Raw genomic sequence first — 63,066 nt, 5'->3', positions numbered from 1 at the left:
AGTCTGTAACCCTGCATTATTGTACGCATCACCCACTCGGGAGCCGAAACATCTTGCCTCGCCCATTCGTGACTGGCGAGCATACCCACCCGAATCGCAGCGGAGCTGTGTAAGCCCAGCTGGCTCATTTGTGATGCAATGGCGCCCCCTTGTGGACACACTAGGGGCGGCATGCCGGGGTTCAGAGAGATTTTCTCTCTCTGCGGAATGCGGGACACACAACGTCCACTAAACACTTGGGCTGGGCAGCCTCGAGAGGGGGGGAACCGACCCATCCGCGGGAAAACCTGCATATTTTGGACAGGGGTTCTTGGGCAAGAAGAGTACCATAAAAGTCACCAAGTTTCGTACCATTGCCATGAAGCTACGATTTCAATTTTTTTTTTTTTTTATAATTCCAGTCAGAAGTGACCGAAGTACCCTAGAGGGTTAAGAGAATTATTTACCTTTTTGGTAAATTTTTGTACAAATTATTGGACATCCCTGTTTTGGCTCTCTGGACCCAGGATTCTCATCTTTGATGTCTGTTTTGAGTGTTTAGAATTTTGTTTTCTTTTACAAAGTAGACTATGAGCTGCCTCGATGGAAATGTATAAATGCTCCAAAAAAGTATTGTCCGGACCTCCGATGGGAAGGAAATATAGAGACCAGACCTCTTTGATATACCAGACCTCTTGGGTATAATTGAATACCCCTCCACTGGGGACACCCCTTAAATAAGAAGGGGGGGGGGGGGGCACTAGTACACACAGGGCTACACTGCGAGTTGCTTCATGAGTCTTATATGGATCTCATGGCAGCCCACATGTCAAATGGCTAGATCTTCCTGGGTGAATACTGCGTAGGCAGATCTTGTCCACCTAGACCAAGCATATGCCCCATTTCTCATACTCAAAACTAAAGGGCCAGGCACACATAGCTAGCATACACGCGTTCCTATGGCTCTTAGGAACAGCAGGAATAAATATGTTTTGGCTGTAGATCTGCTGGGGGTGGGGGATTTATGATGTACAGTACACTCGGCTTGTATTGTACTGTCAAATATCATGCAGCCTGCTCTGTTGGGGGGTAATTCATGTACGTTATATTGTACAGCAGCAGCATGTCTTACTTGCTCACAGCAGCGTGTCATGTTTGTATTGGCGGTCCCGTACTTGCTCTGCCGCAACAATAACAATAGGGGCTTTCGCACCGGATAGTTCTAGGAACTAGCCACCACAATGGTTCCCCGAGAACTAATGGTTACCCTAGGAACGTTATCCTGGTTGCATTCGCACTGCCAGTAAAGCCGCACTTGTGGTTGTGACTTTTATTTTGAAGGCGCTGAAAACGACTTTCTCCGTATTCATTAGTTTATGATCTGTCTAACAGTCCTGTCTAATACTTTACGTTATTAGATAGAACTGTTATACATAAGTAGACAGTAATGAAAAGTTATTAGTGTATGTCGTGTGGTTGATGTCCAGTGTTGCTGAGCAGAAATACATGATTATGTTTCTCTTGGTCCCCTTAAAAGTTGCGTTGGATTTTCTCCTCAGCGTAAAGGTTAAGAGGCCTATCTATCACTGTTTTCCATGTTCGTGTAGTTAGTTTCTGGGGTAAATATATAGGCTATAATCTGTGTATTTACACAACCTTTTTTAAAAATGGCGAGTGCTGGTGTTTCGCGTGCGTTCGGCCAATCAGCGAACCCTAGCGTCACTAGTAGTTCCTATTGTACTGATTTAGACTTGACTCTGAAGTAGGAGCTAAATTAGATCCTCCAAAAGGAGTTCCTAGAACTAAAATCTTTCATAGTTCCTGGTTCCTCCGGTGCGAAAGCCCCTAATAAAAGCGGCAGCAGCGTAACAGATCTAATCCGCCAAAACCAAACATCATATTGCATATCATATCGTCATATCGCCCAGCCCTAATAATGTATTTGGATTTAGGTTAGTATTAAAGGTTATTATAAGCAACTTACCTTTCTTTGATTTCTTTGAACATGTTGGTAGAAATTTTAAGTAGTTTCAGACACATCAGTAAGAGTTGATTTGCAAAATTTGCAATTCGCTTAGTGCTTCTTTTTATCGGATGTCTTGCAAATAAATTCTTTATGATTTTCATAAGCAAAACAAATTATTGATGACTTTGTAGACATCGTCCTATACACACATTGCGATTCAGTGTGTGATGTGTGTGTTTTGTCTTCAAGCATAAGATGATACTAAGATGAAGTAACGAATTACAACTAATCACGTTACTGTAATTAAGTAGTTTTTCGTGTACTTGTACTTTTATGAGTATATTTTTAAGTCTGTAATTTTCCTTGTACTTAAAGGTGCAGTGTGTGATTTTTAGCGACATCTAACAGTTCGGCTGCGAGTTGCACTAAGGGCTCAGCCCACTGCTCACCCCTCCCTTTCGAAGAAGCTACGGTTGCTTTATCGGGACAAAAATATCGTCGTCTGAGACAGCAGAGAATAGCCACAGTAAGCCAAGAGTGTGTAACATTGTCACTGTTTCTGTACCATAGTCCATTATAAACCACATCATGGATAAAGTTACAAAGCCATAGTCAGATGAGGATCAAGGGTCTTAATATATAATATAATAATAGTAATCAGCTGATTGTCTCACAAACGCATTTCTCCCCACATAGCAAACCCATAATACAGCGAGGGAGAAGAACCACATGAAACTATGCAACTATATATTTTTTCTAACAGGGTAGTAAAAGTTTAGATGGCTATTATGAGCTGTTACTGTGGCTGAGCTGGTTAAAGCGTAAAGCCTTGTTTAAACTCGACGCGTCTGCATGAGCCCAAAGGTGTGCGCGGCAAAAATGGCATGATTGTAACAGCGCACGTGCCTCCGCATCCCCTAGACACCATTTACTACACACAATAGGCTTTTTTTCTCTGATCTAGAAAACTCTTCACCCTGCTGTTAAATATAACAGATTTAATAGTGTCTTCAATGGTGTTCAACACGCATACCCTCTGTTAAAATCTCAGAAAATTTGGTTTAGGCTTTCATCAAGTCTTTGAACATAATCGACTTGAAAGAGTGAATAATTTGTGAATGGAGCATCGCTCATGGCCCAGAAAAAAAAGAGACCGCGCTCTTGGAATAAACTATGGAATTCGTAACTTGTATTGCGTTAAAATAAAGTAACAAGAGGAATGTCGCCTAGCGTAACAAAGTAATTTATTACGTCTCCTAGGAGTAAGACATATAATATATAAAAGAAAATACTAAAGGCAAACCAAAAGGAGCAGGGAAAACACTATAACTTAGAAGATACATTTATTGTAAAAAGCAGAAGAGAGTAACAATAAAATAGTAGAATTCAATAAAGAGGCCCACAGCCCAAACAAAAGAAAGTAACAACAAAGTGGTATGATTCGCTGAAAAAAAACAAAAAAAAAACAATCAAGTGGTATTTTCCATCAGAAAGACCCAAGGCCCAAAATATATAACAAAACCAATCTAATGAAAATTAAATAGAAATGTAACTAACCTATAATAAAGAAAAAAAAACTTTACCTAACTACTCTTACCAAAAACACAGAATAAAAAGGTTTCAAACAGGCAGGTCTCCCCTACATTACTACCACATTCTAAACGTTGAAAGAGACACTTAAAGTACTTAGAAAACAGGTTAATATTTAGCTAAATGATTTGCATGGTTTTATATATTGGTAAATCACACAATACAAATAAAAAAAATAATATGTTTATTATTTAATGTATTACTATTTCTATTTCAATGCTGATATCTGGTATAAATGGTTTCTGCAGCCGAAAAAATCTCTCACTCTTTCATTAGTTACTACATTCACAGTAGCGTGTGAGCAATCTATGGTATGAACGCGACTTTTATTTTGGTATGGAGATGTGACGTAATAAGGCTGCGCCGCGATCATGCATATGTTGTGATTCGACTGAAGAAAGGTTAGTGGTTTTAAGATTTACGTTGTTTTAATCAATGCTAAATGTTTGGTCAAGTTTATCGTTTTTATACGTGATGCACAACGATTATTTATTATTGAATGTAATATTCTAAATCTTGATTTAACGATATTGAGATATTTTTTGTGAGTAAAGCGCATACACACATGATTCATGAGTAACAGAAAAGGTGCGTCTCATTTCTCTCCTTATGTAGTGAATGAATACATCATAAACACGAATTCCGTCACTGGCAAGTAGTGATAAAAAACTGAGCTTTTTGAAACTCCGACTCAATTGAACCAAATGCTTCCCAAAATGATTCACTGAGTCGAATCGCTCGAACCACCGCGCGCTGTCGAGACATGCTGGTCAAAACCAAACAGTGAAAATGTAACGATAAAACAAACAGTGTGTAATGACAATTTTAACAAACCAAATTTTGTAATTTAACTGTAATCTACAATTAAATACCAAATGTAAATAATATAGGCTATACATTTTGTTCCTTTATTAATTTGCAGCGCTAACTTTGAGTGTTTTTTGTTGTTTGACTAATCAGGCCATTAGCCATGTCAATTGGCCAATTCTTTGTCAATTGTTCTCATCTTAAATATGACAATATGTCCAAACACACAGAAAAACTCCTGCTGAGATCCACCTCAGATGGCGTTTATTAAAGAGGAGAGTGGAGAAATGAAGATTGAAGAAGTGAGCAGTGTGAAACAAGAAGATACTGAGGAACAAACAAAGATGATGTTAATTAAAGAAGAGAGTGAAGACATGAAGATTGAAGAAACATTCAGTGTGAAACGAGAAGAAACTGAGGAACAAACAGGTTGGTTTCATTCTCAAAGCTGAATTCAGTGATTTGATCTTTATTAAAATGTCCAGCTCTACAGAAATACATTTTATTTTTGTAGAATGTCATTCGAGTGTCCTAATTAAAGCGGTTTTAGTTAGCATGGAGTGGTTTGCTTCAAGTGGTCAGACATGTTGAGATCACACGACAGGGCAAATACTTATGCTGCCTTCTGAGAAGATCCTATTTTTTACGTAAAAGGTAACAATTTGTGTAACATTAAACCCAATATCAACTTCTGAATGGGAAACCATGAAGAACGTTCATTTCTACCACTGAATTATACAAAAGTATCTAAAAACATTTATTTTCCATAAAGCAAATTGTGAAATGTGAGTGATCAGCTTTACATCTGTTGTCAACAAGGGATTTTTTTTTCTCTTCTCATTGTCAAAATTGCTCATTGTATCAAACCAGTGTCTTGTAAAAATGACTTTACTTCTTTTAAAGGCACACTATGCAAGTTTCGCCACTAGAGGTCACTTAATTAGGACAATAACAAAGGCGTAGTTTGATGATGCCATGAATGAGCGTGGAATCATGGGAGTTGTTGTATTCACCACCTCAGCCGATGTAAAACAATCCGATGGGACTCAGGCAGAAATAACGTTCATGGATGATGAATTACTGTGGTATGAAGCAGAGCCGCTGGCACTCCTTTCGTTTCTTGTTTGTGCATATTTTACAATTAAAGTGATGTTTAATGTCCACCTCCTTCAGTGGTTGCTGGATCTCCTCCCTCTGCATTTTGATTGGTCGACAGATTCCCAACACTCATGCTGTTGCTCTATCGTTTGTGCATTGAGTAGTAACTAGAGATAGTTATTCTTTTGACAGAAAATAAACTTGCTGAAAACAAATTTATTTATTTAATAACGTTTTAAATTGTTAACACTGTAGTTTGTACATTGTGCACCGTTAATTAGGTATAGTGGTGGGGATAGGCCAAGTATTTTATTCTATTTTTTTTTCACTTGGAGAAACATTTGATGTTACTCCAAAACATAAACAAAAAAATTAATAAAGATTCTTACATTTCACCTTCCCTGATAAGCCTGTGTTTCCTTGATGCATGCAAGAATAAATATCTCTTAAAAAGTATATTCTTTGATTGGCTGATCCTTTACCCTTATTAATATACTTAGTATTTTAAGTATACTTCAAAGTAGGCACTTCTACTTTTATTTGAGTAATATTAAATCAAGTAGAAAAAATGTGTGTTTTTTCCACCAATGATTATTAGGGATGGGAATTGATACGATTTTATCAATATCAATGCCACTGACGATTCTGCTTATCGATCCGATTCTTTAACGATTCTCTTATCAATTTCTGATAGCACTGAGGAAAATAGTCATATGCTTTTTCAGCAAGAAAAAAGAAAGTGTTTTTATTTGTTTTATAGCTTACCCTTGAGTAAGCAAACTTTACTTTTTATGTAATAAATGGAACCTTATTGTAAAGTGTTACCGATTAGTTATACACTGATTTAGACGTCTGGTGAGTTCAGTGTCGGAAAGATCAGTCGTTTTAACCGTTCATTAAATTAATCGGTTCAACAAATGAGTCATTAGTTTGCAAATTGGACGTGTCATGCGCGTTGTGTGATTATCCCAGCAGTTAGGACATGGACATCCCACAAGATTTGTGTCGACAAAGAAAACATTTCATCACTGGATCGTTTTTTTCATTTACTTAAATGGTTGTTTTATGTCAGCTGAATATGCGGAATGCTTTTCAGAGAAGATAAGGTAACTTTTAGCACAATTCACACCCAGCGGTAATTCAGGAAAACAAAATCTCCACATGAAACTTTGGTCTTCCGACCTTTTAACATCGTGTCAATTTATTTTGGTTAATATGTGTGAGGGAGAGAGAGCAAGATAGCGCTTAGTGTGGAGATGGTGAAGTCTTGTTTACACTTTCGCCTGGCTCAGAAGTGAGAGAGTGCGCGCGCGGGGTCTCTCTCTCTCTCTCTCTCTCTCTCTCTCTCTCTCTCTCTGTGCGTATGTGCGAGCGAAGGTGAGAGTGTGGAGTGCGTGGTGAGTGCGAGCTGTGTTTGTGCCCGCTGTGGCTTCTTTTTCAAACTTCTATTTTTTATGTTGTAGGTGTTTTTGTTTGTGTGTGTTTTTGTTAAAATTGTATGTGTTGCGACTGGGTGATAAATTTGGTTTAGGGCGTTTTACGCCGGTGTTTTCGTACATCATGGCGGCTCCCACAGGTGGAGTTTTAGATTCCCTCACGCGTCGGCATGGAGTTAAAATCGTGGCGGCGGGAACTGCAGAGGAATGTAGTTTAGCTGTTGGAAATGTGATTGGGCATGCATGCGTTTTGGCTGCTTCAAAGATGAACAATGCAATTGTACTTTTTTTGAGCACAGTGGAAAAGGCAAATGAGGTAGTGGTAAAGGGCATTGAATTGCGGGGTTCATTTGCATCTGTACTCCCCCTGTCCACACCAGCTAAAAAGGTGACTTTGTCCAATGTTCCACCTTTTATCAAGGATGAAGTGTTGGTAAGAGAACTTTCGCGGTTTGGTAAACTTGTTTCACCTGTTAAGAAGATCGCTATTGCTAGCAAGTCTGAACTGTTGAAACATGTTGTTTCCTTTAGAAGATTTACTTACATGGTTTTAAACAATGGGAATGAACTTGATCTGAATTTGAAATTCAGAATAGATGATTTTGATTACACAGTATTTGTGTCGACTGACTCTATGAGGTGTTTTGGATGTGGAAAGACGGGTCATCAGATTCGTGCTTGTCCGACCGGTAACGTGAACGCGAATGTCAATAAACCGGGGCCTTCGGGTGTACAGCGTGAAGTGGTTCATTCTAAAGAGGCTGATAAATTAAGCTCTACTGATGTTGGGGTAAATCAGGAGCCTGCAGTCGAAATAAGAAATGGAAAAAATGTAATTGAAGAACAGGTCACTGAACAGTTAGATTCGGTGGAAAATGAGTCTAATGAGAACAGTGAGTCGGTTCCAGTGAGTCAGATGAACGATGCTGATTCTGCCGCTGAAAGTCCGAATAAGCAGGATAATGTTTTATTGATGGAAGTAGATCAAAGCTTGTTTAAAACACCCCTGAAAAGGAAGATGAGAAGCGATTGTATTGTTAATAAACAAGTAAGAAAAACAAAAGCACAGGCCAGTGAATCTGACCAGGGTGCTGGAAGTGAGAGTGACTCTTCTGATTCCACTGCTTCAATGTGTTCTCAGAGTGATTGGCCATGTCACGACTGCAGCACTGAAAAAATCAAGTCCTTTTTAAGAGTGACAAAAAATCTGAGAGGTGTACAAGTCGTTGATTACTTTCCAAATCTTAAAAGATTTGTTGAAGTGACTAAGAGTTCAATGACTGAAGGATGTTTCTTAGATAAAGAAGTGTATCGTCTTAAGAAATTTGTCACCAAAGTTCAAAATCAACTGACTAATGGCGATAATGAAGACTAATTTAATGATGCATGGGACCTGTCTCTTACTCAGCTTTTTATGGATAATCTTATTCCAAGCAATGGGTGAATTTCGCATTGCCTCATTAAATGTGAATGGAGCCAGAGATGTAAGGAAAAGATTGGAAATATATGAGGTAGTGAGACAGAAAAAAATTGATGTTTTTTTCATGCAAGAGACCCATAGTGATGATAGAAATGCTGTTGAATGGCTCAAAGAATGGAATGGTTCATCCTTTTTAAGCCATAATACTTCCCTCAGTGGTGGTGTTGGTATTTTATTTGATAAGAACTTTGTTCCCAGTTCATTTAAAATGGAGGAGATTATTAAAGGAAGAATTTTAAAAGTGATTGCGAACTTTGAGCATTCTGTATTTATTTTTATTTGTATTTATGCCCCAAGTCAACCAATACAAAGAATGTGTTTTTTAGATACTCTTTGTAAAACTTTGGAAGAGTGTAAAGGGGAAGAATACTTGTTTTTGGGGGGTGATTTTAATTGTGCTGTAAGCAGTTTAGACAGAAATCATATTGAGCCACATATGCCATCACGCAGGAGACTCATTCAAATGATTGAAACGCATGATTTGAGTGATGTTTGGAGAAATTTTAATAAAGATGTTAGACAATATACTTGGGTGCATGCTCGTGATAACTTGTTATCATTAGCAAGGTTAGACAAGTTATATGTTTTTAAACATCATCTTAATATTTTTAAAAGATGTTTTATTTCTCCGGTTGGTATCTCAGATCACAGTTTAATAGGATACGAAATCTCTATGAATTCTGTTAAACCAAATAGTGCATATTGGCATCTTAATACCACTCTTTTAGAAGATAGTCATTTCAAAGAAATTTTAGATTGTTTTTGGATTAATTTTAGAAGGGAAAAGAATGATTTTCAATCTTTAAAGAACTGGTGGGAGTTTGGAAAAGTTCGAATAAAACAACTGTGTCAACAATACACCCTGAATGTCACTAAAGAATTGACTAGATCTGTTCAGATTTTAGAAGCTGAAGTTTTAAGACTTCAAAGTTCAACACAAACTGGAAATCAAGACCTTATTGATGACTTTAAACATAAAAAATCTGCTTTATCGGATCTGTTGGGGTTAAAAGCACAAGGAGCATTAATAAGATCACGTTTTCAAAACTCAAATGAGATGGATGCTCCATCCAAATTTTTCTTTGGGTTAGAAAAGAAAAATGGGCAACGACGTTTTATTAACGTTTTACAATCTGAGAGTGGGATTTTACTTTCAGATCCAATTGAAATGCGTTTGAGAGCAGTTCGTTTTTATGAAAAGTTGTATAAAAATGAGTCCAAAGAAGATCAGTGTATAGAACAATCTTTTTTTAGAGATTTACCTCAGATTTCTGTAGAATCTAATGAGGATCTTAATAAACCCATAACTTTGGAAGAGTTGTATAAGAATCTTCAAAACATGGAATGTGGTCGAGTTCCTGGAATAGATGGACTTCCAATTGAGTTTTATAAGTCTTATTGGAGTATAATAGGTGAGGATTTATTGGAAGTTTTGAATATTAGTTTAACTGAAGGATGTCTACCTTTAAGCTGTCGAAGAGCAGTTCTCACTCTTTTACCAAAAAAAGGTGATTTAACTCAAATAACAAGTTGGCGACCTGTCTCTTTGTTGTGTTGTGATTATAAAATCCTTTCGAAGGTGTTAGCAACAAGACTTGGAAAGGTTTTAGAAGAGGTTATACATCCTGATCAGTCTTACTGCATCCCTGGCAGGTCAATATTCAATAATGTTTCTTTAGTTAGAGACATTTTTGAAGTAGTCAAAATATTTGGTTTAAATGCAGGCTTGATTTCCATCGATCAAGAGAAAGCTTTTGATCGTGTTGAACATGATTATTTATGGAAAGTTTTGAAAGCTTTCGGTTTTAATTCTATTTTTAGTGATAAAATCAAGACTTTGTATAATGACATTGAGGGTGTGTTGAAGTTTAATGGTGGCTTATGCGCTCCTTTTAAGGTTAAGCGTGGGATCAGACAAGGTTGTTCTTTGTCCGGAATGCTGTATGCACTGGCAATAGAACCTTTTTTAAATAAATTAAGAAAAGAGCTGATTGGTTTAGTAATTCCAAAATGTGATAATGCAATTAAGTTATCTGCGTATGCTGATGATATTGTTGTAATGATTGAAGGCCATAAAGACATACAAAGTTTAATAAGAATAGCCAATGATTTTGAATCTATTTCTTCTGCAAAAGTCAATTGGAAAAAAAGTGATGCAGTGTTGTTGGGAAAATGGAAAGAAAAAACGCCAGATCTACCAGGTGGTTTAATATGGAATAAAAATGGTTTTAAATATCTGGGGGTGCATCTGGGTGATGAAGTGACTGTGCAGAAGAACTGGGAAGGAGTGATTGAGAAGATAAAAGGACGGTTGGATAAGTGGAAGTGGCTGAAATCAACTATGTCTTATAGAGGAAGGGTGATTATAATAAATAATTTGGTTGCATCTTTTTTGTGGCATCGGTTGGCTTGTGTCGATCCACCAACTTATTTGTTGGCAAAGATACAATCAATTTTGGTCGATTTCTTTTGGGACAAATTACATTGGGTAATACAAAGCATTTTGTATTTACCAAAAGAGGAAGGTGGACAAGGGCTGGTCCATCTGCAAAGCAGAGTTGCTGCATTTCGGTTGAAGTTTTTGCAGAGTTTTTTGATAAGCTCAGAAAATGCAAGTTGGAGTACAGTAACCAGTCTCATTTTGAAATCTGTTAAAGAGATGAACCTCAGCAAATCCTTGTTTTTAATGGATCCTAAAAAGATTGACACTTCATGTTTACCAGTTTTCTATAAAAATCTTTTTAAAGTTTGGAGTTGTTTTAATGTAAAGAAGTCTGAAAATACAAACTCCTTATTTTGGTTGTTGGAAGAACCGCTGATATATGGTGCGAGACTGGATGTAATGAGCACAAGCAGCATATTTACTGAACTTCTTATTCAAGCTGGAATCACAACTTTAAAAGGACTTGTAACTTTGGTGGGAGCTGAACTTGCAGACGCTGAGGAAGTGACTGCTTGTTTGAAGATGAAATCTGTTCGAACAATGACTCAAATATTACAGAGGTTGCGATCTGTTCTTACATCTGAGGAGTCGAATACGCTCAAAGACTATTGTGAAGGACTTGTTTGTCCTAATGAGTTGGATTCCTTTCCTAAAGTTGTTATATCTCCCAGTTTAAATGATCATGTTGGAATCTTCTTACAATTGAAGAGTATGTGTTTAGTTTTTAATGATGTTAATGGAAAACAGCTATATAAGGCTTGTGTAAAGTTTTTCAACAAAAAAGGTTTACATCAAAAAATGGACACACCTTGGCGTGATGTTCTGAGGTTGGATGAAGGTGTTAGACCAGAGTGGAGAGCGTTATATAAGCCACCATTAACTAAAAAAACAGCTGACATTCATTGGAGGGTTTTACATGGAACTATCCCAGTCAATGCTTTCGTCTCTGTTTTAAATTCTGAATCAAGTCATGATTGTCCTTTTTGTTCAAACAGAGAGACTGTTTTCCACTGTTTTGCTTATTGTTTTAGGCTAAAGCCGTTGTTTGATAAGTTAAAAACAATTTTTAATTGTTTTAATGAAGTGTTTTCTGTGCAGACTTTTATTTGTGGTTTTAAGTATGTGAAAAGTAAAAGTGGTGAATGTCAGCTGTTGAACTTTGTACTTGGAAAAGCAAAAATGGCCATATACATTAGTAGGAGAAATCATATGGAACAAAAGAATGATAGTGATGTGGTACGAGTGTTTAAAGTAATGGTGAAGTCTAGAATTGTTGTTGATTTTCGATTTTATAAAGTAATGAATAACTTATTGAAGTTTGAATCTATATGGTGTTATAGAGAAGCCTTGTGCTCAGTTGTAAACGGAGAGTTGTGTTTTGCTTTAAGTTCGTAAAAATTGATTAACTGTGAAAAAATGTTTTAATGGTTGGTATTTTTTATTGTAATAAAAGTAATTTTGAAAAATCAAAAAAAATCTCTCTCTCTCTCTCTCTCTCTCTCTCTGTGCTCGTTCTTTCAGTTAAACATGCGCCCTGTCACAAGCACAGCAGTTCATCTACATTACTCACCGGTCAAATAAGACTTTGGCGGGACAAAAATGCACTTTGGCGGGTGCTAAAAAAATTTCAATGCAGGAAAAACCCTCTTATTGCAAACAGGAAACAGCATAATTTGTCTCGTTTAGTAAAACGAGTAAAAAAAAAAAGAAGTATGTGTTCTGAGTTTGTCATTTCACAGAAAAATGTGTTATTAGCTACCCAGCCAAATTTGAATGATAAAGAAAGCCGGCAAGTACATAAAATAAGCTATCAAAATCTTGAAAAAATGATCAGTAGTCTCTGGTCTCAAACGCTGGGGGCGTGTCCACTGGCTGCGCTGAAACCACGCCCACTCGTGGTAAAGCTGCTGTTGCCACACTCAACTGTCACCCGCTACAGCCGGAAAGGATGCTCCTAGCAGCTTATTAGGTTAATTAACGTTATAACATAAGCACACAAACTTACAGTCATTGGTGGGCACGCACTACCGATGATGGCACCAGCTGTCGGCGCGACGGGAGGATGAAGGCCAAGGCAGGAGATAGTTGGTTCGGCCCCATTCACCAGTAACAGCGGATTATCAGTGAATCCCAGTTGTCTCCGACGAAAGTTTATAAAACTATCCCGTGTAAAATGATCACTACAGAGGCAGGTTTTGGTGGTGATCCTCAGCTCTCTATCAAGGTGGCTCTTCACAAAATTAATCCACCTCTTCTTGATGTGATCGCTTTTAGGAAATTTAAATAAGGACACCGATCTGTTTCGTACATGATCGCATCCAGGTAGTACGCATTTCCGTGACGAAGACATAACTAGCAAACTGTAAGCTGTAGTAACTATAATAGTACTGACAGTAACTCGCGATTGAGCGGCAAACTGATGCGAATGTGCTCTATTTATATTGTTAGTGGAGAAGCAAGCCTCAGTGGCTCTAGTGCGTCATCAAGTAGGGGCGGGGCCAGGAGCTCACGGCTCCAGTGTGTCATCGAGCCCCATTTTAGACCCGCCCAAAAAAGGGGGGCTTAACTGATTATTTTTGTAAGTTCCCCACTTCTTCCTCGACCTAAATATACTATGGGTTAGCAAGGAAAGGAAATATTTCAATGTTGATTATTTTTGTAATGTTTTAATTCATCATTGAAAGCAAAACAGTCCATGGCAACAACCAACAATGCATACCTGGAGTGGAGCGTTGGTATATCTCCACATTGCCTACAAGTTTCCAGTCTGTACATCTTTTAGTACTCTGCCTTGTAGGATGTGGAGAAAAGTCCAATTTGTGACAACTGTACACATGAGAATTTTTTTTTTTTTTTTAAATCACACACATTCAAAAATATACAAGGCCAGATATCATTAACCAGCCAATCAAGCAAAAATCTGCTGAATTTCTTAAGATATTTATTAAAATATGTACCTTTTAAAAAAGGTATGCAAAAACTACTAGGAATCACTGATGAATAGTTCACGCTATTGCCTGAGTCAAGATCTTATGAGCTTAAGTTCATGAGTAGCTATTAGATTGTGTGACTTCCTTGCATGGCAACTCTGACTGCACAGTGTTATCTGACTGACAACAGTCCACATGTTCGCTTACCCTAGCTATAAACATATGAACATACCAGCAGTATTTTTCAAAGCTAATTAGTTTAGCTAACTAGATAGGCCACCTCTGCAGAGTTATACACGTGTGCGCTAACGTTAGATGTTATCTGGTTTGCGCTATTTTAACGACCCACCGTTAATGGATAGCGGACTAGTAAAATATGTCTTGGCATTATCAAAAGTATCACTGTCAAAACTTTAACATATATTTAACTGTGTTCATTACTTATAGGGGCGCACTAAATTATGTATCTGTCTTGACTATATTATTAATCAAATGTAGACTTACATTGATAAGAGCAAACGTTGGCGACCACGGGCTGCAACCTACCAATATGCTGGTTAATCTGGTGGGGGCAAAGTATTATATAGTGGGAGGCGTTGGATCTGGATCCAACCCCGCCCCCTGGATCTTGTGTTCTGCAGTGAGGACCATCTCACCTCACTGCGTTTGATCACTTAAATTCACTAATTCATTCTATTAAAATGTCCACAAGTGCTGAATTACCACTCATACAGGTCACTTTATTCAACAAATTAAAGTTGTGGGTAACACAGTGTTGTTTTAACTGGTCAAAACAGTCATACTAAAATACATTTGAGTGTGTTGAAAGTTATGTTTACATTACTCTTTGCGTTCGCTCGTGGCTGCTAGGAGACACTTCTTGCACATTGCAGGAATCTAGATTGATAATAGAATACCATATTAATAAAAGCTGGATGACTTGTTGCTAAATGGCATGCAGTTAATTTTAAAATATATTGTGTGGTGAAGAAATTACTGTTCCTACAAATAGAGCTATGTTTGCCACTTGACAAAATAGTGTTGTCTTTAAGGCATTATAAAAACATTACTCGCAGTAAATCAACTACAAGTCTACATAAGATTCAAACAATAAGACAATGCTGAGCTATATAGCAATGATTAGTTTTCTGTCGATAAATGAATTCTGTCGTTTTTAAATAGTTGCTCACCTGTCTAATAAAACTAAAAGGTCTTTGGCTTTTTCTATGGGAATAAAACGGGGTTACGTAGATATGATGTTATTGACAGGCGACGCTATGACACGGGCCATTACACTGCTTAAAATAGCTGATTTCTCTTGATTTAAAGGGGTGGTAAAAAACATTTTTTCGAAGGCTTGATTGTGTTTGTGGGGTGCACTGTAACGTGTTCATGCTTTGTTTTTTAAAAATTTCATTATTTTTCATATGTTTTACCTTTATTCTACACTGCTCTGCCCCTCCTTGTAAAAACGGTCTGAGGGTTTCCTGGTTCTCTGAAGCCAGTCCCTCAAAACTACGCAATGGGCTCAGATTGATTAGCTGGCCCAGTGTGTTGTGATTCGCTAACCGTCTAGAGCACGTTCTCCGGAAACGTCACGCCCCGTACCTTAACCGGTAGCCTAGTTTGTGCTTTGGTGTATTAGGCCGGTGACACACTGGGTGCATGGCGTAAGCGTGGCGTTTCTGTTGCGTGTCAGCTGCCTGTGTCTTTGCACACCAGAAACGTGTCTGACGCAGCGCTGCTGACACAGATCAGCCTTGTTCCACATATGGGAGAGAGTTGTGGAAGCCCTATATAGCCTACTTCATGTTAAGCTTAAATATAAGTCCTACTGATAAAGACACTGTCAGCAGTATTGACAGCAAAATAGACTACAGAATATTTCGTTCTGTATTGACAGGTGCAATATTTGAGAATTGATAATGATTTATTTATTTTTAAATTATATTTATATCTGAATTTGTCAAAACCTAGACTTTCAACCATCAAAATGTAATTTATTAATATGTATTCGTGTACAAAATAACATATAACATCTTTTCCTATTCTATTTTGCCTGGAACGCTTGCGTGTCGCGTGAAAAATAGGCGTCGGTTCTATTTCTAGCATGCACGCACGCCTGAGCAGTCTGTCACGCAGGCAGTCTGCAAGCTCTAACCTGTTAACGAAATAAAAACGGACACGCCACGCAGCCGGTGTGTCAACCGGCCTTATAAACAATGAAACATTAGTGAAGATGATCAAGCAGAACCTGTTCAAGAACGGCTGTTAAACTACGTTTCAGAAAGGTTTGTTTTTTGTTGTTCTCTCATTACTTTTTAGATGCGCTGTTATTTAATTGTACTAATTATAGAATTACAAAAAAATAAGCTTCATAAACAAGAATTTCATATAATCGTTCTAACAAATTATACTACAGCCCTCAAAGGGATTTTTTTGAGTAAAGACTGCAGATCTATAGTGATCGTTACTGACTGTATGGCACCGTTACTTTTGTATTTTTAGAACGATTGTAGCCAAATATCTGTCGCCAGAACTATTAACCCAAAACGAACACTAAACATCGGCTTCCAAATAAAACACAGAACCATGTTTAGCATGCCTTTAGATAAACAAGCATGTAGATAAACATAAAAGCTCTAATCAAGGAATAATTTACACTAATTCTAAGTTCGCTGTTGAGATTAAAAAAAAAGTTTGTAACGTTAGGTGTTTGTCGGATAACGTTAAGTAGCCTATGAATGAGCATTTAACAAACCAGCAGAGCCAAACAGCGTTGTCATTTGTTTACTTACTTGCTACAACGTACAATTAAAAATACGAACTATTTCAGGAAAACACAATGACGAAAAATAAATCATACTTACAGATTGTGGCCCCGTAAACAACAGCTTCTGTTCTTAAAGTTGGAACTGCTCCCTCTTTCAGAACAAGCCAATGTGCGAATCATGCATTGAGCTCGCGAAGATTGTGAAAGCTTTCCTCCGTAACGTGCCGCACAGAGAGCGAGATTTGGGTCATAATTATGAGGGACCGAGTTAAAAATAAATTTGAACCATTGATCCCTAACTCCATCGTCCCTATGGAAAGCTGAACAAAGTGGACCTGCAACCGGGATGAAAATAACAGCAGCGTTTTGACGACGTTGCGACAACTCCTCTCCAAAACAGCAATATAAAATGGCCTCGCCCCGTTTAAGTATTCTCGGAGGAGGGATTTATGTAAATAATGGGATATGCTGACGTCAGCAGACCCGGAGGAATGTCGTGTAGTCCAAAACCGGTCGTTTGCTGTAGTCCTTAGAAATTGAATTTTTTAAAAGCAAATATCTCCCTTTGCTTTTAACTTTGAGCGCTGTAACTTTGCAGATGTTGTTTATGCTCAAAAAGCAACATTACACACTAGCTAAAGTTAGGAAAGTGAAATCGTGTTTTACCACCCCTTTAAACATTGTTGAAAACATTTAGGATAATGTAAGTACACATGTCAATAAAATATCGTCGCTGTCGGGCGAAAACCTCATATCTCCATATTTCGTAATCTTTATTTTTTCCATAAATCATTGCTATTAGTCCCCCTTTACGTTTGTTTGTGGGTTTTACAAATATGTAATCAATGAAATTATTAAAAAGAGCTTGTGACTAAACCGCATAACTCCATTGGATCCTCAAGCTGTCGACAAAACCTTGTAGCTCTACCCCCCGCCCCATTTTGAATTGAAGTGCCACGAACAGCAGCGCTGAAGGTAAGCAGTGATCTTTCTTCTAAGGTAAATCTGTTTTAGAGTTCAAAGAGTTGTGTATGCTAGTGTTGTGACTAAATTATCAGACTAAAGTTCCAGCCTATGGTTCGTTTTATCGTTACTTAAAGGCCCACTGAAGTGCCTTGGACCGCGCAGCTTTGTATGATGCGTTGAAGTAATTTCACTGAAAAAGGAAGCTAAGGTGGGACATATTGAACGGCTCCTCTCCCTTTCAAATAGCCAGTAGCGTTTAATATACCTCTCAGACTGCAAGTCGTACTTGACAGCACCATGGAAGCGAATCCGAGCGCTCATGATACGTTGGATTCAATACTAGAGGTGTGAATTAATTCTAGCCATTTCAGTCTTAACCAACGTACAGTTGGAAAACGGAATAAAACTCGAGCGTTTGAGCAACCGAACACACATCTCCAACCCATATTGCTCCGTGACGTGTGAACGTTGCTTTGGCCAGGTTGTTTTCATAGAATAGGGGTACATGCACTTCAGATTCTAGAGAGAATTTGATTGGACAGAAGATGTGATGAGAAGCTGAAGTCATTTTAGCAGAAGTGAGAGACTGTAAGTTTTGAAAGCTTATATCTCCTAAATGCAAATTTTGTCATTTTGCAACACACCAGCCATAACCTTAAGGCTAACATATTCATACTAAAAGCTAACAAACATTTTTTTATTTTATTTCAGGGGGCATTTAAGATTGTCATCAGCAGAAGTAACATTTTGTTATAGTGTTGATGTTAGAAAAATATCAGATTACAGTAGGGCTGGGTATTGTTAGAAATTTCACAATTCGATTAGATTTTGATTAGATTTCGCTTCGATATTGATTTATTAGCTTCGATATCGATTCAATAATTAGTAAATACACAAGTAATTAAGTACCTGAGTATATTTTTAAATAATGTGTGCAGTATTACCAATGTTTAAGAACAAATTGACCCCAGCATGTTTCCTGTCATGGTTTATTTAGCAGAACAAACTGTACAATATTGTACATGTGTTGAATACAAACCACAACTGTAACAAACAGGTGCTTTATTAACACACCTCTAAAGTGCATGTAACTGTAATCGAAAGTATATTTCTTTCTTCCTATACATTCAAGTTATAAAAAAAATTGTAAACAAACACAAAATGTGCATACTCATAAAAAAATGCGCTTCGTGAGGCACACGCGCTCACATTCGCACACACACGCAAGGACTCGCTCCCTTCCTCTCTGTTGTGCTCGCGCTACGCGGTTTGGAGCTCGCAAGCTCTAGATTTCGGGAGATTTGAACTAATTTGCAGACATCAGGGAGCCGCTATCAATATGTGGGAGACTCCCGGAGACGTATTTTTATTCTTATCATTTAGGGGGGCTTAGGAACATTTTGGGGTAGCTTCAGCCCCCCTAAAATAGGCCTAACGACGTCCCTGGTTGGTGGTGCAGGTTTGAACGGAGTGCAGCTACTGTCCGTCATCTTGCTGTTTTGGTAAAGCGCGTCTTGTACAACGCTGAACGCTCTCACCAGAGTGTTGCCCACAGCGCCACCACTGGCCGGTGGGCTGAATCGATTCATAGGATTTGATGAATCGATATTGAATTGAGAAACAAATAAGTGCAATGCATTGATGAATCGATATTTTTACCCACCCCTAGATTACAGGACTGTTATCTGTTTAGCTAGATAATTAAATTCTTGCTTAACCCTTTGCTTTCTCACTGGTTTGGTTAGAGCATTCAGTGCATCACGTGATCAACTGCTAAATTCAAATGTGCTTCCGCATTTTGGCTGGCGCTGAGCCAGAGACGGACACGCTTAATTTAGAAGCTTGTCACATATCAGAACGATTCAGTGTTCACTGTCCACTTACTTTCATGTATTTTGGGAAAAGTGATGAATTTAAATGTTGTAAAACCATCAGATCTGGTTCTCTTAATTGCGGAGCAAACTAACATGGCGGCGTGTTATAGACCAACTAACATGATCATTGTAACGCAGTTCGTTGTTATGGGGAGGGGGAGGCGGGAACCGGTGAACATTTAACACACTTTAATAGCGTAAAATCAATAAACAACAAAATGAAAGTAAAGGCAGCAGCCCCTCACGGACGACTGCCGCCAAACATAAAACGCAACATGAAGTCAAGGCCTGGTCCACTCTCGTCCTTCACTGTCGTCACTCCTCCTTTTTTGCTTCTGCTCCTCGGTGAGAGATACGAGACCGGTCCTTCGCGCAGATGTCATTCATCAATCACGCCCCCATTCTCTCACGGCCTCGTCCTGCTTGCCACAATCATTATGAATGATGAAACACATTTACTTAAAAGTATTTGAGAATAAGAATATCAGGCATGTCAGTTGATGACACAGTTAACAAGTTTGTGAATATTTGAATAAAAATGTCACGATTTTTTTTTCATCTATTAGACGATGCTATTGTGGCTGCGGTCTGTCTTGTGACAAGCATGATGCGTCGCAAAGTAGAGAGTAAGAACAAAAAAGAGGGTGAGGTTATCCCAGCTCAGAAAAAGATAATGAGGAAATGACATTGGGGAGTGTAGAGAGAGAGGAATTTAAAATGGAAGCACGTACAGTGAACAATATCTTAATGTTTCATGAGTTCAATAGGAATTGATATTTCACTGTATAATGAGTGGTAATTAGTGTTGAATGGATAGATGGGCATATTTCACAGCAGAATACACACTAATGTTTTTGTTGTTGTATTTTTTAAGATTCCTGTGATGACACTGAGAATGATACCATTGGAGGAAGAAAGAGGAAGGGTAAAAGTCAATGGAAGTGTGTGCAGAAAAGGAGAAGAATGATGGGACAAACCTATGTTGGGATGAGCAGGAAAGGAGTGGTTAACATGGAGCCCCGGGTGATGGGACCTAGATGCCAGTCGGTTGCATGTGTGAAATCCTCCAAGCTTCACTGCAGTACAATTGGAGAAGCAGACAGGGAGAGCATTTTTAAATGTTTTTGGGAGAACATGAACTGGGAAGAGAAAAAAATGTATGTTCGTGGCTTGGTAGATGTCATCCCTGTAAAAAGGAGAAGGGGGTCTGACAATTCAAGAAGGTCATCTACTCTTATTTTCTTTTTAAAAGTTGATGGACAGAGAAGGAGGGTGTGCAAGAGTTTGTTTTTGGCAACACTTGGAATAGGCGCATGGTCTGCCCTTAACTGGGTGCAAGACACAGGAAATACACAGCAGAATGCAGCATCATGCCACAGACATGAGGCTTATGAGTTCATGAAGAGTTTTCTACAGGATCTCCCTAAGGTGCCTTCCCACTTCTGTAGGTCGTCAACATCAAAACAGTACCTGGAGCCTGTCTTTCAGTCCATGTTGAACCTGTATAAAGTCTACCATCGTGCTGCTGAGGAAAAGATGCTGAGACCCTTCTCAAGGCAGATGCTCTCAGAAGAATTTAAGCAGCAGAACCTGAGTCTTTACCATCCAAAGAAGGACCAGTGTAACACTTGCTGCTCCTTCAAGGCTGGTAACTTGCCAGACAATGAGTGGCAGATTCACTTTCTTAAAAAGGAAGAGGCCTGTGCAGAAAAATTGCAGGACAAAAATATGAGTGACAAGACCATGGTTGTCTGCATGGATCTGCAAGCCCTCCTCCTCTGTCCCAGATTGAACGTGTCGGCTCTTTACTATAAGGCAAAACTCGCCGTCCACAACTTTACAATTTATGACATGTCTACAGACAACACTACTTGCTATGTCTGGCATGAAGGTGAGGGAGCTCTGTCTGCCAGTGAGTTTGCATCCTGTGCCGTGGATTACCTCTCAGAGCATAAGGAGCATGAAAAGTACATTTTGTGGACTGATGGGTGTGAGGACCGAACCCGCAATTCTGTGCTCGCCAATGCTCTTCTGAAGTTTTCCACAGAAAAGAAGAAGGTAGTCATTCAGAAGTTCCTGGAGAAGGGCCATACAGAGATGGAATGTGACTCAGTGCACAGTGTCATCGAGAGACGTCTGAGAAACCAGGAAATTTATGTCCCAGCTCAATACGTTGCTCTGATAAAGACAGGGCGGTCCAAGCCCAACCTCTATGAAGTCAAATATGTGGACCATAACTTCTTCCAAGACTTCACCAAACTGAGCCTCTGCAAATCTATCCACCCAGGGATCAAACTCGGTGACCCATCTGTCCATGATATCAGTGCAATCAGGTACTGTAACTATCAAACTAAAATCATCTTAGATCATGATGTTGCATTTATTTGCTGTTAAATCTGTAATGTAAAATTTAGTTTTTGAAAAACAGTTAACATACAAAACAAATTATAATGATAATAATGGTGGTGTTCAAACTGTCAAATCTTTCTTTTTTTACATTATTAGGTACAACATTAATGGCACGATGGACTTCAAGATCCAGCACTCGGCTGATTGGACTCCATTTTCAAAGCAGCAACTACAACACACCACCTCAGCCTCACCTGCAGTCACTCCCCTCTATACAGAGAGCCTAAAGATAAGGGAGATGAAATACAGACATCTCCAAGACCTCAAGGAGGTCATACCAAAAGACTTCCATAGCTTTTATGACAATCTAAGACACTAGGAAACGCAAGCACACACACACAATACACAAAATGGTCTAGATACATTTTTCATGTTTACTGTTTGGTAGTTATTGTTATTACAGCATCACTTAAAAACAATATTATTATACTGACATATTAACATTCCTGAACACAAATGGCACTAAATATTAATTGAACAAAGCAATATCAAAGGGGTCATATGATGGTTCTAAAAAGAACATTATTTTGCATATTTGGTTTAATGCAATGTTTATGTGGTTTTAGGTTAAAAAAAGTAATTATTTTACACATACTGTACATTTATTGTTGCTCCTCTGTGCCCCGGCTTTCTGAAAGGCGTACATTTTTTACAAAGCTCATTGTTCTGAAAAGCGCGGTGTGCTCTGATTGGCCAGCGATCCAGTGCATTGTGATTGGTCCGAAAACCTTAAGCGTGTGACGGAAATATTTGGAACATCGGCTCCCAAAGCAATAATGACAGGTGATAATGTCGGTACTACCGTATCAATTCGAGCCGGAATCTGATCCGGAAAATGCAGATGACCAAGCTGATTGATCAACTTCGCCAGCGCGACTGGACCGGATCTTATCAGATTGGTAAGGTTTTATTTCATTGAGGACGTAATTACTGATTATAATGAATTCTACTGTCTTTTTATGTGTCGCGCTGTGCTACGGGGATAGAACAAAATGTAATCATAAAACCATGTCTGCATTTGTGATCGTAGAAACGACAAGCAAGCGCTACTCTATACTGCTCAACTTGCGTTTGAATATTCGGTAGCAAATTCTTAAAATATGAAAACATACTTGTCTCCAGACTGATCTCATGAAATGGCGTATGTATGACACGCCAATTCGTATTTCCATTTTTGGCGTGCTATCAACACGCATAATCGCTTTTCAGCGTGTTTATCAACGCCTTTGACTTAACGTTATATTACTGTATTATGTATATAGTATAGATATATGACCTACCCCAACCCCGTCCCTAAACCTACCCGTCACTGGGGTTAATACCATTTATGAGTGTTCTCCTACCATCCTAGGAAAAAAAATATCGCTCCACAGATGTAGATATAGATTTTGCTTCGTTTCGCTCGGACATTTAACGGCGTACACATACACGCGGAATAACTCGGACATTTAATGGCGTAGACATACACGCAAAAGATTTCGGCGTGGACATTCACGCGGATAGCTCAAAATGCGTATAGATAACACGCCACTTGACTTGAAAGTGGCGTGTATGTTTACGCAAAGTCATGATGTCATGTTGTTGTCTCATACATGTCTGTCAGTCAGAAGTGCCAGAATGTACTTGCAAAGCCCCACTTTTTAGAATCAGCCTTTGTGTACAGCCGACTTTGTACTCTCACAGGTTCTGGAAACAGTCCTCCGAAAAATTTCGGTTGTACTGTTCCGAAACAGTGTTGTAAATAAAGCTTATGCACTGTTTTATAATTGTGTTCTCTTTTGGAAGGCCAAACAAAAACACAGTGTCTCCACGATATGGCGGTGCTGGCGGCAACAATAATACAGCAAGAATAAAAGTTACGCCTTCTTTCTTTGCGTATACATTTGAAACTCTGCCCCCTCATACTGACGTAGATTTGTGGGGGAGTGTTTCAACTAAGCGTTTTAGGAAGACGTGGCTGAGCCTTAAGCTTTACAAAGAATATCTCTGTGGGTTTGAGACTTTGAGCTTTGTAACTGCAGATCTTATATATGCACAAACAGCTACATAACACACTAAAGAAAAAGGGAAACAAGAAATCGCATCATATGACCCCTTTAAAGTCATGTCAACACCTGCTCACTAATGAAATTTAAAAAAATTCCTACTAAAACATCTTAAGAGTTACTACCGTCTACATTTGTTTTCTTTTAAAGAGCTTTGGTGAGCAATTAAAACAGCCAGTAACTTTAATACATAATAGATGTTTTAAATCAAACTGTATGTGTCTTTCAATTGAAAGACACAAATTGTGCACTAAAGGAAAGATCTGTTGTGACTTTTACATCTTCTGTCAAGCTCCGTTGTAAATGTAGCATGTTAAGTTGATCTAGGAAGAGTGTTTCGTCTCCGGAACTCCATGCAGAAGCAACATGTGGATATTCTTCACTCATAAATGCGCTCATCAACCCGATCACGTTTAGCGTTCAAGTCAAGTCATCTTTAATTTATATAGCGCTTTCAACAATATAGATTGTTACAAAGCAGCTTTACAGAGATAATAGGAAATTAAAGTAACGGAGATTGTTTTGGCTTTACAGCAGCTCTAGAATAAAGTTATTGTCCAGCTAAAGTTAGTTTTGATTGATTCACTTCCGTCGCAACGATCATTAGTTATTAACTTAGGGGCCGCTAACACGACACCGTTCTAACAGAAAACCTTTAATGCAATCCCGCCGCTCATTTGCACAAAACGGTGCCTGGTGGCTCGAGAACGCAAACCATGAAATGGGTTCCAAGGTACAAGCCTTGAAAAATGTATAATACACAATTTTTTATCGTTCATTTAAACACTACATTCAGATTCATCAATCGGAATGAATTCAGTCCGATTGAAACAAAACTTGTGCATGTAAACGTAGCCAATGTGCAATGTACTTCATCTGTACAGCAATGAAATCGTTGAAATTTAAACTCTCCTCAGGTTTATTTTTTTATTTTTTATTTATGCAATCAAATACTTACAGGTGACTGATGCAACAAAAAACACCAAGGCCACATACATAAACACACAAAACATACATAACAGCAGTGTGTGTGTGTGTGTGTGTGTGTGTGTGTGTGTGTGTGTGTGTGTGTGTGTGTGTGTGTGTGTGTGTGTGTGTGTGTGTGTGTGTGTGCGCAAATTTAACTGGGTGTGTGAGTGGAAATATCTTAACGGAGGAACATCTTACAGATACAACTGATGTAATGACCATTAAGGCCCCACTTTATATTAAGTGGTTTTACACTTGAAACATTGAAACTAATAATTTGATACAACAGACTTGTGTAAATACATGTTTTTACATTGTACTTATATTTTAAAAATACCTGCATGTACTAACAACTGTAATTAATGTATGTAATTACATTTATAATTACACTGTTGACCCTTCCGTTACACTTTAACCCACCCTTAAACCTACCCATACCACCACACCTTACCCTAACCTTACCCGTATCACACCTTGATAGCAGCACAAGTGTTTTACAATACCACACAAGTACATAGTACATATTTTTAAATGTAAGTACATAATACTTAAAGCCGCTTAATATAAAGTGGGACCATAGTAGCAATAATAATAGCAACTAGACTTTTCATCAGGAATGAGGGGGAGGTTGTAGGACAAGGAAGAGGACAAATAATAATAATAGTAATAACAATAATACGGCTATTAATAATATGGTATTAAAAAAAGAAAAGAAAAAAAAGGCTGCCTCTGATCCCTCCTTGGTCTTATCCTGGGTGTTTGCTGGGTTTTTTTCTTTCTTCCCTTTTATTTAATTTTTTTGCTCATGATGGACGTATATCAGTGGTTTTCAACCTTTTTTGGGCCAGCGCCCCCTATCCAATATCCAGGTCCCTGACCGCCCCCCACCACCAAAACCACCAAAAAGGGCTAAATGTCTTTATTGAATGTATGCTGATTATCATTGTTATAATAATAATAATATGTATGATTCACGTCCTCATTTTCTTCTTATAATTATCATTATTATTATTAAATCTGTAACTTTAAGTATTTAAAATGTTTAAAAATGTATGTAATGAGCGAGTACATAATGAATCCATTTTCAAAACCGTGCTTTTGTCTTATTCTGAATAACTAAGGTACACCTATAATAAGTGTAAATATTGGGACTATTTTAAGGGCCGTGCCGTTTTCTCCTTGTTTCCACAAGCGCTTCCGCTCCCGTAGCATCTGTTGTTGCTATGCAACCATGACGTGATGACGAGGATCCATTGCATTCGATACAAAGGATTAATTGATTTCTAGCCCTTGCATTAACTTTACTGCTACATATATATTTATGGAGATGAGAAATAAAAACCTGCCCTGTACAGCGATCAGCTTCGATGTTGTTACTGAAAGGCCTTAGCTGATCGGTTGGTTTGTCACATGACCTGCTGTGCGCTTGCGGCATTCTGAAAAGTTTTCAACCGACGCGTTGGTTAACATTATGGTGTGTTCCCACCGAACCCGAATTTAATTATTCGCGCGAGTAGATTACATACAAAGTCAATGCAAAGACGCGAATAGACGTATCATTCGCGCCGGGCGTCGCGAATGACGCGAATTGGGCGACGCGTTTTGCCGCGAACGTCTTCCGCGCAAGTTGAAAACTTTGAACTGCGAGCGGAGGATTCGCATGACGCTTTGTTGCGCCAGCCAATCAACGAAGAGCTAATCGATACGTCCGGTCTATCACTGTTGAAGAAAATGGAGGAGATGCTAATCGTTGTCGTCTGTGGGTACCCTGAATTATATGATACTACGTCGTTACGTACAGAGACCGGGGGGGAAAAGAAATAGCTTGGAGAAAAGTAAGCGAGGAAGTTGGACTACCTGGTAAGTGATGAAAATATACACCCTTTACTTGATTCTAGCTATTTTTACATTATTAGGAACTTGTTAGCCGTAGCACTGGCATTAGCCAAAGTTAGCAGTGCCCAGGCATTCAAGGTTTCGACACCGGGATATTTCTCTGGTTTATTAGTAGTGTGTTTAACGTAGACTCACTGTATTCCGGACATCACTTCAAGCCATTAAGTTAGATTTAGATTCCTAAGTTTCCTGATTTCAAAACTTAAAAACAAAACAAAAAATAAAATAAACAACTAATTTTTACAAACTATTCCATGGATGGAATTCAGAATATATACAAAGAACGTGTTTCCATTTCATATAAACAGAAGGACTCAGAAGAAAGCGAGGGAGGCAGAGATTTAGAGGCTGCTGCTTCAAACATTGCAGAGACCAGCCCCATCTGCCCCACCTCCGCCCACAGAGGATGAGCTTTTCTTCCAAAGCCTGCTTCCTTCCTTACAACAATTGCCACCACAACAAAAACTGTTAGTGAAATTTCAGATTCATAAACTGATTTATGAATCGTCAACTGTGACACTGAATCTGGAGCCAGTATAAGATTGGTACCAATCCTTTAAGTTGCACATACAGTTTATCATTTTTGTTTATTTAATATTATCAAATATGCTCACAAATGAGTTTTTAAAGTGTTAATGTATTAAAGCAATTTGTTTGAGAATGAACTGTTTGTTTGTGTGTTTTTTCCCCCCCAAAATGTAAAGGTAACAAAATGTGCCTTTCTACATGTCATGACTCTAGAACAGTCTGGGGTATGTTGGAGTAATTTATTTATTAATATTAAATCAGGGGATTTATTAACATTTATTAATATTCGAGGGGGGTCCCGACACACAGCTTAACATATAAAAAACAAAAGAATACATAAAAAAATTAATACAAATTAGCAATATATCAAAACAGTGTTATAGTGCTTGTGCACTAGACTAGACAGCATCTTGCCATGCGACAGTTCCCTCTGCAGAGAAGTAGGATGTGAAGGCCTCCCTGACCCTGACGGCCTCTCTAGCAGAATTGTTTGCAGAAAGTCTTCCCAGACCTGGCAGTGGCTCCACCTCACCAACTGGGATGATCATCCTCACCGCAGGTGTCTGGGATGTCTTCCGCAAAAAGTTATGGAGAACACAGGTGGCTTTGACGCACCTCTCAGCAACATCATGGTGGACCTCAATGGCACGCCTGTACATCCTCCACTGGGATGAAAGGATCCCAAAGGCATTTTCAACGACCAATCTAGCCCGGGACAGACGGTAGTTGTAGACTCTATGCTCCTTTGGAAGGATACGCCCGGGGAAGGGTCTCATGAGGTTTCTCCGTAGTGGAAAAGCCTCATCAGCGACAAATACATGTGGCTGGGGTCCTCGGTGGTCAGCTTCTGGTAGTGGCAGGACAGCAGGGAGGTGGAGGGTACCTGACTGTAGTGCTTTACCAAAAGCGGAGTTGGCAAGAATTCCTCCATCGCTGGTTCTCCCGTAGCCCCCGACATCAATTACCCTGAAACAATATTGGGCATCCACAACTGCCAAGAGAACTAAAGAGAATGTTCCCTTGTAATTAAAAAACTGGGATCCTGAGTTAGGAGGTGCTTTCAGGACAACATGTTTCCCATCAAGAGCGCCACAGCAGAGAGGAAAATTCCACCTCTCTTCAAACTTCACTGCGATTGACCTCCACTCATCAGTGGTGCGGACAGGCATGAAATCTTCTACAAGGCAGTCCCAAATTGCAGCGGCAACATCAGGGACAATCATGGACACTGTAGAGACCCCAACACGGAAGCTGTTGGCAATTGTCCTGAAGGAGTCACCTGTGGCAAGGTATCTGCAGCATAGAAAACATTTAAAGTCACTTGTGGTGTAGATTTTTTTTTGGGGGGTTATTAATTAGTGTTTATTGCTATTTGTAATGGCGTTACCCTAATGATTTTTTTCACTATAATGTATTTAAAATAGGCTACATTTATGTGCCTTTACAATAAATGTATTTTAAATAGATGTTGCTATATATTTTACTAGGTATATTGAGCAGCTACAGATCCAAACTCCATTCAGAAAATCAGCATTGTAAACATCTTTTCCCCCTTATCATTTTATGGACAGGCCTGACAAAACAGACGTAGGCCTAGTCTATACAAATCAACATAATTTATTTGTTTCGGCATGTTTTTCATACATTTATTGTAATTAAATCACAGCAAAAACGTTATTTTATGAAACTGCCCCTGACCTGAGACAGATGGAAAGGCGCTCCGCAGCTGAGACGGATCGCCTGTAGTTGGTGTCCATCCGAGAAATCCTGTCAGCGACCCTAGCTAGCAGGTTATCAAACTGGGCACCCGTCATTCTCAAATAGCGCTGGAAGCGGCTGTCATCCAGGCGCAGTTCCTGGAGAAGACGGTGAAATTCACTGAGTTGGGTGCGCCTCTGGATGGTGCTGTGAACCCAGACATGTCGGCGTTTGGCTTTCCTCTGTATTTGGGACTTCCACAACAAGTACAGAGCAGCAATATCTTTTATTTCAGACATGACGGAAACGTATGCCAGAAAGAAATTGTGTTGTTGTTTTTTTATTCGCGAGTGACGCGGACGTGCGAATGGTTTCAATGTTCAAGCGTCTAACTAGACGCGATAGACGCGTATTTGACGCTCTATTCGCGTTCGGTGTGAACACACCATTAGGGTGACCAGACGTCTCATTTTTCCCGGGGCAGTCCCGTACTTATTCTTTCATAATAAGTCGGGACAGTCCCGACTTATAATGAAAAAATCCCGTTTTGTCCCGTATTTCATCGGTAATATGTATTTTTCTATATATTATAGTTTTCGAAAGGCTACGTGAATATGTAGGCTATATTATGTTCAAACCGCACGAGCACGGCGGAGAGGGAGAGAGCGAGAGCGAGAGAGACTTTGCGTGTGGGTGCTAGTGTGCCTCATGAAGTCCATGCAAGACGCATGCGTCTTAACAACAACAAACAAAAAAGAACAAAGCAATTCGTCAAATGTCAGTCATAATACAAGTTAGACAACAATAATAGGCCTACATGGCTAAGATTATCACAAATAAACAAGATTTTGACGCATATCCATGTTTGTGCGGAGTGTGGAGCGCGCTTAGTGCATGGCACGGACGCGCGGGCGTGAACACGTGCATTTTCCTATCAACAGTGGAAACAACTTAAAATACTATAATAATTTCTGGTCATACAGAAAAGAAATAATAATACATATTCGCAACAACTTTTATTAAAACTCACAATAACAAGAAAATGTTGTGCTTTTGTAAAATAAATAAAACAATCAGGCGCACTTTCATGATCTCCTTGAACTGGAGCGTGTCTCATAAATGAACTGAAACAAAATATATCCTACCTATATAAAGCTTGAAATGTCCACTTTTAAACGAACATATTCGAATCGAAAGCAAATACCCTCTGATCATGTAATCCGTATGAAAGGTGCATTTCTCTCTAAAGGCGCATCTGCTTTACAGCGGAGATGGAGATATGTTTGCAGCAGACACTGATTTATAAATTATAATTTATTAACTAGAAAAAAAAGTTTGATGAGACAAACTTTAAGTTGGCTTGAGAAAGCCGGACCAGAGAGTTTGAATAAGTTTAAAATAGTTTGAAGTTTAAAGTAGTTTGAAGTTTGATAGTTGGATTAGTCAGAAAGAAAGAATAGTTAGAAAGAAAGAAAATGATTGGTTAGAAAGATAGATGAATAATATATAGATAGAAAGATTAGTTTCAATGAATAGATTAGAAAGAAAGATTAGTTAGAAAGATAGATAGAAAGAAAGAAAGATTAGTTAGAAAGAAAGATTAGTTAGAAAGATAGATAGAAAGAAAGATTAGTTAGAAAGAAAGATAGAAAGAAAGATTAGTTAGAAAGACAGAAAGATCGATTTGAAAGAAAGATCAGTAAGAAAGAAAGAAAGAAAGATAGAGTAGTTAAGAAAGAAAGATAGATTAGTTAGGAAAAAAAGATAGATTAGTTAGATAGAAAGAAAAATAGATTAGTTAGAAAGAAAGAAAGGATTAGTTAGAAAGAAAGAAAGAAAGGATTAGTTAGAAAGAAAGATGGATTTGTTAGAAAGAAAGAAAGAAAGGATTAGTTAGAAAGAAAGAAAGAAAGATAGATAGATTAGTTAGAAAGAAAGAAATATTAGTTAGAAAGAAAGAAAGATTAGTTAGAAAGAAAGAAAGAAAGATTAGTTAGAAAGAAAGAAAGATTAGTTAGAAAGAAAGAAAGATAGAATATTTAGAAAGACAGAAAGATTAGTTAGAAAGAAAGATGGATTTGTTAGAAAGAAAGATGCATTAGTTAGAAAGAAAGAAAGATGGATTAGTTAGAAAGAAAGAAAGATAGATTAGTTAGATAGAAAGAAAAATAGATTAGTTAGAAAGAAAGAAAGGATTAGTTAGAAAGAAAGAAAGAAAGGATTAGTTAGAAAGAAAGATGGATTTGTTAGAAAGAAAGAAAGAAAGGATTAGTTAGAAAGAAAGAAAGAAAGATAGATAGATTAGTTAGAAAGAAAGAAATATTAGTTAGAAAGAAAGAAAGATTAGTTAGAAAGAAAGAAAGAAAGATTAGTTAGAAAGAAAGAAAGATTAGTTAGAAAGAAAGAAAGATAGAATATTTAGAAAGACAGAAAGATTAGTTAGAAAGAAAGATGGATTTGTTAGAAAGAAAGATGCATTAGTTAGAAAGAAAGAAAGATGGATTAGTTAGAAAGAAAGAAAGATAGATTACTTAGAAAGAAAGAAAGATAGATTAGTTAGAAAGAAAGATAGATTAGTTAGAAAGAAAGATAGATTAGTTAGAAAGAAAGAAAGATTAGTTAGAAACAAAGAAAGATAGATAGATTAGTTAGAAAGAAAAAAGATGGATTAGTTAGAAAGAAAAAAGATGGATTAGTTAGAAAGAAAGATGGATTAGTTAGAAGGAAAGAAAGAAAGATGGATTAGTTAGAAAGAAAGAAAGAAAGATGGATTAGTTAGAAAGAAAGAAAGATTAGTTAGAAAAAAGAAAGAGAAAGAAAGATAGCTTAGTTAGAAAGAAAGATTAGTTAGAAAAAAGATAGATTAGTTAGAAAGAAAGATAGATTAAGTAGAAAGAAAGAAAGATTAGTTAGAAAGAAAGAGATTAGTAAGGAAGATAGATTAGTCAGAAAGAAACATTAGAGAAAGAAAGATAGCTTAGTTAGAAAGAAAGATTAGTTAGAAAGAAAGATAGATTAGTTAGAAAGAAAGATTAGTTAGAAAGAAATAAAGATAGATAGATTAGTTAGAAAGAAAGAAAGATAGATTAGTTAGAAAGAAAGAAAGATTAGTTAGAAAAAAAGAAAGAGAAAGAAAGATAGCTTAGTTAGAAAGAAAGATTAGTTAGAAAAAAGATAGATTAGTTAGAAAGAAAGATAGATTAAGTAGAAAGAAAGAAAGATTAGTTAGAAAGAAAGAGATTAGTAAGGAAGATAGATTAGTTAGAAAGAAAGAAACATTAGAGAAAGAAAGATAGCTTAGTTAGAAAGAAAGATTAGTTAGAAAGAAAGATAGATAGATTAGTTAGAAAGAAAGATTAGTCAGAAAGAAATAAAGATAGATAGATTAGTTAGAAAGAAAGAAAGATAGATTAGTTAGAAAGAAAGAAACATTAGTTAGAAAGAAAGAAAGATAGATTATTTAGAAAGAAAGATTAGTTAGAAAGAAATAAAGATAGATAGATTAGTTAGAAAAAAAGATAGATTAGTTAGAAAGAAAGAAAGATATATTAGTTAGAAAGAAAGATAGATTAGTTAGAAAGAAAGATAGATAGAATAGTTAGAAATAAAGAGATAGATTAGTTAGAAAGATAGATAGATTTGTTAGAAAGAAAGAAAGATAGATTAGTTAGAAAGAAAGAAAGATAGATTAGTTAGAAAGAAAGAAATATAGATTAGTTAGAAAGAAAGAAAGATAGATTAGTTAGAAAGAAAGAAAGATTAGTTAGAAACAAAGAAAGATAGATAGATTTGTTAGAATGAAAGAAAGACAGATTAGTTAGAAAGAAAGATGGATTTGTAAGAAAAAAAGAAAGATTAGTTAGAAAGAAAGATGGATTAGTTAGAAAGAAAGATGGATTAGTTAGAAAGAAAGAAAGAAAGATGGATTAGTTAGAAAAAAGAAAGATTAGTTAGAAAGAAAGGAAGATAGATAAGTTAGAAAGTAAGAAAGATAGATTAGTTAGAAAGAAAGAGAAAGAAAGATAGATTAGTTAGAAAGAAAGATAGATAGATAGATTAGTTAGAAAGAAAGATAGATTAAGTAGAAAAAAATAAAGAAAGATTAGTTAGAAAGAAAGAAATAAAGAATAGTTAGAAAGAAAGAAAACAATTGGTTAGAAAGATAGATAAATAATAGATAGATAGAAAGATTAGTTTCAATGAAAGAAAGATTTGTTAGAAAGAAAAAGATTAGTTAGAAAGAAAGAAAGATAGATTAGAAAGAAAGATTAGTTAGAAAGATAGATAGAAAGCAAGATTAGTTAGAAAGACAGAAAGATCGATTTGAAAGAAAGATCAGAAAGAAAGAAAGAAAGAAAGAAAGATAGAGTAGTTAAGAAAGAAAGATAGATTAGTTAGAAAGATTAGTTAGAAAGAAAGATAGATAGAAAGAAAGATTAGTTAGAAAGACAGAAAGATCGATTTGAAAGAAAGATCAGAAAGAAAGAAAGATAGAGTAGTTAAGAAAGAAAGATAGATTAGTTAGAAAGAAAGAAAAATAGATTAGTATGAAAGACAGAAAAATTGATTAGTTAGAAAGAAAAAAGATAGATTAGTTAGAAAGAAAGAAAGATAGATTAGCTAGATAGAAAGAAAAATAGTTTAGTTAGAAAGAAAGAAAGGATTAGTTAGAAAGAAAGAAGGAAAGGATTAGTTAGAAAGAAAGATGGATTTGTTAGAAAGAAAGAAAGGATTAGTTAGAAAGAAAGAAAGGATTATTTAGAAAGAAAGATGGATTTGTTAGAAAGAAAGATAGATAGATAGATTAGTTAGAAAGATAGATAGATAGATAGATTAGTTAGAAAGAAAGAAAGATAGATAGATTAGTTAGAAAGAAAGAAAGATTAGTTAGAAAGAAAGAAAGATAGATTAGTTAGAAAGAAAGATAGATAGATTAGTTAGAAAGAAAGATTAGTAAGAAAGAAATAAAGATAGATAGATTAGTTAAAAAGAAAAAATATAGATTAGTTAGAAAGAAAAAAGATAGATTAGTTAGAAAGAAAGATTAATTAGAAAGAAAGAAAGATAGATTAGTTAGAAAGAAAGATAGATTAGTTAGAATGAAAGAAAGACAGATTAGTTAGAAAGAAAGAAAGATAGATTTGTTAGAATGAAAGAAAGATAGATTAGTGAGAAAGAAAGAAAGACAGATTTGTTAGAAAGAAAGAAAGAGATTAGTTAGAAACAAAAAAGATAGATTAGTTAGAAAGAAAGATAGATAGATTAGTTAGAAAAGAAAGATAGATTAGTTAGAAAGAAATAAAGATAGATTAGTTAGAAAGAAAGAAAGATAGATAGATTAGTTAGAAAGATAGATAGATAGATTAGTTAGAAAGAACGATAGATTAGTTAGAAAGAAAGAACGATAGATTAGTTAGAAAGAAAGAAAGATAGATTAGTTAGAAAGAAAGAAAGATTAGTTAGAAACAAAGAAAGATAGATAAATTAGTTAGAAAGAAAGAAAGATTAGTTAGAAAGAAAGATGGATTTGTTAGAAAAAAAGAAAGATTAGTTAGAAAGAAAGAAAGATGGATTAGTTAGAAAAAAAGATGGATTAGCTAGAAACAAAGAAAGAAAGAAAGAAAGAAAGAAAGATGGATTAGTTAGAAAAAAGATAGATTAGTTAGAAAGAAAGAACGATAGATTAGTTAGAAAGAAAGAAAGATAGATTAGTTAGAAAGAAAGAAAGATTAGTTAGAAACAAAGAAAGATAGATAGATTAGTTAGAAAGAAAGAAAGATTAGTTAGAAAGAAAGATGGATTTGTTAGAAAAAAAAAGATTAGTTAGAAAGAAAGAAAGATGGATTAGTTAGAAAGAAAGATGGATTAGTTAGAAAGAAAGAAAGATGGATTAGTTAGAAAAAAATAAAGATTAGTTAGAAAGAAAGAAAGATTAGTTAGAAAAAAAGGAAGATAGATAAGTTAGAAAGAAAGAAAGAAAGAGAAAGAAAGATAGATTAGTTAGAAAGAAGGAAAGAGAAAGAAAGATAGATTAGTTAGAAAGAAAGATAGATAGATTAGTTAGAAAGAAAGATAGATTAAGTAGAAGGAAAGAAAGATTAGTTAGAAAGAAAGAAAGAAAGAAAGAATAGTTAGAAAGAAAGAAAACGATTGGTTAAAAAGATAGATAAATAATAGATAGATAGAAAGATTAGTTTCAATGAAAGAAAGATTTGTTAGAAAGAAAGATTAGTTAGAAAGAAAGATAGATTAGAAAGAAAGATTAGTTAGAAAGATAGATAGAAAGAAAGATTAGTTAGAAAGACAGAAAGATCGATTTGAAAGAAAGATCAGTAAGAAAGAAAGAAAGATAGAGTAGTTAAGAAAGAAAGATAGATTAGTTAGAAAGATTAGTTAGAAAGAAAAAAGATAGATTAGTTAGAAAGAAAGAAAGAAAGATAGATTAGTTAGATAGAAAGAAAAATAGATTAGTTAGAAAGAAAGATGGATTTGTTAGAAAGAAAGAAAGAAAGAAAGAAAGAAAGAAAGAAAGGATTAGTTAGAATGAAAAATGATTATTTAGAAAGAAAGATGGATTTGTTAGAAAGATAGATAGATAGATAGATAGATAGATAGATAGATTAGTTAGAAAGAAAGATAGATAGATTAGTTAGAAAGAAAGAAATATTAGTTAGAAAGAAAGAAAGATTAGTTAGAAAGAAAGAAAGATAGATTAGTTAGAAAGATAGATAGATTAGTTAGAAAGAAAGAAAGATTAGTTAGAAAGAAAGATTAGTAAGAAAGAAATAAAGAAAGATAGATTAGTTAAAAAGAAAAAAGATAGATTAGTTAGAAAGAAAAAAGATAGATTAGTTAAAAAGAAAAAAGATAGATTAGTTAGAAAGAAAGATTAATTAGAAAGATAGATTAGTTAGAAAGAAAGATAGATTAGTTAGAAAGAAAGAAAGAAAGATAGAAACATTAGTTAGAAAGAAAGATAGATAGATTAGTTAGAAAGAAAGATTAGTTAGATAGAAAGAAAGAAAGATAGAATAGTTAGAAAGAAAGATGGATTAGTTAGAAAGAAAGAAAGAATGATGGATTAGTTAGAAAGAAAGAAAGAAAGAAAGATAGAAAGATTAGTTAGAAAGAAAGATAGATAGATTAGTTAGAAAGAAAGATTAGTTAGATAGAAAGAAAGAAAGATAGAATAGTTAGAAAGAAAGATGGATTAGTTAGAAAGAAAGAAAGAATGATGGATTAGTTAGAAAGAAAGAAAGAAAGAAAGATAGAAAGATTAGTTAGAAAGAAAGATAGATAGATTAGTTAGAAAGAAAGATTAGTTAGATAGAAAGAAAGAAAGATAGAATAGTTAGAAAGAAAGATGGATTAGTTAGAAAGAAAGAAAGAATGATGGATTAGTTAGAAAGAAAGAAAGAATGATGGATTAGTTAGAAAGAAAGATTAGTTAGAAAGAAAGAAAGAGAAAGAATGATGGATTAGTTAGAAAGAAAGATTAGTTAGAAAGAAAGAAAGAGAAAGAAAGATAGATTAGTTAGAAAGAAAGATAGATAGATTAAGTAGAAAGAAAGAAAGATTAGTTAGGAGCAGGCTAATAACCAGGCTAAGATTAATCCTAGTGATTTATCGGCTAGTTCCTCCCTAAATCCTACTAGATATTAATGTTTTAGTAACTTCCTGGACCTGCGTTAAAATACTAGATATACTATCATTCATCTAAGTATGCATACTGCTATTTTAGTTATTATTGAAAACTGCTGTTCATTTCACTGTCAGAGGTTTGATGAATATATATATTATTCAAGATTTAAAGTGTTTATTGACATACACCTGCAGTGAGGAAAGCAGATTTTCCTGAGCAATTATAACTTTGCTGTCCACAATAAATGCCAACACAATGCAAAAGAACATAGACTATGTATATCTATGCAAGTATAGAGTAGAAATGTACAGTTGATTGAGAAAAAATATCAATATATTATAGTCTATTTTATTGCAGTTGATGAGATAATAAGAAATGGCTCATTAAGTTGTAAATGTGGTTTCAATTAAGTCTGTAACGAGGTCAATATATAGTATATATAGACTAAAGATTTGTTTTTCCTATTCACAATGGCTTGCCCTTTGTTGGATGATGTAGTTGATGAGGAAGTTTTAATACTCAGACGAGCATTCAGGCATGAAAGAGTCTTCCGAGATAGGGCAGACCCATTGGCCTTTTCAGATGAATATCTGACTGAGAGGTACAGATTCTCAGGTGATGGCATCAGATATTTGTGTAGGCTGCTGGGTCCAAACATACAGCACAGGACAGCACGGAGCCATGCTCTCACTGTCCCACAGATGGTCTGCGTAGCACTGCGATTCTTTGCAAGTGGCATGTTTCTGTATTCTGTCGGTGATGCAGAAAACCTCAATAAAGCCACTATTTGCCGCACAATAAGAAATATAAGTCTGGGATTGAAATCTCTTGTGCACATATTTATCAGCTTCCCTGGGTCACAGAAGATTCATCCACATCAAGGAGGAGTTCTACAAGATTGCAGCATTCGCGTAGCTACGGGTGGGCCTGGATGAGCCTGGGCCCACCCACATGTCAGTCAGGCCCATCCAGTCAGTGGCCTCACAAAGTAGCCGGAGGTAAGTCTGTTGCGATTATCACAATTCTTTACCTATAAAACTAAATCTCAAAGTTTCTTGATTCTTGTTTGGTTGTCATGGTGATGACGAAATGCCCACGTAGCTCATTTCGCAGTCAGATTGCGAACAGGACACCCCCCCTCCCCCTTCACAACGACGAGCATATTTCACAGAGGGACATTGAAGTTTAGCTAAGTATAAACTAAAATGAAACAGAGCAATTTACCAAGCAACTTACTTGCTCTCATTTGAAAGAGAATTGACTGAATCGTTGGACTTGTAGGATTACAAATTTATTTAAATGTTTAATTTAGATTTCCAATACAATAGTATTTTATATTGAGAAAGTTTAGAAATGATGAGACCAGGAAATCTCTGCAAACGGTAGTGGTTCCCAGCGGGATATTCCTGACTGTCCCATCTCAGTACGAGAAGGCTAGGGTTTTCCTGTTCTCGTTGTTTACCGGGTGAAGAGTCATGCTGAGCAAGTTTGAACACCTGTTATTTTATTACTGAGACCATTTGTCTCATCTCAGTACGAGAAGTCTGTCTTTCCTGTTCTCGTGTCTCATGCTGAGCAGGTTCCACAATCTGTATACCTTATTTACATTTGCTTTGTTTTCAGAGAAGTCTCCACCTATATGCAATCCCTCCCCCTTGAAATGTATATAAACTACAATGTAAAGTTCCCTTAGTTAGACTTGATTGAGATGACTACAGCGACGAAATAAAGAACTTATACCTCAACAATCTCCTGGTCTGCAACTCTATCTTTTCTACACTTGAGAAGAAGTTCACAACAGACTATAACGAAATCATTGCACTGTTCAACTCTAAGCCCTGTCGTCTCCTGTTATAAGCTGGTCATCAAAAGTAAACCAATCTACGTTTACTATGTAGTTGCCTAGTCAATCTTATTTGACGTGGTTTATGTGGCCGCTGAGCCAGACTATGACCAAGCATTGTTTTTACACACTGTCCACTACTGTCCTGTTGATTTGATGATGGTGTTGTTTTGCATCTGTCAGATGCGCGTGTGTGTGTAGTGTGCCCGCGCACAGTGGAAATGCTGTTTTTATCGTTTTGTTCTTAACATTGCTTATGATGACATACATGCTTGTGCTCTGATTAAACTGTGGTGTATTCAAGCAGGTGTAGTTGTGTTGGCCTATTTTGGTCACACAGATGCATTTTAGGCTGTGCCCACCTGCTTTTCTCTGGGCCCACCTACATTGTGATTCCTGGCTACGCTAGTGGATTGCAGGTAACACGAACAACAGATTACTACAACATCTTACATTAGCACAGTCTATGACACTCATTATTTTGTGTTACAGCTTTTCCTAATGTAATTGGTACAGTGGATTGCACCCATATTCGTATCCAACGCCCCTCAGGGGCACATGAGGGAGATTATGTTAACAGGAAATCCTTCCACAGTGTCAATGTTCAGGTAAGAATGAGTTATGCTTACTGTTAGCTACATAATTATTCTGTCCATTAAATGACCTTAATAGGCTATAATATATATTTACAGATGATCTGTGATGCTGACTGCCTTATCACAAATTTAGAGGCAAAGTGGCCTGGCTCAGTCCATGATTCCAGAATCTTTTGGGCCAGTAGAATTTACCAGAGACTCTCTCTAGGTAAGCCACCCCATTTTATTTTTTTAAGCACCTTAAACATCAAGAGTACAGTACTTGTAAGAATTATGTTTTGTATTTCATAGGTGAGTTCTCTGGTGTGCTCCTGGGGGACAAAGGCTATGCTTGTGAGACATTTCTGATGACTCCTATTACAGACGCCCAAACCCCAGCACAGCAAGCTTACAACCATGCCAAAACCAGGGCTCGAATTGAAATGACCTTCGGCCTCCTGAAATCACGATTTCAGTGCTTGAACCACCTGAGGGTCTCCCCAGACAGAGCATGTGACATGACTGTTGCCTTCACAGTGCTGCACAATATTGTCTGCCTAAGAAAAGAAAGGGCTCCCAGAGTTGCTTTGGATGTTGATTGGGACAATGCTGCCATATTCCCAGATAACAGAAATGGTAGACTTGTTAGAGAACAATACATTGCAAATTATTTCAGTTAATTTAGTTTTGATTTACCCCATCCCTTAATAAAGGATAATGTATAGGCTATATAACATTCGTGTGTACATGCATTTTATTTGGCATCAGTAGCACACACTGTGGTTATCTTCCCAAATTCTAGTTCCACTTCACTGGACCAATAACTATAAAGTGTACTTGACATTCATAAAAAGTTACAAGACCACGATGGTTTTGGAATATTTTTCTTATTTTGCTTTTATCACTTGTCAGCTTGGAGCTTTGGAGAGAGAAAAAAAAGATGATTAATACATTGTTACAGTCATGTTTACAGTATAAACTGAAGTCACTTACTTATCTTTCTAGTTTCTGTATTTCCAGTTCTAGTTTCCTTAGTGTCTTGCGTTTAATTTGCATCTCAAGGTCCATGTCCTGCAGCTTTCTTTTGTTCACATCAATCTTGACTTCTGTCAGCTCGATCTGTCTCTTTAGATGCGTTGTGTAGAGATATCTGACAGTTTGTGAATTCTGTGAACACCTTTTAGTTAGCATAACAGAATTTTTGCGTAATGTAAATTTACTTTAGGCAATACTCACTATGTTACCAGGCTGCTTATCAGGCTGCCCAATGTCAGGATCATGTAAAAAATGATATTTTCTATTAGTACCACTTCCCTGACTTATCTATTATGAACTTATAAAAAAATGTGTCTATTTTCACAAAGTACCTCGAGCCTTCTGGAGTCCAACGACACGGTCTCATCATCGGCAGAAGTGCACTCCAATGCTGTAGATGTGGCTTCCCTCTGCCATATTCAATACTTGTATTAATATTTTTGACAGGACATGCAAAGACTATCATTTAATAAAGAGTACTCACCGGTGAATCATAGTCTGGTGGCTCCAAAAGTGTAAGGGTGCTACCAGCCACTGTAAGGCAAGGCAAAGTCACACAGTCCACATAACAAAATATATATAGATTTCAATATTTTCCATGTGCTGTAGTATGGCAATAATGTACTTTGTATGAAGAGGCCAGTATCGCTTGCTGGGCCAGAGTCAGTGGATGTCCCTCCCTGGATCCCTTCAATCACTGGCTTCCCTTTATTTAAGTCCAGGGCCAGCTCCTCTGCTGTGGTGAACTCTTAGGTTGGAGACTGAATCTGAATCTTACACTGCAAAATGATAACTTACAAAGGATTAAATTCATCACAATTATGGATATTTGCTGCGGGGCGAGAGCTTCGATAACCTCTCTCTTTTTTGACCATACATGTGTTTGCATCCCTGAATATAGGCGCCAAATTTGAATAGCTTACAAACGCTCATTTGATTTCAAATGATGAACAAAGAAGACAACAGAACTGAACCGAAGAAAAAACGACAAAGGTGTCGAGTAATTAATTATGGTCATTAGTGTGAGCCCTGAGCTTGGTGACTGGCAGCCAACTTTTTAACATCAGGACACAAGGATGTCAGCTTGAGCCGTAGTGCGCCTGAGGTAACCAAATCGAGACGGCTGCGGTACTTCGTCTGCATGTGCAAAGTTTGACTGAACCCCTGCTCGACAAGGTATGACGTCGGAAAAGCAAGGAGCAGAAGACGAATCCTCTTCCACAAAAGAGGGAAACGCCCACATGCATGGCCCACATGACACGCCAGCCACAGGCCCGAAAGGTTGCCTTGGCCTCCTCATCATTTTGGAGGTAGATGAGAGTTTCTTGAATTTCGGCCTCACTCCTGGACACATCATCAACTTGAAATGGCTCCATCAACCACTCAGGGACATCCAAATGGTCGAGGTCCCTGAAACGGATCTCCATGTCCGCCTTCACTGCCCTCAAGTGATCGGTGTAACGCAGCAGGTGGTTATCAGGTGTAACCACCTGAATGTAAGTACAGAAAGGCAGTTAACGTTATTGAGTTTATTTTTAGGCTGCCTTTGAAAATTAAAATATACCTACTGCTACTACTACTACTACTACTACTAATAATAATAATAGGCTACCTTGGCCAGCTGAGGGAAATTATTGAATCGACGGATGCTCAAATTTTGTTTGTATAGCTCCAGCTTGGCGAGGAAACTGCAGATGGTGGCCTTTGAATGGACTAGTGTCACAGCATCTCCCTGGAGCTTGAGTGACACTTCATTCATCTTCCCAAAGAAATCTGCCAGGTAAAAGATGTCACCGCGAAAGGACCACAGCGTGTCCCTTGGAGCTGCGTCGGCACCGGCAAGAAAATCCAGGGCACTTGTGAACAACTTATACAGCCTAGCCAGACAGTTGCCCTTGGACAGCCAGCGTACCTCGGTGTGGAGCAGCAAGTGCTGAAACGCTTCATCGTTCTCCTCGCACAGCTGCCTGAAGATCTGTTGGTTCAGAGCATGGGCCTTAATTTTGTTTATGGCCCTGACAGCGATGTTCAGAGACTGGTGGAGAGAAGGACTTAAATTTTTGGCCACTAAATTGTGACAGTGCAACATGCAGTGCACTGTTAACATCTGCGGCACACGCTCCTTTAACAAAGTTCTGATGCCACAGTACCTGCCAACCATAGTGGGAGCTCCATCTGTGGCACAGGCGAGGATGTTGGCGATCGGAATGCAGTTCTCCAGCAGGTAGTCACTAAGGGCCCTGAAGATCGTCTCCCCTCGTGTGTCAGTGGAGAGATATTTGGCAAACAAAACGGCCCCGGCCACATCTCTCTGACATATAACGCACATATGCCATCAGCAGAACACTATTGTCTATGGTCGTGGTTTCATCCAGCTGGATACTGAATGGATTTTCACGCAGTGTGGCACACAACTGCTGCTCAGTATCCAGCGCCATCTCCTTTATTCTCTGAGCCACACTGTCATTGCTGAGCGGGATGGCCTGCATCAATGGCGATGGGTCTCTCTCCATGATGGTGGAGATGGCCTCTTTCTCCCCCACTGTAAATGGCAACCCGGACTTCGCTATCAGGAGAGAGATGTTATAGGAGGCCACTAACCCACTGTCTGTCTGGTTCACCTTCCTAGCGAACATCTTGGAGATGGACTGTTTGGAAAGTTGCTCCTTGATGTTCTGGAAATATGCAGCTTCCTTGATTGCCTTATCGGGGTGAATTTTAGTAAGGTGCTCCTTTAGACGGGGGGTTTCATTGCCTCGTTAGAAAAAACCTGCTGGCAAAAGCAGGCACATCGGGAGCTGGATGTTCGTGGGTGAGGGAATAAATCCATATTTAATATACTCAACACTATACTGTCTGCACTTCTTGTTTTCCGCCATGATGTTTAAATGTGTTTTGATATCAAAATTGTTTTAGCCTACGTGATTGTGCTTGTGTACATTTTGATTGGACACATTAATCTTGAACCGCGAAGCTTGTGTACATTTTGGTTGGACACATTCTTTCTACCACTCTGCCGGCTGCGGCATTTGTTCTTAAGCGTTGCTATGGAGATCATTTGCCGGTAACTAGCCGGACAAGTCTGAGTGGGCTACTAGCAACATTTAAAAATTAATTCATTAATTTGCACAGACATAATTTTATTTTACTTTCAAACATGTTTTGCACTGTATGACTTAACAATATTTTGTTTGCCTTGTACTTCTCTGCCATTGCCTGAAATAAATGAATAATGAATGAACATGGACGGCCATGTTTGAATGTAAAATAAAATGATGTCAGTGCAAATTAATGAATTAATATTCGGAAGCAAACAAATGTGGGTGGGTCATCCTCCAGATTTTTTTTTAGTGGAGTAACTTGGATTAGGGGTGTTCCCGAAGACAAATACCTTTTCTAAAATCTCTATGCAATAATGAGTGAAGTGAATGAGTGAGAGTAAAAATGAAACAAGCACAAATCGGTCTATGCGTGCATCTCTCAGAAATCAGAGCTTGGCAAGAGTAATATATACTTAAATAGGCTACTACATCATAAAACGATACGATATATCATATATTGTTGTATGTATATTTAAATGATTTAAGCCTTGTACAATATGATAGGCTACTCGAATGAATGGAATAAGCACAGCACGGTCACAAATCAAACAGCGCGTTAATTGTCGTCTCAGTGCGTCACCGTCTCAGCAACCAAACCAGCTCTAATAGCCAATAATAATAAACTAAGATTCATACATATTAATTAATTACTATGTAGGGTATTAGCGCAGAATCATGAATTCATTATTTCTGAACACAATAAACACATTCACAAAGGGTTTCTTAAGCCCCAGCCTATGACTCTTCCAAGTCTAAATCTTCCATTAGCGCCAGCCAGTCTGGAGGGTAGATTAGTTATTGACACCTTTACAGCGTAGAGTCCCCACAGAGATCCTCGCGCGACCCCGGGTTGTTCGCGAGCCAACTTCAAGGAAGACCGTTATCTCCAAGCAATATATACATAAAGCCACTTGAGAAATGTATAAACATGTATCTAATTTTCACATCTCATGATTTTCCTTCGGATGTTGTTTTGGCCTTTGTTTTCTTGTAAACTCTAATAGGTTAATGTTTTAGACTTTGCATACAAATATGTGAACCATATTTGGTCTCTATAAATTCCAATCTTCGTTACCCATTTGTTAATTTACATTACATTTTGTTAACTTTGTGACACATGGGTATTATAAGAATCTTGAAGATTCTTTCTCTTAAACACCCAATGAAATTACAGATTCAAATGTGCTGTCTGAACACAGAGTCATAAAATCTCCCTCCAAAGGAAAGACTTCGGATTGGCTCACATTCCCCCAGAGGGTGTGACATCTTCACCCTTTTAAATGACTGATCAAGATCATTCTCTCTCTCTTACTTCTCCTCTCGTCATCACCATGTAACTGCTCCGCGATCCCCCCTCCGGGGATCTTTTCCTTTGTTTAAGTTTTATTTTTTTCTTTCTACTTTGTTCATTTCCTCAGACGAGGAAATGAACTTAGCCTGAATCGTTTCTTCGGTAATTTACGTCAAAGATCGTTAAACCTACGTTTGAAAGTGCGCGCTCCGTACCCATCCGCAGGCCACGTGACTCTCCCACGGAACACATCCACATGCCTTCAAAGCAGCCACACAATGAGCGACTGAGCAAGTATATATTCGTATAGAGCTTTAAGAGCATTAAGATGTGTTTTCCCGTGTTGTCTCTCAAAGGTTTTAAGGTCTGTAATTTGCCACTGATCCTTCCAGATTCTCTCTCTCTCATTCTCTCTTTTTATTGATGCTTTATCTTTCATTGTGTCATTGCCATTACTGTGTTTGTAAAAACATTTATTGTTTGTTATAACTGGTATACGTAACTTTGCCTTTATTAAATGCATTATATTAATTTATTGATTCTGTCTCTATGCTCATATACAAGTCCCTTTAATGTATACGATCCAAAGCTACAAGCTTTAAAATTGTAGAATACTTTAAATAGTATTGTTGCAAAACAGGAAAGCTATCTTTCACGGCCGGAAAAATCGTCTTTTCCTGCGAGTCCCTTAAAGGTGCAGTGTGTGATTTTTAGCCACATCTAGCGGTTCGGCTGCGAGTTGCACTAAGGGCTCAGCCCACTGCTCACCCCTCCCTTTCAAAGAAGCTACGGTTGCTGAATCGGGACAAATATATTGTCGTCTGAGACAGCAGAGAATAGCCAGAGTAAGCCAAGAGTGTGGAACATTGTCACTGTTTCTGTACGACAGTCCATTATAAACCACATCATGGATAAAGTTTACAAAGCCATAGTCAGGTGAGGATCAAGGGTCTTAATATATAATATAATAATAGTAATCAGCTGATTGTCTCACGAACGTAACCAGCACATTTCTCCCCACGTAGCAAACCCATAATACAGCGAGGGAGAAGAACCACATGAAACTATGCTACTATATATTTTTTCTAACAGGGTAGTAAAAGTTTAGCTGGCTATTATGAGCTGTTACTGTGGCTGAGCTGGTTAAAGCGTAAATCCTTGTTTAAACTCGATGTGTCCGCATGAGCCCAAAGGTGCGCGCGGCAAAAATGGCATGATTGTAACAGCGCATGCGCCTCCGCATTCCCTAGACACCATTTACTACACACAATAGGGTTTTTTCTCTGATTTTGAAAACTCTTCACGATCGACTTAAAATGCTTCTAAGATCGACTTGTCAACCGCGGTCGACGGATTGGTGGTTACTGTTTTACGGTCAATGACAAGAGGACTAATCAGCTGTCTCACGAACGTAACCAGTACATTTATCCCCACATAGCAAAGCCATAACACAGCGAGGGAGAAGAACTAAGTTACATGAAACAATCCAACTACATATTTTACACCACTGACAAGGGAGAAGTCACTACTCACAGTGTTTATGGCTAGCTTCTAGCTTTCTGCTGCTTCTCTTTCAAGGTAGTGACGAAACGCGCTCTGTAGCGTTGTTTGTTCGCGTTCGTCTACGGTAGAAACATGACGTCACAATATGTCGACCTTCATAGAAGGGGGTGCCCGCGGTCATTTAAATATAAATGTCTCATTCTAAGGTAATAAAAACATTACGGTTTATTAAGTAAGTTCTTTATACACCACTGAAAACATAGTTATGGATGTCAAATTGCATTTCTGTTAATAAATACTCAATTTTTACACATTGCACCTTTAAGGGTAACTTCTCTATAGGAGTTGATGAAGATCGCATGATCAGTTTGCTGGACAAATAGATTCATTCAATGACGAATTAATTCCCTTAGAACTTATCCTGGGAACCTATATATTCTGGAAATTTGTATAGGAATGTTGAATTATAATTCGATATGATTTGATTATTGATATATATAATTGATCTATTTTTGCCAATATGTGGGATGATTGATTATAAATCCGTTGTATTCAGTCGTTCATACAGATTGGCAACGTATTATCCCTTTTTGGGAGATTTAACATGTATGATTATCTGGGTCAAACCCGTATGAATAATTATTAATTGAAAAATTACTAATTTTTGAATACATATCCCCAAAGCCTGACCCAGGTTCCTTACAACTACTTGATATTTCTATTTAAACGTTTTAAACTTCGTATGATCTATATTCTAACTGTTAGAAGCTACGGTTCCCATAGTAGAAACCTGAGACTAGCGCTTGGGACAGCACATATGCAGTGGCTCGTCTGGCCTGAAAAGTAAGTGTTTGGTGGGACTTTGAATGAAGGTGGAATGGATTTGAGCAGCACCATGGAAATCAACGCTGTAGCTAAAACGCGCAATGGATTTATATTTATTGGGGCATTCCTCAAGTGGAATGGATTTGACTGACGGTGCTCTGAAAAGTGAACAGGCATATGCGCTGAATTAGAGACGGTAGAAGTGAGTTGGTTCAATATCATTGGTCTTAAAAAGTGGGTGGGTCTTGTCCCACCCATATACAATGGTTCCGACGCCCATGCTAATGAACATATTAATTCATCGTACCACCTTTGCGCCACATACCACCACCTTTCAACACATGGAGCAAACACGCCATTTATGTCTGTTTTAAAACAAGGACACGCAGTTGTGCCATTATCGATCAGCTCCCGCTTTGATAAGCGCCGCAGAGGATCAGCTGTTCTAACCTTGCTGTGCGCTTTACTCTTACTATGCGGGGATATACATCTAAACCCCGGACCTGGCGGCGGGGAAGAACAAATGGGAGCAAATGGCGTTTCATCCATGTGTGGATCTGTAGTCACGATCGCAGTGAGTTACTCTTACGAGCACACACAAATAAATGGACAAAATTGTATGCCATCAACACTATGCACGGCGGAGGATAGATTTGGAACTTCGCAAGTTTCTCCTGTGATAAAGTTAGATGCGCCTTCCCCAGACGGTACTGAGACATTGCGTAAAAAGAACTTGTCGGGTGCTTTGGCACAGACACTACACACAGATAAATTCTGTCCGGATTCTGGGGGTAAACAAACGAAATGGCGCTGTGGAGAAAGTTGGAGCGGCATGTGACTCGGTGCACTCGTCTCATCTATCCATGCCGTGTCTCTCAAATGTTGTCACCAAACAACAGAGATACAGACTATTTCAGACTGTAAACCATGCCAAAGTACTCTGGGACCCAAAAGTCAAACCTAAAGGTGTATTTGGGATGACACCTAAATATAAGAAGCGCTGTATCTAAATCGGAACAACTTGAACAGTTGCTAACACACTCCAAACTTGACTTTTTGTGTCTTTCTGAGACTTGGCTAAAACCCACCACTTCAAATAGTGCTGTTTATATTCCAGGCTACAACATCTATAGGCGTGACCGTGGTCATGGCAAAGGGGGCGGAGTAATGATTTATGTCAAGGACAGTTTTCAATGTGAGCACATGGAATCAGTGGGAGATGTTTTGGAATGTATGTGGATAAAAATTAGGCTGTCTCCAGAAATGTCATTTGCTGTTCTTGCTTTGTATAGGCCTCCGACATCAAAAAATTTATTTTTTGATCACCTAACTGACATTCTTAAAAAATGTGATGCGAAAGAAATACTTCTCATGGGGGATTTTAATATAAATTGGATCGATAAAAATGGTAGAAAAAAACTAAAAGGAGATTACTCAATTTAATTTTACACAAATGATTGAAAAAGCAACTCTGATTACTAAGACATCTCAAACGCTTATTGATCTAGTTTTTACTAATAAAGTTGACCATATTGGTAAAGTTTATAATTTAATAACCGGTCTCTCTGATCATAATTTAACATTAGTTGCAAGGAAACTGTCAAAAGCGCGTTACCGAAATCTAAATAAGGTTGATATTAATGAATCTGTACTCTATATCCCCAGGAAAGATATTGAGAGGTTTGATAATAAAATAAGAAAGGTAAATTGGTTTGAAATGGTAAATGATAAAGACAGTAATACAGCTTCTAGTGAGTTGATAAAGATGTTTCAACAGTTTGTTTTTAAATATTCTAAAGGAAAAAAGGTAAAGACTAAAGGCAAAATCCCTCTACCCTGGTTAAATGATAATCTATGGAAATTGATGAGAACTCGAGATTCAGCATTAAAAAAGTCCCATAAAACGGGACTTACAACTGATCGCCTGATCCATAAGGGACTTCGAAATAAAGTCACTCAACAGCTTAGACAAGTAAAAGCAATGTTTTTTCTGAATATAATTAAACAAGCAAAGGGCAATTCAAAACAACTTTGGCAAACTATAGACAAATTAACTGGAAAGATGCAAACTAAGAGTGGAATAATAGAATTGAAAATAAATAATGAAAACCACAAGGATGGTCTAACAGTTTCAAACTATTTTAATAATTATTTTATTGATTCAGTGAATGAAATTATCCAACATGCATCTGGATTGCTTCATCCTTGTTTATCACCTCAGCCCTCCATTTATGATCATGAGGTTCTGTGTCTTAAACACATTGATTATTCTAAAACCGATAAAATAATACAATCCTTGTCTAATTCAAAAGCTGAAGATTTCTGGGGACTTGATAGCTCTTTTAATAAAAAACATAGGGAGATTTTAACACCAGCTATTACATACATTGTGAATAAATCTATTGATGAGAGTATCTTCCCCAGTGTCTTTAAAACAGCAGTTATAACTCCAATTTATAAATCTGGAAGCAAAAATGAAATAAGCAACTACAGACCTATTAGTATATTGCCTGTAGTGTCTAAAATTCTTGAGAAAGCCATCATAGAGCAGATAACCAATCATTTAGATTATAATAATTTGTTGCACTCTATGCAGTTCGGTTGTAGACGCAATCATTCCACCGACGCAGCTTGCTGCTATCTGATGGAAAACATAAAGGCCAACTTGGACAGAGGGGGCACGGTGGGTGCCATCTTTCTAGACTTGCAGAAAGCCTTTGACACGGTAAACCACCGTGTCCTCCTGTCTAAGCTCTCTAAGTATAATCTGTCCATGGAGTCATTGCATTGGATACAATCATATCTCACAAATCGGATGCAATGTGTGAGGGTAAAAAGTGTATGGTCCTCTATGAAGCCTGTCACAACTGGGGTCCCGCAAGGATCAATTCTGGGACCCTTGTTGTTCAGTATTTACATTAATGATCTTCCGGCTGTGTGCAAGGGCATAGACATCAGCATGTATGCGGATGATGCTGTTATCTACGTACATGGGAGGGATATGGAGCAAGTAGCAACTAAATTGTCCTCATGGACAAAATAAGTAATTGGCTTAAATCTTCTTGCTTAACACTAAATATTGAAAAAAGTCCAATAAAGTTAAAGATATGCCTAACATCTATTTTAATGGACAAAAAAATTAACATCATGACAGAGATAAAATATCTAGGTGTCCATTTGGACCAAACTTTAAGTTTTAAAAAACATCGTAAAAGAATGTCCAACTCTATTAAATATAATATCTCCATCTTTAGACACATTAGGAATAGTTTGACAACTGAAGCATCTTTCATGTATTTTAATGCTATGATCTCTCCACACATCACCTACTGTGTGTCCTGTTGGTCTCAGGCCAACGAGACCACACTTAAACCGCTTAGATCGGTTTATAATCAGGCGTTAAAGGTGCTTGACAGAAAAGCCCGTCGTCATCATCACTGCAATATTCTCAGTAAATATAAAATATTAAGTTTTGACTCCCTAATTCGATATACAAATTTAAGAACCGCTTTCAAAGTTATTAATAATATTGCTCCACCCTCAATAAAAAAATTCAGCTTTTTCATTTAAAATCCATTAAACAATGGAATCAACTTCCAGATAGTCTTAAGGTATCTGTAGATCCGAACAATTTCGCTCGAAACTTAAAGAAATATATCCTAGATAACCAATTGTGTCTGCATCAGCACACTTAGTCTACTGTAATATTAAAGTAAATGTATTTGACTGTGTTATACAATATTTTAGACTGTGATGGTTTTTTTTTTTTAGGACTAATATTGCATGTACTTGTTAGTACTACTGATAGTTATTTGTAATGTAATGTTTTAATATTTAGTGCACCTGCCCGGGGACTACAGATGGAAACTAGCATTTGCTAACTCTGGTACAAAACATCTTTTCGTAAGATTAATGTATTTTGTAAATTGTCCCTGACAAATAAATAAATTAAATAAATCACAACTTTTTTAAGCCTCTGACAGCACATACTGAGTAACGCCCCCCATTTGCGCTTGAGCCCCCCCCCCCCCTCTCTGCTGCCTCATTCACACCGCCCCCCAACACTGTCCAAACGCCCCCTAGGGGGCGGTACCGCCCCCGTTGAGAAACGCTAATGTATGTATGTCGGCTAGTGTGTTGCAATAAGAAAAAGCGAGACGTGATTTCATATTTTTTTCATATTTTTACCCCTTGTTTAAGCTCCCAATTAATGTGTATGTATCTCATCTACTATGTGATGCATTAAAAAAGTAAGACATGTAGTGCTGAAGCAGCCAGAGGCAAGAAATCTAGGGCGAAAGAATATTTCTCCTCAGATTTCTAAATATTAACTCTCCATAAGGAATGTGGAAAAGCAAAGTCATAAAATTGGGATTTCAAAGAAGATCGTTTCAGAAAAAATAAGATTATTTCATATCTGAATGGTTCCTTAACAAGAAGTGTTTTGAAAGGTTCCTAAACAAGAAGTGTTTTTAAAGCCACACTATGTAATTTTTCGCCACTAGAGTTCATTTGTTTAAAGAAAAGGCTTAGCTTGATGACGCCTTGACTTCACGGAGTCATGGGAGTTGTTGTCTTCACCTCTAAGGCCGGTGGACAATACGTTGGCACTCGGGCAGAAATCATATTCATGGATGACTGGTAATGTATTAAAGATATATTAGCGTTGCGAAAGCCAATGGAGTAGAACGAGGCTGCTAGAATGATTGCTAATGAGAGACGAGCGCGATACACGGCTCCAGAGCAGTGGAGCTTTTATTGTCGCAGACGCCGCTTCCACTTCTTCCAGTCATGCGTATGTGGGGTAACGCAGTGCTGTTTTATCATATTATATATAGTTTATGTCTCTGTACAATCCAAATACATGCCTCCATGTCAATAGTGCCTTCACAATAATGCAAGTTACCCATACCGTTTGCAATGATGCACCTCAATAGCAGCACAGATGTTTGCTTTTGCACCTGTCGCTGGTGAAAGTCTGTTTGGTCCCTTTCGTCTTTGGTACTGAGAACTCGATGTCCATTTTCTCCTAAACAAGCTGAAACATGGACTCATCTGACCACAGCAGACATTTCCACTTTCTTCTAGACCATCTGAGATGAGCTGAGGGCCCAGAGAACTCGCCGGCATCTCCACATAGAACTGATGTAAAGCTTTCTCCTTGCGTAACAGAGATTTAAGTGGCATTTCTTGATGCAGCGTCAGACTGTGTTCAGTGAAAATGGTTTTCCAAATTACTCCTGAGCACATGTAGCTGTATTTAATGGATTAGCATGATGGTATCTTGTGCAATGCCATCTGAGGGCTCAAAGGTCACGCACATTCAACAGAGGTCTGCTGCCTTACCCAACACAGACTGAGATTTTTCTGGATTCCCTGAATCTTGTGACAATATTATGTATGGAAGATGATGAAAGGCATAAATGCTTTGCAATCTTGCTTTGACAAATGTGATTTTTTTAATTGTTTGACAATTGTCTCAAGATATTTGGCACAAAGTGATGAGCCATGACCCATCTTTGCTTAAAAAGACTGAGAAGCACTTTTACACCCAAACATGATACCCTCAACTATTACCAATTCACCTGCTCATTGTGGACTGTTTGGTCTCTGTCCCAACTTTTTTGTGGTGTTTTGCAGCCATCAAAATCAAAATTTGTTCATATTTACAAAATACAATTATGTTGGTCAATGAAAACATTGGACTTTGTACTTCTTTGTACTTTCAGTTACTTCTTTGTACTTTCTTTGTACTTTTGTCAGATAATAAAAGGTGTTATGGCAAAAATTCTGTTAAACATCATCACTGCGTAAGAGACACTCAGAGTCAAATTAATAAAAAAGGAAAGCATTTATTCTTGCAAGAATAGGTTCAGTCTAGTACACAGAAGTTACGCTGTGCAAGAGAGTGACACACAACAGGAAGATATGAGACAGCCTTTATACTGTTTTCAAGGTTCCTCCTCACCCGCTGTACCTTTCACCCACCCAGATAAGGTCCTTACTGCTGTTCAGTTTCTACTTAAAGACACAAACTGGTACTGAAATAACCTGGCCAAAACTGACCGTCCCTAAGGTCAGAGGTCCTGTCCCATATGTTCCTGAAACGTCACGCACAAGCACGTACACAAATATACTTTTATACATTGAATAGGTTCTTTCTCTTATGATACCTGTTTGGGATCAATGACTATTAAAATTTCTACAACAATTCCCCCCTTTTTATCATTCATATTACCCAATCATAATAATAAAAATAATAGAACAAATTTTAAGTCATTTCATCACACTTATACTCTTCATCTCTGGTTTTCACATAACTGACCACTCTCTTAAACATTTGTGAAATAACATTTGGAAAAGTAAAAAGCTTAGGCTGTTTTTGTGGGGATAGTCCCTTAAGTATTAGCAAGCAAGTAAAGACTTTATCTGAGGCCGGGCTGAATGAATAAGCACTGTTATTGCACTCCCGACCTAGGTCGGACTCTCAGTATCCTCAGTATAAACAAGAAATAGTGTATAGTTTAACTAGGAAACACATCAATTTAACACCCTGGTTATCATTACACATCTTGAAACCCACATGGCATTTCAACAGGCTAAGAAATACGAAGAAATAAAAGTAGAATAAAATCCCTCATTTCGACCCCTCTCCTTGTACGTCATCACATAGCGGATAACCACAGCTTTTAACCTTCTGTTCATATCAAAAACATTCATAGAAAGAAAGAAAAAGAAAAAGAAACCATACAATTTAAAACATGTCACAGTAGCTCCCACTACTTGTATCATCATATTTCGTTCATCCAATTGAACAGACTCCCAGCTTTAACCAGTCTCTGTACTGAGCTGGAGACACATTATAATGCATGGTAAACATAACAATATTGATAATCCTATCGCTGAAATTGGTAGTACAGTACCCCCAACCCCCCAAAGATTAACCAATCTTATCCATTTACCATCAATCCACGCCCATTTCCATACATCACCTCCATTTTCCTAACCATGTTTTCTTAACTTTTAACTCGATTCAGCCAATGGTTTTACTTAGTAAGCTCTATTTAACACCATATTTAATAAAATCTATCCAGAAAAGGTTTTATATTTTTTATCCATTCTTTTAACCAATGTAGTTGTTCAAAATTAACTCAAATATTTCCATTACGGACCATCTTTTAGCTTATTACCATACATATTCTCCCATGATCGGCCTTTCTTACCCTTAATGGAAAGCCTAATCATCAAGTTTCTTCAATAATAATCCCTATAATTTACCTGAAATATTTTCTAATGAATCCTTAACCAATCAAATCATTTGATCTAAGCCCTATTTTGATTCAATCAAATAAAATCATCAAAATCATCACAAAAACAGATTCTTTTGCTAAACTCAAACCATTAGTTGGTGCATCTTCCTCCAGGTGTGTTGGTCATCTCGTTTGCCCCATGGACATTCCGTCTTCACCAGGGTGACTCTTTGCGAGTCGTAGCCATGGTCTTCCATCATCTGGTTCGGGAGGTACGTTACTAGCACGTCCTTGAATCCCTCACTTTGTGCTCTATTGGATGGTTGAGGCCTGTTGGTGTTGTCTAAGGTGAGAGGCTTGGACCCAGGTGTCACACTCTCCAACCATTTTCTGCTCCTTATAAGGTTTTCCCTTAAATCACGACCACACCCCCACTGGAGTGAACCATTTCTTGCCTGCTTTCACCTGTGAATGGAGACCTTAAGTATTTTGTTAGTGACCGCTTGTCTTGCCGCTCGTCCCCTTTGGTGTGACCTGTGGAATCAACAACCTGAAACATTATCTCCGGATAATTTCTTGCTCACTTAATAGCACTCGGAGTCCTTTTACCCTGAAAAACACTCAACCCACTTTGCTCATGTCCACAATACAATATTTATACATTTGGAACAGAATTAGTTCTGTTTTCTGCAATCCTTCCTGACATTCTGCAAAAGGAAAATCTTAAGTTATGTGCTGCGCAGGTGTGGCCTTGTTTCTTTCTGCCACAATAACAATCTAGGCCAGGATAGTAAGTCAAATTCATCCATAACCATTATTTTATTGGGCACATTCTGCCCTGCATCAAAAGTCTGCATGCTCTGTAAAGAAAAACAAATGTCAAGGTTATTTTCAGATAGTAAAGTACACTTAGTTTCTTTTGTCTGCTGTGCTGCCACGGCCTTCGCTGCTGCATCTGCCCTGGCGTTTCCTGTTGAAACAGTCCTGCAATTTTGTTATCAGCGTGTGCGGCACACTTACAGACAGCAATTTTGTTAGGGAGAAGAATGGCTTCTTGCCAGGCTTTTACCCAATTAAGCCTAGTGTCTTCCCAACATATATTGTCCCCTAGTAAACCATACTTTGTCAATTGTTATCAAAATTGTTACCAATTGTTACCATCCCCCCTTTTGATGCATGAATCATCTCGTGCATCAATCTAACATAATGGTGTTTGGATAAAGTTTGCCATCAACACTAACCCAACCGTTGTCCCAAAGCCAAATTTCCTCCAGACATCTTTCTCTGCCTCTGAAACAAAAATATTACTTAAAGCCACAAACACATCTTCTTATCAGAGTATTTGGAGGGCAACGGCCCTCAGTCTTACAGTGTATCCTGCTTTTCAGGCCTGTTGTTTGGTCTCTTAATCCCGTCATCTACAAACATTGTTTCTGAAAATTCTATTTCAATTGTTTCTGTCAGTTCAGGTCGTGCTGTACAGACTTGGTCAATGTCAGTCAAACAACATTTCCCCCTTTTGTTCACAATATTCATAAATGTGAAGGACTCTCTGGATAATTTGATATTGACTTAGCCAATATGTCACTTTGTTATTGCCTTCAAATCTATAACATTTTAGTTTATCACAACCCATTATGGACGACGATCTACCACTTCACAAATCCAATTTACATAAATGCTTTTAATCCATAGATTGATTCATAATTACCAGTAGCAGACAGAGCTGGATAACTAATCCATTTAAAGCTCGTCCCATTTTCTGCATCATCTTGTCATCAGATTGACTCAAAACTATTAGCTTCCTTAAAACTTGTCATTTGCCTTAACCCATCTGTAATGATAAAACCCTCATTCCAGAGGTTAATGACACAATATACACACTATTCAGGCGTAGTATTAGTACCCCAAACTAACACATACAAGACATAAAGCGCAGTCACCATCACACACACTCATATTAGACACATATTTTAACTGTTCATTTTAATGTTCGCTTTTCATTACATCATCTCTAAAAAGATTTAAATTTTAAGTAAGATTTTAAACTTCACATTTTACTGTAGCTTTTACCTAATTTTACATGATCTCTTAACCAGTTACAAAGCATGTCTGTTCATTATTCATTTCATCTTAGCAAAGTCAGCTGGGTTGTTTTGGTTCATTATCACTATTTTGTTCTTTAGCAGGCCGATAACAAAAAGACAGACACAGTTACCATCCCTGCCTCCACTCAAGCAGTCTCTCTCACTATAAACAAATAATGTTTTCAACAGCCTCCTAAGACTGTAATTTAGAAAAAATGTAATATTAAAGTCATTACATTAACCTTTTACCATTCAGCTTTATTATCTCAAATCTACAAAGCTGTCTTCATCTTTAGCCACCACCATGTCCAACGACCTTCACGAGTTAAAACTATGTTATAGACATATTAGCTCAACATTAACTCTTCTATACATTTTACTTGCCCATATGGCAACCAACATCATGTCCCTCATATAATTAAGTTTTGTTACTGTCTCCGCAGCAAATAATGGCAATCACCTCATGGAATCAGCTGGCTCCTGAAAGCCCACTCCCGTTGGCTATTTATCTTTAATTTTCTTCTCTTCAGGGTGTCGTCCCCTGGCATAGTTGCAGACACTTGTCACAATGAAAAACAAGCCATACAATCAATGCGGTTTCTGGTGAGTGGTATAGAGGAACTCACATTTCTGGGTCAGACTGCCGTAACATTAATTTTAACCTCACAGCGCATCTCACCTCTCAATGCTCTGTTGACCCCGGTGGCCTCCAGTAATCAGCACTCAACTCTCATACCTTTCTCACAAATAACACCTCCATCCGGAGGTGCCCAATGTTTCGTGACCCCCTGCGTTAGGCTGTCCCCTGGCCAGGAAGATCATCCCGTCATTGAGTAGCCACTCGTACACACGTACACACTGGTGACCGCTCTTTCCCAATACAATCAGTTTCCTTCAACAGAACTCAGCTGTTTTCTGGAGCTTAGGAAAGGCACGTTCAAGAGTCACCAGAGCCATTCCGATTGCCTAATAGTGTTCACAGGGAGACAGGTTAATAACAACAGTATTTAATCACTTAAATCCATTAACTATCTTAAAAGCAGCAACTTAGCTACTTAGACTATACTCAGTGAATTTAGATCACAACCGTACATTCAGTGTACTTCATCTGTAGCCGGAGCCATCGGTCCTGAATGGTGGAGACTAAATGAGACAAAGTTGTTACTGGTCCTAAAATACGCTAATCAAAATGTCACCTCTATCGTTTAAGGTCTGTATTATTATTTTAAAGACTTCTTTAAAGTCATTCAGTTTTACATTTAAAACATTTACAAATACAAATTGCCCTCTGAACGGCAATTGTTTCTTTAAACATCTCTGTGTCTATGATTCTCAACTGAAACACTGTGCTTTACTTATTATCACAGATAACAGCTTTTAGCTGACTCATTGAATGAGAGAGACTCTGAGACATTCGGACTGGTACACTGCTCTCTCATATACTTCTAACATCTTTTTTTAAATGTTTAATTACAACACAATCATCCTGTTAGTTACTTTGATATATTTTGCAACTCACATTTGTTGGAGTCATTAATTTTACATCAACCTGTATTCATCAATTCACTTTTAAAAATTACTATTATAGATCTTTTCTTTAAAAGGATTCACTTTAAGACTTCAATCTCTTGACCTTGTTTTTATCTCTTACTCTTTCTCAGACGAAAATGTTAATATCATCATATTAAACACTGATCTACTTTCAAGCCCACATTAACACCAGAAATTTATATCACTTTATTACACTTTGTTTTTTACACCTTCTCGGTGGGCATTTACAGTTACGTGTTAAATTGTCCTGCTGACCACAATTAAAGCACTCTCAGTCGGCTCCAACTTACTGCACACTCTTGAAGCAGTGTGTCCCATTCAGGAATGCAAACAGAGCTGATAAGCCGTTCTCTGTATTCTTTTACAGTCCACCAGTGGCGGATTCAATCCCAATAGCCGAATCATAATCTTTATCATTATTTTTCATAAGCTGCATCGAAATGCTCAAAATATTCTAAGTTGTTTTCACAAAGTTTTCGTTTAACTTGAGTCATACTTGTCCAGGGAAATTATCCTGACCCATAATTTCATTTATAAAACAGACAATATCTTTTGCTTCAATGACTTAATATCAACAAAATATCCAACATTATACATTATTGATTTCCAGAATCTTTGGTCAAAGTTGTCTTTATATTTTACTAATTTGGTATTATCATCAACAACCCTAATTACAGAACAAGTATATATCTAACATCCGGAAACCGGGGTCAGAATAAGCAAACCCTGTTGCTGTACCCCCAGCATAGCTGGACCCTAGGTTCAAAACACAATGGTTATCAAACTAAAACTAAACCTAATTTCAATCATTATTTTACCATTAAAATATAGAATTTTTCCCCATTTTGCTTAATGAAACATTCCTTATCTTTATATCACATTAGTCCCCGTTAATCATACTCAATGCCTTATTTTTATTCTGAAACTCATTTTTCATACCATTTAAACAGTTAATTTGACTTCCATAAATTCTGTCAGACATTTTATTTTCATCACATATAGTTTTCTACTATATTTCTTCTCAATCTTTCCCTACATGTCCAGTTCCTTCTGTATCCTCTCCTTTCTTTTCCCTTTTTTTGATAACAATCCCCTATTTCACACAGACAGCCTTATTGCTGCTTGCAACTTCAATCCGTATCATATAAATTTAAGTTCTCTAGACATCTAATGTCATGCATCCATGAAGAAGTAAAACCATATTTCTCTCGACAGTTCTTTTTTAGCTGCCCCTTTAAGACAACAATCCATTGTTTGTCCACATTGCTTACACATGTTGAACACAGCCATAACAACCTTTTTTGTTTCTCACTGCCCTGTTCAACTGATTCTCGCACTACTTTCAGTCTAGTTGTGCTCAGTGTTCCCTCCCTGGGGAAATCATGGTATTTTCTCAGTTTTTTCAATATCTAAAACATAAATTTTCCCCCATAATTTTCTCATTTGATAGAAAAACCGGTGTATCAAATTTGCATGCTTACCTTGAGACTTCCCCATATTGGCTGCTTCTCTGTTCTCTGTGGATTTCTCTTCAACGCGCGTTTTCCTGATCTGTTAGGCGTCCCCAACAGACCCGATTTTTTCTTTTAACCCAAATCGGTCGGGTTGCACTATTAGTGCCCTCCTAATTAAGGTTTACCAAAAACTGTTCTGGGTCCCCCTAATTAGCCTCAGTACCTAAAAAAAATTTGCTCCGTCGTGGAACAACTAATTTTCAGGTTACCTATCTGTTTGAAATCTCTTGATCTGTTACAGACCTCAATTAATCTCAGATAATTTTCTCTCGTATCTGTTTGAAACCTCTTGATCTATATATAGATCTCAATTAATCTCAGATTACGTACCACAGAAACAGCCCTCAGCCAATATGGTTCACTCACATTTCATACCCGAAACAAAATACTTTTCCCCAAAAGAAAATATTTTAGACGTCTCTTACCAGAGATATGTTGGCTGCCACGGGTTCGCTTTCTTTTGATTCCAGTGGAGCCCCTCCCGGACCCGACAGCGGTCGGTCCCTCTCTCTCAAGCTTACGAGGTAGAGCTGGAACTGCTCAGTCCAGGTGGCCAAACACCGTCCGCTCTCAGGTCCAGAAGGCACTTCCAAGGAATCCCACTTCTGACACCAAATTGTTATAGCAAAAATTCTGTTAAACATCATCACTGCGTAAGAGACACTCAGAGTCAAATTAATAAAAAAGGAAAGCATTTATTCTTGCAAGAATAGGTTCAGTCTAGTACACAGAAGTTACGCTGTGCAAGAGAGTGACACACAACAGGAAGATATGAGACAGCCTTTATACTGTTTTCAAGGTTCCTCCTCACCCGCTGTACCTTTCACCCACCCAGATAAGGTCCTTACTGCTGTTCAGTTTCTACTTAAAGACACAAACTGGTACTGAAATAAACTGGCCAAAACTGACCGTCCCTAAGGTCAGAGGTCCTGTCCCATATGTTCCTGAAACGTCACGCACAAGCACGTACACACATATACTTTTATACATTGAATAGGTTCTTTCTCTTATGATACCTGTTTGGGATCAATGACTATTAAAATTTCTACAACAAAGGTTAAATAGAATGAACGAATCACAGATTATTGATTTGATTGCATTTTACAAAATGTCCCAACTTTTTCTGATTTGGGGTTGTAGTAACATCCTGTACTTTAGGCATTATACATATTCTATATAAAATCTATCTACTGTATATATAACCTAATCTAAAATCTTTTTTGATAGATGTTTTGCTTTTGTATTTTTATACTTTTTTATTTATTTTCATAACTTGTACAAAAATTCAAAATTTTGTGACTTTTATAAAACTATATAACGGACAGGTATGGAACATGTATTATAAAAAATGTTTCTGAACACTAAACTACTTTGAACAAGAGAGCTAGGTTATAATGTACTATTTTACATGTAAAACATGTTGCATTAGATTCGTCTTGCATTGTAAAAACAGTCGCATATGAATTATGCAAATTATGACAAAGGGCGCGTCTCGTTAGCCATGACAATCAAAAATAATACTAATAATAATACTACCACTTAACCGGTTTAAAAGTTAAAAGGTTTTTTTATTTTTAAGGTTGTTTTTTTTTTAGTTTGCTGCATGGTTTAAAAAATAGGCTACTATAAAAAAAAATACTATATAGTCTATATTTGTTAACTCACGGGGCGCATCGACACGTGCAACCACTGAGCAAGCAAAATGAAGCGAGTGAAAAGAAGTAGCTACTGTGTTGGACCATTTTGACAGAAAGAGCGACAAAGTTACTTGCAAAATATGCTACTATTAAAATACAGCAGTACAAGTACAATGCAATATCACTGGCGAAGCAAACATCCACGAGCAAATGAAAGGCGCTTCCCAAAGCTGGCCACTCTAGCGAGACGTTATCTCTGTATTCCTGGGACATCTGTGCCATCGGAGAGGTTGTTTTTTGCCGCGGCTCTAACTGCGCTCCAGACTAACCCACATCATGTAGACATGTTACTTTTAAAAAAATAAAAACTAGACAAGGTGTGGATTGAGGTAGGCCGGCTATTTTTATTTGACAAAAGAACTTAGTCTGACGCAAAACAAATTGCTGTTTTTTCAAAGCTTCAAACGTTTTCTCCGTTTTCTTTTTGTCATCTTAATTTGTGAATTATTTAAGTTAAAAATATATATTTAGTGTAGGCCTATTTTATGTTTTTCTCTGTTGTCACTGTCAGAAATGCAGCAGGTGAGTGAAAATGTTATATTCTTTTGTTCTGTATGCTGCTGTTTGCACATTAATATAAACCCGTTAAATTTTTTGGGGGTATTTTTAACGGGTCTCAGACACTCGTCAATTTTATTTTTATTTAATGCCAATTCAACATTATAATCTTATCAGTTAACGGTTAATAGTCGGATAACGAGCGGCGGTTGTCGGTCGGGAAAATTAACCGTAATGAGCATCCCTACACTTAACCAAAACCTAGGCAGAGAGCAAGAGCTATATATATATATATATATATATATATATATATATATATATATATATATATATCACAATCTGGTGTTGCTCTTAATTCGACTAACTGCACCTCCATGTCAACTGAAAGGTTTTATCCTGGGCAACTGAAGGGATCTCTGACCCGAGCAAACTGAAATCCTCACTGAAATAACTGCCGAATTGTTGTTTCAGTCTTTCAACATGTTGAGCGACTGTGTTCATCAAAGGAGAGATATATGTATCCCTGTCTTTTGCACAGAGTCAGCTAAGTATATTGTCCCATATAAATCTTTAACAGCAAACTAAAAAATATTAGTATAGTAAATTGCACTAATTGTACAGAGCAATACACTCTTTATTAAACCTGTAGGAATTGAGGGTGAACCAAACACAAATGATTCTTCCAGGTGATTCGTACAAACATAATGCCACACAAAACTCAACATTCCATAACCGTAAAGATCCCGGCTCCAGCTAGTCTACAACACGACTTTATGGCCCTGCAAGCTTCAAAGAGATGAGCCTAAATAGAGGAAGAACTGGTCAACGTTAGATAGTTTGGAAAAGACTGATTGGTTCAGAGATGGCACGGCTCAGAACCCACCAAGATAATGGCAGAGGTTGTTTGATCCCAAGACAGTGGATTGAAAACAGACCTCCTCCTCTGAATGACCCCGGTTGAAATCTCTTAAAATGACAGAGACTGAGACTTTAAAATGACATAAAATCATCCCAAAACAATTATTGACGGACTTCTAATCAAACATTGTTCAACTACATAATCCTATATTGTATCTATTGCCTCTGTATGTTTCTACTATGCTTAGATCACATACAAGTCATGTAATTGTTATAACTATTAGATGTTTGAATGAAAGTGTGTCTTGTTTCCTATCAGTACAATCATATGTTCTTAATTCAGAAGATGGCTTGATTGAAATCTTTGTAAAATGTTTTGTGTTCTTATAATAGGAATCTGTCGTTCCTGTCTGTGCCACCACCGTGAAATTGGTAACAAAACTGAGGAAAGTGAGTGTATTCTCCGGACTCCTGACACACACCGTAGACATTTACAAGTGTCAGATGGTAAATCCTTGTATGGTGTTACTGGACGCTGCCCTTTTGATAAACTGCCTCATTTTGAGGTTACTGAATCCTTTCCACCTGACTTGATGCATGATATTCTTGAAGGGGTTATCCCACAGGTTCTGAAATTAGTCTTGCTGAAGCTTACCCGTGAAAGGCTTGTAACAGTGCAACAGTTTAATGAACATCTACAACAGTTCCCCTTTGGACAAAACGATATCACTCACAGGCCTGTTTTGCTGAAGCCATCTGCTCTGCAGCAAGGTGTCATCCCAGGAAAAGCTGTTGAAAAACTGACCCTTTTCTGACTCTTACCTTTTTTTATTGGAAGCTTCATCCCTCAGGAAAACACTTACTGGGCTCTTTATTTGCTATTTAGGTCTATATGTGACATAGTACTGG

At 37.4% G+C, this 63,066-nt stretch overlaps 1 protein-coding gene and 3 long non-coding RNA genes across 4 annotated transcripts; 2 read left to right on the top strand and 2 right to left on the bottom strand.

The window, feature by feature from the left end:
- The first annotated feature begins 3,853 nt into the window (after positions 1–3,853).
- LOC143741582 (uncharacterized) lies at positions 3,854–24,703 on the top strand. Its single transcript, XM_077233847.1, has 4 exons — positions 3,854–3,936; positions 4,573–4,771; positions 20,217–21,675; positions 21,848–24,703. Exons 2-4 carry the CDS (start codon positions 4,600–4,602, stop codon positions 22,068–22,070), a joined length of 1,854 nt encoding a protein of 617 aa, XP_077089962.1. The 5' UTR covers positions 3,854–3,936; positions 4,573–4,599; the 3' UTR covers positions 22,071–24,703.
- A 14,098-nt stretch (positions 24,704–38,801) lies between these two features.
- On the top strand, positions 38,802–39,771 carry LOC143741609 (uncharacterized). The gene is made up of 3 exons (XR_013205168.1): positions 38,802–38,980; positions 39,065–39,176; positions 39,260–39,771. It is a non-coding gene; the product is annotated as an uncharacterized LOC143741609 (long non-coding RNA).
- A 57-nt stretch (positions 39,772–39,828) lies between these two features.
- LOC143741607 (uncharacterized) lies at positions 39,829–40,236 on the bottom strand. The gene is made up of 3 exons (XR_013205165.1): positions 40,184–40,236; positions 39,941–40,114; positions 39,829–39,866 (listed from the first exon to the last, which is right to left on the bottom strand). It is a non-coding gene; the product is annotated as an uncharacterized LOC143741607 (long non-coding RNA).
- Positions 40,237–40,313: 77 nt separating this feature from the next.
- Positions 40,314–40,721, bottom strand: LOC143741611 (uncharacterized). The gene is made up of 3 exons (XR_013205170.1): positions 40,608–40,721; positions 40,467–40,516; positions 40,314–40,392 (listed from the first exon to the last, which is right to left on the bottom strand). It is a non-coding gene; the product is annotated as an uncharacterized LOC143741611 (long non-coding RNA).
- Positions 40,722–63,066: the final 22,345 nt, after the last annotated feature.

The sequence above is a fragment of the Siphateles boraxobius genome, unplaced genomic scaffold (genome assembly GCF_051911475.1).
Source record: "Siphateles boraxobius isolate OS27281-9 unplaced genomic scaffold, OSU_SipBor_1 19, whole genome shotgun sequence".
NCBI classification, from domain to species: domain Eukaryota; kingdom Metazoa; phylum Chordata; class Actinopteri; order Cypriniformes; family Leuciscidae; genus Siphateles; species Siphateles boraxobius.
The sequence above is the reverse complement of the archived record's forward strand: the minus strand, read 5'-3'. Positions and strand labels throughout refer to the sequence as shown.

Bases quoted from the DNA above. Each gene is read 5' to 3' on its own strand.
- LOC143741582 (XM_077233847.1), top strand. From the start codon at position 4,600: ATGGCGTTTATTAAAGAGGAGAGTGGAGAAATGAAGATTGAAGAAGTG. The intron at 4,772-20,216 runs GTTGGTTTCATT...GTATTTTTTAAG, and splicing joins AGAAACTGAGGAACAAACAG to ATTCCTGTGATGACACTGAG. The intron at 21,676-21,847 runs GTACTGTAACTA...TTACATTATTAG, and splicing joins CATGATATCAGTGCAATCAG to GTACAACATTAATGGCACGA.